General features: G+C 32.0%; 1 protein-coding gene across 1 annotated transcript; it reads right to left on the minus strand.

The window, feature by feature from the left end:
- Positions 1–34,378: 34,378 nt before the first annotated feature.
- Positions 34,379–59,625, minus strand: LOC147072987 (endocuticle structural glycoprotein SgAbd-2-like). Its single transcript, XM_085946242.1, has 4 exons — positions 59,587–59,625; positions 37,591–37,718; positions 36,286–36,498; positions 34,379–34,547 (listed from the first exon to the last, which is right to left on the minus strand). Exons 1-4 carry the CDS (start codon positions 59,623–59,625, stop codon positions 34,379–34,381), a joined length of 549 nt encoding a protein of 182 aa, XP_085802368.1.
- Positions 59,626–72,089: the final 12,464 nt, after the last annotated feature.

Below are 72,089 nucleotides of genomic sequence, written 5' to 3' on the forward strand. Positions count from 1 at the left end.
GTATCGGCGGCTTGAGAATGTAGCGGCCGACGGAAAAGTGTACCGGGCACTAGTTGACTCATTAGCTCTGGGGCATTCATAAACATAATACAAAGGCCGCTTAATTCCAATACAAGCCTATTAATACGAGCGCGACACCTGTGTCCCGGCTGAAACGGGCCTTACACTATTTTGATTAAGAAGTTATATTAGACCCATATGTTTATCGAAAAAATATAAGTCGAAAGTAATTCGGAATGTTAGGTAAAAGAACAAAAAAATAAGTGACAAATGCGATGATTACACGGTGCTTGCTTCAATTTGGTTTGCCAGTGTTTTTTGGAATGACCATGTACCATCAATTTTCCCACAACTTGTCACAGACTCACCCAGTATAGGTTGGGAAAATGGTTAATAACTGTTTTTCGGAACAAGTCTGTTAATTTTACCCGTATTGAAATAATATTCTCAACGTCGACAAAGGTCCGAAATATGTTAAGACCAGTAAAGGACTCACAACCTTTGGACTCGGCAGGTGTATACCAGCTAAGCTGTCGTGGATGCCCAAAAAAGTATATAGGCCAGACTTCTAGGACGGTAAAGAAGCGTGTGAGTGAACACGAGAGAGCATACCGACTTAAACATTACACGATGTCGGCAATTGCCGAGCACTCGATGGATACAGGGCACAAATTTGACTTTGAGACCAAGATATTGGGTCGGAATAAAGGATATTTTGCACGATTGGTAATGGAGGCCATTGAAATCCACAGAAACCCTGAAAATATCAATAGGGATGATGGATTACGGTTAAAAACGTCATGGCTTCCGGCACTATCAGCAAAATCTAATATTCGAGCCCGGTCGTAATGATTGACAGATTACTCTGAGCAACGTTTGCTCTTAGATAATCGGATTCATTTTGACATTCTTAGAGCAACGTTTACATTCACATACCTACACTATATTTCATCATAAAACATATCTCTTGATAATGGCCTCTGCAACGAGCCCGAAACGTCAAGTAAAGAAGGAAGAAGGAGACACGGTGAAAACCCAAGAATATACTACGATAAAAAACAACCGTGAAAGCCTCAAACATTATTGAGGAACTATCTACACCGAAAGAAACCAAATACGTATTTGTCAATGTAAAAAATAAGGAATTTGTTAAAAAAATATTCAAGTTACTCTGCCTAAAACATCTGTACAGAATAAACGCACAGAGGAAAAAGCGAAATCATTTTGCTTTTAATTTAAAGGAAAATGAACGATTTTATTTCTAGCTGACTACGTCTACTAGAATGCCTACTATCCATCCTCTTTGCTAATTGTGAAACATTTTACTTGTAAACACAAACTAAGCTTAGTTTAAAATTCAATTAATGATGGAAATCGATTGAATTCTACCAGGCGAGCATACTTAATCCTTTCTTGTTAATCTCTGAAACTAATTGGGAAGCAATCGGGCGATCGTTGATTGAAACTTGAAAGTAAAGTTAATTAATGATCGATTTACTTTCATGGCGCCTTGATAAGTTTTATGGAAATGTGATCTTTTCTGTCTGATAGAAGTTAATTAGTAAAACTCCATTGTATACAGTGTGTTCTGTGTTGTGGTGTTGAAAAAGTAGAACTAATGGTTTCAGTTTTTTTTCATAGTGCGGAAGGTAACAGTGTAAATAAATTGTACTATATTATACTAAACGTTTTTATTGCGATTGTCATTATGAAGACGGACGGAGAAGGCTGTTCTCAATTATGGGGTCCTGACGAATAAGTAGAAAGTTTATCATTAAATTAACTGCAAATCATATAACAATGTAGAATTTTTGCGGTTCTATTCGATTATCGGTGATGTTAAAATATATTTACAGCGTCTGGGATTGTTTCACTTATGTTACTACTGTTTCACTACACTGCTGTCATTGAGCCTCATGGCCCGTTATAGTGATAAAAATACTTAATTACTTACTTTATTCTGTTACTCCTCAGTGTTGGGACACAGGGCGAGCACAAATTGAATGGAGAAAAGAGAAGAATAATATTTTTCCTAGCTCGCTGTCTTAGAAAAGATCAATGTTATACGTAATAGAAAAAAATGTTGCATTTTGTTGCTTTGTGATAGTTATGAGTGTAGATTTGCTGAAGTATTCCAGATAACAGACGATAAAATGAAGACCATAGACGTCCTCCCATAGAGGATGGTATTAGAAAAATAAGATATATATCGTATTATAGCATATCAATCTGTTTAATTAAAAGATGTTAAAAAACCAATTAGATATTTTAAAACAGAGTACACCACTTGATATTTGCCCCAAAATATCGAGATTACTTTATGACATATTTCGCTGACATGGTGAGCATTATCAAATTTAATGTAAGTACTGAAATTTACGTTTCACTTTATGTAGTTTAATAATTATTGTCAATACAATGTGATGGGGGTAGAAAATGAGCTATGTAATGTGAGAAAGGGATAGTTGGTAAAATTTTAACTTATTATGGCGTAGAGGGGGTCGTCATAAAGAATATGGAGTAATAAAGGCTTAAAATATTGTTTATTAAGTGATATTTTTGATTATTTATATGTATTTATAACCATTAATTTTTAGACTTACTTTATTCATGCGGTTTAAATATAATTTTTAGCAAGGTTACGATAATTTTAGATTATGTGGCTACTTTTTAGGCATCTAAAAATATGTTCATTTCATATTATATTATATTGAAAGATTGTTGGGTTTTTTGATATAACTTCTACCACATTCATTGCGTCCTCTAATACAGGCCTGGGGAAACTTTTTGGATAAGAGCCACATTAGGAATATAAAATGAATGGCGGGCCGCAAGTAAAATATTATTTTTAGACATACGTTTTTCATTATCATGAAAAAGGAATTTCAACATAAAAAGTAAATAATTCTCTAATTGGCGTACATTTTTCAATATTTTTTAAAAATTTTAGCTGTTAATTTTGTAGTTGAGATCTTAAAACTGCTTTTAAATGTTCAACGGTGATGCTTAATCGTAAAGAGTTTTTATTGATATTCATAATTAAAAATGTTTGTTCACACGGCATTATGCGAGTTGATCCAAAATTAACCAATATTTATCGAGAAGAATCTTTAAATTATTTGAGTATATCCGAATTAAGAGTGTTGTAAAATTTGCAGATTTCTTCTCGACGGTGCAATTCCCTTAAATTTTAGTTTGAGCAAAACCAGATATGATAAAGCAATTAACAAGTTGACAAATTCTTCAATGACTTGTATGTATATTCAAATTTTATTTAAAAAAAAGAAGTTTTAAAATGAAGAAAAAAGTATTTTTTTTTCAGACATACGATTAAAGCTCGCGGGTTGTAGTTTGCCCAGACCTGCTCTAATATGTAAAGGTTTATTATTGTGTTTGGTATTTGAAAGTATTTTCGGTATGTTATTTATAAATACCGGTAAACATCTTGAAATATTTATGGATAGTTCTCCGAATTATGTTACAGATATTTTTTTAATTACCTGTAGCATGTGAGTTTTAATTATATGTAAGTTTTTTCATGTTCGTATATATGTTACGCCGAATGTGCGAAATTGACAATTACATGAAATGGGCAAAATTTTGCCTAAATCATGAAAAATGCAAGCCCGTTGCCTTATTCATGAATTAGACAAAATATCTGGCGAGTGCGTGAATTCGGCAGTATTTTTTTTGCCTAGTTCATGCATTGGACAAATTAGATAGTAGCGCTACGGTGGTATTTTTTGCAACTAAACTAAATGTGTCAAATGCTCATGCATTGGTCAAAATGTACGTATATTATCTATGGTCAAAATAGATGATTGCGCTCCGGTGGTGTATTTTGCAACTAATCAAACTAACCAAATGTGTCAAATGTCATTGATTATAATATAAAAATATACCAATCAATAACTACAATGACGTTCATATCCATTTACTTTGCGCAAAAAAAAATCTAGAACTCTAATAATATGATAACGGAAGAATTTTATTGATAGGTATTTTTGCGATTTGATTCGTGCTTGGGTATCAATCGTGCAATGGTCGATTGTATGTTTGTGATAGTTTGTTGACACTTGTTAACTAACCTCAAAATGGACATTTAGTTGAATAATTTAATTCAAAATTACAAAATCTAACCTAACCTAACCTAATAATATTAATATTATATTATGTCCAATTATAACTAATAAAACCATCCGTATTAAATTTACTTTTTCTTCTGTCATGTTGACAGTTTAAAAATTCCATACTCTGGCGAATTCATGTACTCGGCAGAAAATTTACCTAATTCATGAATAAGGCAACAGGCTTGACTGTTACATGAATTAGCCAACATTTTGCCCATTTCAGGTACCTAATAGTCAATTTCGCACATTCGGCGTAACATATACAATAATTGTTCCGTTTAAGTAAGCTATTTATAAGATAAAACAATAATTATTTTATGTAGTGAATACTAAACACATTTTATAAACAATCAACAAATTCTAAGTAAACGTGAAATCGTTTGAAAAAAATAATTATTGAATATTATTCTAGCACAGGAAGAAGTTCGAAAACATTTCCTGGCGTCTTATCTCAATTTTATCGTACATTAAAGGTACATGACCTGTTTATATGTATATTGTAAAAGCTTTTATATGCCTTATGTTCTTTAATTATTTATATCGAAAAGCTAATAGCCTTGAAATGAAACATTATAAGTGATCCACGATACTTAATCGCATTCTTTTCATCGCAGACTTATTTTATTACGGAGTTTTCTTCCGCGAATATCTATTTCACATCATTACAATTTCAACGTCGTGTCACGTACAATTTATTACATCTGTGCATTCAATAAAATGCCAATATATATCCCGAGTCTTATGCTTCGTTGGATATTTATAAATACCAGGGTCTCATAATAACTCACCCCCACTGTATGCTCTGGGCAGGCTCTTAATCAAACCGTCTGGGATCTCTTATACTGAGATGTCTATGTGTTCATCGAACGAAAGATGTAACGTTCAAAAAAAAAATACCTCCTCGTTCTTCTGTTATCCTTGTTGGTTGAATTTTTATAAATTTGTAGTTTAGGAATTTCAGTTGAGAAATTAATGTTGACATTATTGCCAAGTTTGTTAGCTGTCATTTATAAAATTATGCCAGATGAGGTAAAAAAAATGCTAGATTTTCACAAAATTAAAAAATCTAGAAACAGTAATTTCAAAAAGTTAGTTATACTTAATCGATAATTATAGACACACTTTTTTAATATAAAAAATAATTGAAGAATCACTGTTTTGTAAACAGTAAATAATCGATAAAACTAAAAATAATGCAAGTACAAAATTTTAGACTCACTAAAATATCATATATTACATTTATTTTATAGCTAATTTAATGCATAATGTTGATTTCCAACTAAATATGGCGTAATATTCTAGTTTTATTTGTTATAATATACATATGCCAGATACGTGGTTTGAAAGCTATTTTACCACGTTTTTCTTAGCTCGTATTCTTGTTTATCCGGTGATTGTTTATCCAGTACAAATCTTGCAATCAATTTTTAACTAACTTTCCGACTAGCTAGATATTTGAGACTTTTAGAATATGTCAGAACACGATGCCAATGCATTCTTTTAATACTTTTAGCCATCTTTAGTAGAATTGAATGCATTTTCAGGTTATTCTGTTTTGTATGAAAAGTTATTTTGGAGAAAATCCGTAATCCAATCCACTATTATTGGTTGCTAAGGGGGTGGTCCTAGCAACTAAATTATTAATATATACGTGCGTTACTATGGAAATCAAAATGACATTTCAGTATTCTATATTTGTTTGTTTGTTGCAAAATAGCAAAAAAAAATGATTTGTTGACTATTGCCTTATTTGTCATAAATTACTAATACATAGAATTGTGAAATTTATATGATTCAACAGAAAATTTAAAAACGTGGTATATAAAAAGTTCTTTTTATATTGTAATTATTTCTTATGGCAAGAAAACACTAAGTTAGTTGGCAACGGTGATTATAGTGACTGTCCGATTTTTGAAACAGTGATAATATTGTGAAATTTTCTACAAATGAATATGCAATCTCAAACGATTTTTAGCTAATAATATTTATTTTAGAATGATCACTGCAATGAGTCCAAAATGTCGTTTAAAAAAGGAAGAACACACACTGTCAAAAATATAATACGATAGATTTATTTTAATGCATTTATGAGTGAATGGGGTATCAAAGTTATTCCGCTTAGTGGAAGTTGCGACCCTCAGTAGTGATGATAATGACCACGAGAAATGAGAATAGTAGTTCAATCTCAATGATTTGGTATAAAAATTACTATATCACAAATTACCTTGTCTAAAAACATTAGAGATAATAATATAATGATAAAAAAACATTGGTAAACTTTTCCAGAGTAATTAAAAGCATACCGAAATTAACTTAACAAAACTCCCTTGTTTTAAAGAGAGGGTGTATACCAGGCTTTCATAAATTCAGCCAACTTTGATTCCAATTAAGAATATTGTTTTTAGCTCAAAGAAGCAACAGTAAAAAACTTTATGGCTATTCCTATCGACCCTTTGCCTTTTTTTATTTTACAAGCATCATTTTTGTGGCAATCGAAATTCCCCGATCCTTCCATATAACTTCCTAACATTAATATTAATACTATTTACCGATGGTACTTGAATTTGAATTTTAATGGATTTAAGTTTTGTACTGTTATATTTTATAAAATTATATAGTATTAGTATTATATCGTATATATAAAATAGAAACACTTCCGGTTTCAGTATTTATTCAGAATTCACAGAGAATCAACAATAACAGAGAATAATTCAAACTTCAAACGGTACACGAAAATAGATTAACAAGGTAAGATGACTAAGATGAGACCAAATAACCAGATGAACTTAGGAAAATTAAAGCCAAAGGATTAGTTCAGTTTCAGGTGGGTATCACATTTAACAACTAGAAACTACACTTATCACCAGACACGAAACTTGATAGTGTAGGGTGCTTAGTATCAAAATATAGGACTAGTATGATCAAAAGGGTCAGAGCTAATCAGACTGGATGTAAGACTGTAAGAGATATCAATTACGGAGTGAAGTTAGAGTTAAATCCTAATCCGGCTACATAGTGGTTGCGGCGTCCAGTCAATGAGCGGTGCCATCTATGGGTCTCTTCGTGTAATTAATACCAAACAAACAGCCATATGCCTATATTTACTTTATTATTTAATTGTATGATAATGATTTATAAAAATACATAATTAATAGGTTTTTTCCAAATGTAGAAACATTTTTGGTTTCTCTGGTATGAGATCCACACTACCTTTCATATTTTCCATATTATGTAGTGAAAATATTTGTAAAAAGTAAATTATTATTTACTTCAAATTGAAAAACTGATATTAAAAAATTCAAAATAGCAATAAAATGGCTAAGACTTGTAAACAGATATGTCAAGGTATTACAAAATAAATTAAATACATGTTTTATTTTGTTTCAGGTATGAGATTAATCAGAATTCGCAATATTACGCAATTTTACGACGGAGATTCTTTGAAATAAAGGTAAGAAATTTTGTATTAAAAATATTTAACCTCATGTAATTATTATTTTATATTATTTTTATTACAACGTTTTTATTAGCTTGTATTCTTATTTTTCCTGTGGTTTATATAGTAGGTTTATATATATTAATATATACGTGCGTTACTATAGAAATCAAAATGACATTTCAGTATTCTATATTTGTTTGTTTGTTGCAAAATCGCAAAAAAATGATAGAATATATCAGAACACGATGCCAATGCATTCTTTTAATACTTTTAGCCGTCTTTAAGCGGAATTGAATTCATTTTCAGTTAATTCTGTTTTGTATGAAAAGTTATTTCGGAAGAAAGCCGTAATCTAATCCACTATTATTGGTTATTAGGCGGTGGTCCTAGCAACTAAATTATTAATATATACGTGCGTTACTATGGAAATTAAAATGAAATGTCAAAATGACATTTCTGTATTCTATATTTATTTTGTTTGTTTGTTTTTCATTTACTTCATATCAAGTACAAGTTTGAGCATATTGAGCATAATAATTGAACAGAAAATTTAAAAACGTGGTAAGTATATAAAAAGTTCTTTTATCTTAATTATTTTGAAGCCATGTGGATATAAAATAATTTACTTTTTATTTTTTTTATATATCGGTAATATGCCTACTAATAATATTCTAATTATGAATTTAAAAAATACTGGTTATATGCAATTGCATCTTATATTTATATACAAAGCTTGTACGAGAAAATATTTAAATCTAGCTATGCTGATGGCGGAATGCCGTAATCGTTATTTGACGACATAACTATACAATTTAAACCCTCATCGACGATGAAACGAAAATGAAGATGTGGACTAATAATGCATATTGTCAGAAAATATCTATACTTGTAGTGTCGTCTTCGAATCCGAAATATTTGCTTTTTAATCAGCGTTTTGACCTTTTTTATTCATACCAAAATATAGTTTTTTTATCTGTCTGTTTATTCCATTACAACAGTGATTCACAACGTGGGGCGTACGCCGCATCGGGGGGCAATTTGAATGTTTTGGGGGGCAATCTTGAAAATCATTTGAAGACGAAGCATAGCACAAAGATCGCACTAATTTTCTTTCGTGTTATATCTACATGTAACGTACTATAAATATTTACTTACGAAAGTAAAATTAAAAATAGTATTGCCTATGTGCAATTTTTATTTGAAGAAATTCATTTTTTTGGAATTAGTTAGGTAACTATAACATTTTGATAGGGGGCATGGAGATTTTATAAGTGTGGGTTTGAAAGAAATACGGTTGGAAAACACTGAATGAAATTTTGATTTGTTTGGAGACATTGATGACACAGAGCTTATGATCTACATTGCTGGTACTAATTTTGATGTCGATATCTGTTCGTGTGATTCCGAAGATACGACATAAAACTTCTCTAAAATAACGCAATTGCAACAATTCATCATGAATAGATAAAGTGATCAGAGTGCAGGAGTGGTAAAGTACGGTTGTAGAAGGTGCATGCCCATATTCAACCGTAAATAATCGCATTGGATTACAGGTGAGATCATCAGAGAAATGGAACAATGGGTAGTGAGGCGCGTGAATCCGTTATCTATCTAATTACCTACATTTCAATAAAAACATCGTTATTTCTTCATAGTATATACATGTTTATTTTTTTTACATATGCTTATACTCGCTATGATTGTTAGTTATTTATAATACATATGGATATGAATGACTTAATATATTGAAATAGAAAATGTGAACTTATTGTCACAAAATCGTCCATTCTAAAATAAGCCATTCGTACACTCGAGTGTATGGCAATTTGTACTGTGTAGCATCGCGGAAATCATACGAACCAAATTTAGGGGTAGAAGCAACCCCTATTTATCTACACTCCGTTGAAAATACCTTTCTGTTAACAATAACTCCGCGCGACTGTAGGGGAAACTTATAGGAATAATTTATTGGACCAAATTATCCATTGTATCTGTTTTATTGTCCGGTTTCAGGTAACGTGGGAGGTAAGAGGAATTCGTGGGATATTTTCAATACATAAATATTATAAATAATGTATAGTGGGTAAATGTTATGTAATAAGCTGTTCCAATAATATATTTGAAACCAGAAAACGTATTTCGAGATATTTTTCGGTGGTATCATTTGCTGCCACGGATTTTATCCAAATCCTTGTAAAAGTTGCTAGTGTTCATACATAATATCGTAACTGTTCTGGCAGAAGACACTAATTCGAAAAAATGACATATTGAGTTAGTTATACCAAAAAGTTCCTTATTTAAAATTTTACCGTCTGAAAATTTACTTAATAAATAAACAGTCTTTATTTTAAAGTCATCCTTTTTACGATTACTTAATAAACTCACATGATAGACCATTTTAAAAGCTTCAAAGTCAAATTACTCAAAACTAGTCTAGTTCTCCAGTTAGTGTGTTCTGCCAGAACAGAGACGATATTGTGGATGATAATCATTTATTGTACGTATCATTTTATATCTAAAAAAAAACGAGAAATTATGCATTGGACTCCGAGGGTTGTTTCGTTTCTATCCAGATAATATGGGAATCCAAACGATGCAAGTTATATCTAAAGGTGAAATCCCACAACTAGTGTACTTTGCAATTAATTTTCCGCTGGTTATTGGTGAATGTAAAACGGGGGCAAATAATTTCATATGTATGAATATTTCCCAAATTCACCTGTCATTAGAACAATTCACAATTATTCACTAATGTATTTTGTAGAACTAGATCTACGATTGCACAATTATTGGATTCCACCTTTACTTACTGTACTACTCACGTATTCATGTGCAATATTAATAATATACATTTATAGGAAGTTGACTACCACACTACCTGAGTTTCATTGACCTCTGGAAAGGTGTTTGATTCTATTTTAAAAAATCTTCAACTATGGGCGCCATGTACAACAAATGAATCTCTATGAGCTATGTAAACACCATATTGATACTACAGCCAGTCTAAAGCTTCATAAGCCATCTTACAGGTTTCCTATTAGCAATAGTGTCCGGCAAGGTAACACGATCTTACCCAAATTCATTACTGCTACTCTTGAAGATTTATTCAGATGATTTGTCAAGAGAATAGTAGAATTCACATGATAGGCAAATACCTCAGTTACCCACGCTTTGCAGATGACATTTTTGTCTTAAAACCGAAAGTACGTTTAAAGTTAGTAAGTAGATAAGTCGAAGGCAAAACGAATGATGCTTTGCTGAAACAAAAACTATCCTCATTAATGAATGGCATTCAAATATGAGCGAGTAAACAACTATGTTGATCTTGAATAATAAATGTCAATTATGGTGATTTGGATCAGATTGATCTCAGACCCAAAACAGCATGGGCTGCATTTGGGCGCCTGAATAGTAGCGTTAAAAGTATTCAACCAATGCGTGTTGCTAGTGTTTACATAATATGTATGTGAAACATGGACTCTTAATGTAAAATAAATAAAAAATAAGAGTGACGCAACCTACTATGAAATGGTGCATGTTGGGCATAAGGTGGAAAGGTCACAGAATGAATCAATGGATAAGGAAGTAGACAAAAGTACGCGATGTGATAGAAGTCGCTCAGTAGAATTATGGAAATAAACTGGGCTTGTCGCTCGGTGGATGGACAACTGCTGGACAAATGCAGTCGTGTTGTGGTACCCAATGGGGAATAAACGGCCATAAGGACGTCCTAATACCCGTTGGATAGATGCATTTATAAAGTTCTGTAGATCTATGTGTCAGTAAAACTGGGGAACTGGGGATTTCTGGGGAAAAGAGGCCTTTGTCCAGCAGTGGATCGACCCCGGCTGTTGATGACGAGTGTTAATATTGTATCGCGGGTTAATGAAGATGCTGATGTAGCCCCGATATTAAAATTCTCTTGTTTAGCAGATTGCGTTGAGTGTGCGTGATTTGGTAAATTCGGGTAATGATGAATATTACACAGTGGTGGTATTTTCATGGTTTTATGTTGTAGAAATAAAGTTTGGACAAACACGGTACAAATAAAGGACTATAACATTGGTTTTATGTTGAGTTGGAAGGTTTACATTATAATTTGAATTTAGGTTAAATGTTACGCGGGGTTGCGCGCGTATATTGACTACATTGTTGAATGGCCAAAATGCAACTGTTTTATCGATTGTCATTTCCTGTTCTATATTATTTTCTATGCTATATAAATGAACATAGACAATAATACGTCAGTTGTAGAGTTGAGTAAACCTCTACAGTTGCGATTATTGTAAATCCTTATTATAAAAGTGATAAAGATAACATTATTGAAGAGACAAAAGTATCCGGAGGTCATGCCACGTGAGATGGGTACCGATAAATTATGTCAATTTAAAATTGCTTGTTTATAAAAAAAGTTACGAAAATTGTAAATAAATGCCTAAAGGTATCCGGAGGACATACTTTGTTAGGAAATGCGATGCAAGATGCTGCATACTTGTCTGCAAAGAAATCGGAATGTCATTGATTTTGCATTTGAGGCATTGGTTGCCGGCGCGAATCTCGTGTTATTGGTGTACGTGATTGGAATAATGATCTGACACGGGCTTTAGAGTAAACTCTGTGACAACTGAGTGATAATCCTTTCATTGTGTCAATATTTAGTAAACCACATTGTGAGAGGACAAAAATACACCATTCCCCAACTTGTCATTCAAGGAAAGATCAATGGAAAGCGTAGCAGAGGACGGCGCCGCATTTCGTGGCTTAAGAACCTCCGTCATTGGTACGAGTGCAGTTCCACTGAACTGTTCCGGGTAGCAGACGACAAAGATAAAATCGCCTTGATGGTGGCCGACCTCCGCCAGGGGATGGCACAATAAGAAGAAGTAAATAGCTAGAACTTAACAAAGTTTGAGTGCATATTCTTTAAATTACATGTGTGTAAGCAATATATTATACTAGGAGTTAGGATTTCTTTATGAGGGAATGAGTGGTAAATAAATAGCATGTAATTTTTTTTACACGCAGTAGGATCCCGCACAAATCGTGTTTATTTATAGGAATATTTTTACAGTAACCAAGATCATGGACCCCACATTCTAAAGCGGGCGCCCAGGCCACGATATTAGGCGGGCGCCCTACCTATCGCTAAGGTTAAGGGTGATGTAATGTTCTATATTGGTGTTCTCCAAATGGTATTCCGTGGAATTGCAGACTTAGAGGTATTCCGTGTATTTTAGTGATTTTTTGTATTTCTAAATAAATAAACTTGAATTATTAAGCTGTTGGCATTCGGCATCGTATTATGAAGCACTGATCGCGACCCCCCTTTATGATAGCCAAGCAACATGCAATCCTTAGCCATATTGGATAAATAATAGTCATTTTTATTAGTTAGGAAAAACACTAAAATTAATTATAAAATAAAATATTGCCTGTCAAATAGACTTTTTTTTACTATTAGAGCAAATTTGTGGTGTATGTTTATCTCACTTAATTTGTCAACCCGACATACCGGGCCATCCTGAGCCTAGGCCCCTAGGTTAGAGCCCTGTCAGCCTCCCCTTGACCAAGGTACAACATTAAAATTAAATTACAGATGATGATGGAAACATTTCGACGATATAAGTTATAAAAGATGGAGCGAAGTGAACTGTACTTTCAAAAAATGTACGCACATACTTTGTTTGAACCACTTTATGGTATTAGCGATTAATTTTAAGTTGAGCTCTGCGAATGGCGGGAAATTTAAAATTTATAAAATTACAGTTTTTTTTTAGAGCAATTTACATTGTTATTACCACAATACATTAATTTACAAGCCCTGCCAATTACCTATTTAAATGATTGGCATACCTATTTGTAGAAAGCCTTATATATAAAACAGACGATGAACAGAAAATATATGAAGTTAATGACGAAAGCATGACCGATGAAGAAGCACCACCAATAATTAAATTCGCTGCAAATCATATTGAATTATAGATTTATTTGTAGAAAATTTATGTTATTGTTGATATAATCTTAGAAAAACTATAAATATTATTTATTGATACAAGGATATATTATGCCACATCCATAGAAGTTGATCGTGTATCATTAACGAAAGATGAGAGTGTTGTTATCCATGACAACGAAATTCATGACATGTTTTAATACAAAATAAGGTACAGTTCGGTTATGAGGAATTCAGCGGAAAACACATTTTGAAAATACCCGATATACTGGATTATTTGTTAGTTTGGGTTATTTTAAGTTGGGTTAGGTTGGGTTAGGTTAGGTTATGTTAGGTTTGGGTAGGTTAACCTAACAAAAAATTCAGTATATCTAGTATTATCAAAATGTGTTTTCCGCTGATGTATTCCTCATAACTGAACTTTATCCAAAATACTGTTGAATATATATAAATGTTTTATATTTTTTTTCGATATAAAATAGTTGTACTCGACTCTAATAAAACTACAAATATAAATAAATATTGAATTATCGATGAAGTCTTTGAATTTAGGTTGTAGTAAGGATAGGCGCGTCGCGTGGGGTATTAGCTGAGTGTCGTTCGTTTTGGGAAATGGATGAGCCGGCTGTTCTGCAAGGAAATCGAATTGAAAACTCTTCATAGAACTTGCTTATATTTCAATAAAAAGAACTCATACTACTATTTTGGTAAACTTTTATGGCAGTTCAAATATACTAGATGTTTTCATTTTGTATTCTTTTTCATATACTTAACTGTAATCAATACGCACGTAAAATTATTAAAAAGATTTTTTTTTTAAATTCACAGATTAACTTGAATTCACTCACGGTAGCCGAGTTGGCAAGTCGTCTATGAAGCCGTGAATCGGGAGATCGAACCCGCGGTTGGGAAATAAACTAAAACACGTTGTTTTTTCAATGTAATTTAGTGTACAGACCAGTGGCAAAGGGTAGAGGTAAGCTGTTAAGATCAAACATAAATAATGCACACTAAACAATGTCAGTCAAACGTATTTGTTTTCATTGAACTAATAATACGATCTATAGATAGTGTTCGTTAGTTTTTAAAATTCAATAAAACCCTATCTAGTCCAAACCATAGTAGAAAATATCTAAAATTATGCAATTTAATCATACATAATTTTAAATATTTTATATATAGAAGAATATTTTTTATCGATTATGGTTTGGTTTAGGCAAGGTTTAATGAACTTTAAAAAACTAACTAACGTCATCTGTAATATGACGTATTCTTAATTAAATGAAAACTAATAAGAATGACTGAAAAAATGTGCAAATTTTCGTCGGATCACCAGCATATCAAAACTATTGTGGTTTGGTTTAGGCAGAGTTTAATTGAATTTTACAAACTAATCAACAACATCTGCAAATTGTATTCTTGGTTCAATGAAAACAAATAAATATGACTGACAAAGTTTGGTTTGCATTATTTATATCGAATCTTAACAGCCAACCTCCACCCTTCGCCACTGGTACAGACCCAATGGATTGGGTGAATGGCTTCCTTCACAAAACTGATAAGAAAACTGTGTTAATTCATTGAATACTTTCATCGTATTATTGTGTATTTTTAATGATAATTTTTATGAATGAAAAGTAGTTTTATAAGTCATAGCAAACGACTTAAATGAAATTTTACAAAACTTAAATTAATTAGAATTTAAATTCAAATTCCACGAAGTACCTCGAAGAGACCCTGGGTCGATAGTATTAAATTGCTTATTTCATCGTATAATCCTATCATTATACTCCACCTTACTGATAATCATCCAAGAGGAAGTAATCGAAGAAGGATGAATAATAGAGAACCTTAAATCAGTATCCTACTATATATTGTAATACAATTTTACGAATCTTCAGTAAGTAATAGTAAAAATTTTCTCATCTTTCTTGAATATCACTTGTATTTTTACAATCATGGTAAATGTCAAGCAGCATGTTTTATTCATAGAAGTAAGCACTTTATTTTCTTACTCAGATAAATAAAAAAAAACTGAACAAGAAAAAGCTTCCTCAAATAATATATTCTATTTTATTTCAGTCTGTGATGTTTTAACCTTTTAAAATATTTAGGACGCGGATTTTAAATAAGTTTAAATACTTTTACGGATAAGTATTCGAATTCTGAGACATGTATTGTCTATTGGATTTAAGTTTTGTACTATTCCATTTGAGTCGTTTTTTGCGACCTGGTATTTCGCCTTTCGGCATCTTCAGGCACTACGTACACTTACCAAAAGGCAAATGAACACTGACAACGAATACAATTAACTCACACTTATATCAATAAAGTAGGTAAACACTTTATCACCCAGCTATTAAGTCATGGATCACAATAAAACAAAAGATATAACAAACAATTTATGAATAGTTGAACTGCTTATAAAATACCCTCTACCTTATCAATAATAATACACTCGATAAGCGTATATAAATCGTCAAAACCTAATAATAGATCATCAGTAATTATGAACAATAAAAATAATACACTCAAGAGGTGTAAAATCGTCCATTCTGGGAACAATGGTAACGTATTGGGAATTAATGGAGTACCGGAATAGTAAGGGAATTGGTACCTTCGGTTGTTAGTATTAATATTATATTACATGTATTAAAATTATAGATTACATAGAAAATTACATGGAAAATTAAAATAAAATTCACAATAAAGAAAGTAAAATAAAATAACAGATAACAACGAAATATTGTAGATCATAGGTTCTGAATCCCGGGTCTGGCAAATACACATATTGTTTTTTAATGTGCGTTTGGAGTCAGAGTATGGACCTGATAGGTTGAGCAGGTGGCTGGCATCCATTCATTATAAAAACGAAAATATGTTAATATCTACCTCCATTCTATAGAGGGATTTTCTTAAGATCGGACATGGTAACAAGATAAATAAATGATATAAGTTGTTACCATTGGCAAGGGGTGGAGGTTTGCCGTTTAAACGACATAAATAGTGCACACTAAACTCTGTCTAAGTACTAAGTATCTACTAAGAACTAAGAATATAATTTGCAAATGGTGATGGTTAGTTTTTAAAATTCAATTAAGCCCTGCCTAAACCAAATATAATAGATTAAGTATAATATATAAAAATAGTGCACACTTTTCAGCAAAACTTATTTGTGTTCGTTAATTAAGAATGTCATTATAGATGGTGATACTTACGTAGGGCTTAATTGAGTAAAAACTAGCAAACACTATTAATTCAATGAAAACAAATACGTTTAAATGACAAAGTTTAGTATGCACTATTTACGTCGGATCTTAATAGCCTACCTCCACCCTTCGCCACTGAGTTACCTATCAGTGGCGTGCGGTAACTTTTGAAATCGAGCATGCTCTTAATTACAAGTGTAAGATGTTGCATATTTAAAACTTGATGTAAGTATATATACACTTGAACTGGATATTTATATCAGTGGCGAAGGGTGACTTTTGGGAAGAGGTAAGCTGTAGAGATCAGAGAAAAATAGCACACTTGTAAGGTATACTTACAGGAAATAAGAAGATAATACTTACGATATTAGTACTGATGAATATTAATATGTGCACACTAATGACAACGCCACACTGAATCGTTGAAATTTCAATAGCTCACCGACGGTATAAAATTGAGCGATGAGTTTAAATTATGTATTTTCATAAACATTCATACACGTAACATACGCCCAAAAATATATCATTGGTGGCTTTGAAAAAAGCCGTTGTTGTCATTTTGCCATTCAAAACACTTCAAGATATTTCAGTAGGTAATTAATATAAAGGCTTACTATATGATCATTTGTACTCTAAGTCAATTCGTCTGTTTTTCTGCAGAAATTTTTTTAAAACATCATCATAAAATGTTTGCCCACGTTTTAATTTAATTAATAATTCTTTTTCAATAGCTATAATTGAAAGATTCGATAATCTAGTTTGATTTTGAGTATTTCGACAATATGTGTGGACACGTTTTAGAGTAGAAAAACTCCTTTCTGCCGTCGCTGTCGTGGTCGGTAGCCTTAAAAATAATTTGACTAGTTTATAAGTCTGTGAGAAAGCTTCCACTAGACATTTTTTGTTTTTAAAATATTCGAACAACTCTCTTAAATTTGAATCTTGAAATTCTGGTAAAGAATAAATGACTTTAAGTTCGTTTTTCAATTGACTTGAATCAAAAATACCAGAATAACTGTTTTTCAGGGATTCAAATAGTTTATCTGGAAATTTTCGTTTAAACGATTTAAATAGCGTCGGTTCAAGTAATTCTAAAAAAATTAATTTTTCAAATGAAACAAATCTATCGTTCATTTGCATTAAAATGTTATCGCAAACCTCCTTAAAAATGATTTTAAAATATTGCTCATCATTTAATTCATTTCTGCGACGTTTTTTTGGTGGTTCACAGAGGTTTTTATATTTATTATATAAATTACTAAAACTATTTTGGAAGTCGGTCTCTAACCATTTTTTAAATTCGTTAATTTTTTTAATGGAATAAGAAATGTTTACAGTTCTACTTTGAATAATTTTAAATAAAATATCCGTTCGGGCATAGATTTCGGAGAATATTCCTAAGTAAAAGTTAAATTCAAATTCTTTAAATTTACTATCATAAGCATCTGCAAAGGTTAAAGAATCTTCATCCCATTTAGAAGAATTATTCTGTATTGTCTCGAATGTCGTTATGAAATCAGATCTATTGTCATGTATTACATTAAGTATACGAGAGTGGTAGTGCCACCTGGTCGATGCAACACTTGGAAGACGGCGATCCATTATTTCATTGAGCAATGCACTTCTCTTTGTAGATGTATTAAAAAAACTCACTAATTTATTAATGTGTCCAAAAAATTTTTTACATTCCGCAACATTTTCAACGGATCTAGATAAAACTAAATTTAAAATATGAGCATGGCACGGTACAAATATGGCCATAGAACATTTTTCTCGAACTTTTGATTGAACTCCGTTTAATTCTGAAGACATTACTGCAGCCCCATCATAACTTTGCGCTACCAATTTTTCACTACAATTAAACTTTTCTAATATGGAGAATACATGTGAACTCAAAACAATGGCAGTTCTCTCTGAACTTACGTCTACATAACCTAAAAATCGTTCTTCTACAGAATTATTTGAAACGTATCGCAAAATGGTTGTTAACTGTTCACGGCGACTAATATCTGGTGTTTCATCTATCATTATAGAAACAAAACTAGCTTCTGCAATTTCAGCCTTAATTTCTGAAATAATTACGGATGATATTGACGAAATTAAATCATTCTGAATCTCACCTGATAATCCAGAAAAGGCGCACGAAGATTTTAATGAATTAAAATGTCCTTCAATTACAGAATCGTAAGATGATAAAAATTGAAGAGATTCTATGAAATTTCCACGATTATTTGATGATTCACTTTCATCGTGTGCTCGAAAAGATAATTCTTGTTTACCCAAAAAAATTGTTGTATCTATCAATCTACGCATTATATTAAGATTTCTGTCGACTTTCTCATTGTGTACTCTAGCAATTGCCTTTTGTTGTTTATCAACGGCAAATTCGATTCTAGTTTTACCAAAAGATTCCAGATTTACGATTGAATGTAAATGTTTTTCTGTAGTCACATGTTTTACCACTGAATTTGTCAAATTATTTAAATCACTTATACCAGAATAATTCCACGCAGACTTATCTGTGGCAAATAGCATACATGGCCAACAATATAGTTTATTTAATTGACAACTGCCAGTCAAAAACGAATATTTGTCATATAAATTGTTGTGGAAATGTCTAACATAAGTTTTTTTTGCTGTATGCAAATTTAAATGAACGGTTGATCTTCCAGCTTTGATAATTTCTGATTTTTGGTTAAACGTCAAACTTGAAAATGATATTTTTAAAATTTGATCTGTACTACAGCAATGACCAATTTCAGTTGGAAAACTAGACATTTTTACAAATAATTTGTATTTGAAGCACTGACGAATGACTTAGGGTACAAAAAAAGATAATCTATCCACATTCAGAATACAATAAATCACAGAATTGTCTCACAAAATAAAACTATACCACCATGTTTTGAACAACAATCTGACTGAATTAAAACGATATAAATTATGTTTGTCTATGACTGAACTAATCTAAATAATTATCACGAGATACAATTATTTGTTATTTTTAAAATCAATTAATAATTATATCTGATTGAACCCAATAGACATTATTTTTTTAAATCATCTTATTTATTTATTATTATTTAAAGCGGCAGGCATAGACAATAAACTTTGCAAAAAGAGTTGGAAGGCGGTCACTCGAACGCTTCCAAGACGTGATAAAATTTGTAGACTTGCTCGAAGACATGAGTCATATAAGGTATAGAAAACCATTTTCGATTATGAAGTCAATAATCGACAATCGTCATTCAAAGAAAAACAACAGATGTCGTCACTCGCTTGTAATTTTTTGTTTGATTCTAAACTCGGCTAATTTACATAGTCTACATTCAAATTCACACAATAGATGACTCTTAATATTTTAAAATTTTCTATATATTTTTTTATTGCAATTTGAAATAAATACTTGAAGATATAGTTTTCTTAGAAGGTAGGCTTTAAATAATCGCTTAGTATGGAGCCTTCGCCACTGATTTATATACTATGCAGAATTATTGATAGTATATAAATGAGTCGCTTAGAATCATAGCTCACATATTGCAATTTTGTCGTTTTTTAGTTAAATATGCCAAGTGATTCTAAATGAATTAATCTATATACCGAAAAATAGTTGAGTATTAAAAGTCAATTTAAACCATGTGAAAATCGTTGACAAAGTTCATTGTTGGTGTAATATGTCGTCTATTTCAAAGAATAGAGTTTTGTCACCAACGCCTTCCTAACCAATCGGGGAGCTCTATTTCTCATAGTATGCTGTATGTCTGCAACGTTAGGAGTATTAGGTATATATATTTAAAAAAAAAGTTATTCGACTCTTTCACTCATTAATATTCTAGGGAGTTCAATACTGTTCTTCTAATTACAAAAAATAGTGCTCTGTTGGTTTTTAGCGATTATCTCAAAACTTGATTTTTGGAATATGTGAGTTATGATTTTAAGCGACTCAAATATCCAATTCAAGCATTTCAGTTCGATCTGTCTATGATTCATGCGAATTATTTGAGAAAAAAATTTTATATTGTAAAATATAATTTTTAAATTAACTATTTCTTTTATTCAACGAATAATTCACAAGATTTAAGAATGTACGATTCTAATTATTGAACATGATTTTTTCTATTGGTTATAATATATTTTCTCTGAAAGCGTTTTTCAAGATTATGTATGTTCAATAATTAGAATGGTACATTTATAAATCTTGTGAATTATTCGTTGAATAAAAGAAATAATTAATTAAAAATTATTAGCAAGTTCAAGTAAGTTACATCATAAAAAATATTGGAGAAATCCACGACGTCGGTTAGTAATTGAAGTAATGTGTATCTACTTTGATTTAATAAAACAAAAACCGATTGCCAAAGTATCTTGATTTAGAAGAGCGCTGATGAGTGGGTATTAAAAGTGGTCAATATTTAAAATTTGTCGCAATTAGTATGTCACCGCGTAGCATAGAGGCAATGCGCGCATGGGGCGTAAACCCGGGAGACGGAGGGTTCGATTCTCTGCCGGGGTGGCTTACTTTTTTCAAAATTTTTTTTTTCTGTTGGTTATAATATATTTTCTCAGAAAGTGTTTTTCAAAATTATGTATGTTCTATAATTTTTGATATTCGTTTTGAAATTAGTGTTCTCAATAATAATCCTGACTTAAACCTTTTATTGTATTGTTTTAATTAAAGCACCTACCTATAATTCAATTATGGTCAAATATAATCTTACAGTACAAAACCTATCACTTTTAATGGGATAGATAGTCCTCCCAATCTTAACATTTGAGCTTTGTTCAAATTCTATTCATTATATCAGATTTTTCAATGCCGGAACTGTCAAATAAATATATACTTACGTGGGTACGGATTATGAACCTTCACTCAAGGCGCCATGAGATATTTACCCAGAAAGGTTGTGGGATGATCACGCATACCAACGTTTCAAAGTCACTTCACAAATCGTCAAACACAATATAATAAAGACTGTCAGATAACAGAAAAGAAATAATTGTTATAACACAATACGTGATGTGTATCAAAAGTACCCACGTTCTTTAAAAATAAAAATGTTTATTAAATCATACTGAATTGATTGAACACATGTAACATAACATTATTAATCCAAGTGGCATGTATATGCCCGTATCAGGAAATTTGTACGTAAACAGTTCACCGCAGGACACTGGTTCGTGCGCCGCAGTACGTGAAACACGAGTTCGTGTAACATTTAATCAAATGACGAGTTCTTCGTTAAAATTTCACCGTGGAGTATATTTGTACGTATGCTACAACATGTGGTGAATTTTATGAGATGTCTTTACTAGGTTAGGTTAGGGTTAAACTAATTGGAACAGTACTATTTGCAAACTATCGCCGCATTTTATAAGATACGTACAAATGTATACCACGGTGAAATGTTCAACGAAGAACTCGTCATTTGATAAAATGTTATATGAACTTATGTTTTACGTACTGCGGCGCACGAATAAGTGTCCTACGATGAACTGCATACGTACAACTTACATGTAACCGTATATGCTACACACAGAGTAGATTAATAAATAAAATTACGATAGGCTATAACCCAATACACTACACTGTTTCAATTTAAAATACACCAATATTGAATGAGTGTCAGTGCATAAAACAAGAGCAGTTCGGTACTGTGATGGGAAACGGTTATAACTGCTGTTAACACAATTTTATTTTACAGGAGAGCAAAAACAAAGTTTTGAAATCAGTCTGACAACAGTCAGTTTATAAGATATGTTGAAGTATTTTAAATCAAAAAATAGGATGAATTAGCATCCCAACACAAACCTCAAATCATTTCTTTTAAAAAGATCGAAGCTTTATTTATCTTGAATTTTAACCAGATACCTATATCTTTTTGCCATATCAACTTTTTTCACATTTGTTCAAATGCAGATATATTTTAACGTTACTTTATGACCAATAAAGTTGCAGCTCAAATATTTTCCTACATCAAAGAATGTACAATTTGGAACATATTATGGAAATTAACTTAAAAAGTGAAAAACTGAAGTTATAACCATCTGCCATTACAGTACCGAGTTGTCAGAACAAAATACAAGCGTATTCTTAACACGTGTTTAAGTTTATCTTATATTCTTCCACACTCGTGATCAGTTGTCTGTTTCTCCACAACATTTAAGTATTTCAGTTTATTTATTATATCTGATTTATTTTTGAGTTCCCTGACTAATTAATTGAATTTACAGGACACGAACACGCATCCGTCTTATTCCGGCTAATATGCTCTACAAATTTAGCCACTAATATTATACAATTACGACGAAATTAGCTAATGTGCATGCCACTGAAGCGCTTCTCAAGTTGCGTTAATATTAGCGACTGTGTTTTGTGGCTTAAATCAAGGTAAGTAACAATAATTGGTATCTTTATTCCTGGCCGACGTCAGGATATCTCCAACTTTTAGTGACAACTTACTTGTAGGTACTTTGCTAATAATTTAATGAACTATTTTTGAAGTCATCAGAAGGAATCAGTCAGCTATATACCAACACAAGTTTGATATTAGAATTATTTACGAATTTATTATTGTCGGCCATTTTCAATTTCTTACGTAAACAAACGATTAAGCGTCAGAGTGACAGTTGTTACTTTAAAAATTAAAAAAAAACTAGAAATAATTATTAATTAAGTGTACTTATAGAAATAAACGAGCGGCGCTCCAATAAGCGGCCGTTTTTCTTGAGTATGTAATTTAACAAGATAATTAAGAGCCAGTCAAAGAATCTAGGTTATCACAAGTGTTGTTTTTGTTTTATTATGCCAAAGAAGTATAACTTCTAACGCGCGTACATAAATAAGTACACACACCGATTTTTATTTTATTCAACAAATAATTAACATGACTTTCTTTCATCTTTCGAGATTTTTTTTTTTTTTTTTTTTTATAATATGAATGTTTGTTAATATGTGTGTTTCCCAAAAAAATATTCATTATTTTAACGAGGTTAAAAATATACATAATATATGAAAACAAATAAAACATAATCAGGCAAGCGAATGAATAAAAAAAATACTTCACTCTGACACCAATTATTATACATATTTGCGAATTTCATAATTGGCAAAAAAAGCTTGGCTTTAAAAATGGTTCACATCGTGACTTTGAAATCCTTTTTAGCAGTGGCGACCATTTTTTGTAACAGAAAGATTCCGCATAGCTTGCGATATTTGCATAAAAGATTATGATACATGACAAACAGGGAAAAGGATCAAAAGCTTTATCCAACACACGCGTAATCCGTGATATTTTGTTTATTTGTTCGGTATTTCATAATTTTATTACATAGGTATTGTATTAGAGCTTCAAACAATATGATTTTAAATTCGAAGAGAGTGACATTTACTAACAGATTTAGTAAAAAAAATCGGTGCGTGTAGGTACTTATGTACGCGCGTTAGAAGTTATACTTCTTTGGCGTAACAAAACAAAAACAAAACTTGTGATAACTTAGATTCTTCGACTAGCTCTTAATTATCTTGTTAAATTACACACTCAAGAAAAACGGCCGCTTATTGGAGCGCCGTTGGTTTATTTCTATACACTTTAACCTATATTACAAAATTATATAATTATTTCTCGTTGTTTTTATTTTTAAAAAATTAAATTAAATTAAATTAAATTTATTTATAGTATATTTGGAGCGCCGTTGGTTTATTTCTATACACTTTAACCTATATTACAAAATTATATAATTATTTCTCGTTGTTTTTATTTTTAAAATAACAACTGTCACTCTGATGTTTAATCTTTTGTTTAAGTAAGGAATTGTAAATAGCCGACAATAATAAATTCGTTGCCGAGGCAACGGAACAATTCTACTATCAAACTTGCGTTTGTATACAGCTGAATGATTCGCAGTTAACTTCATACTGTCGCGCACTTTTTTTTCGCGCGTAGCTCTCAATTTTACTCTCTACCAAACGCCCCAAAAGAAGTATAATTTCAAAAATGACAAGTTTTCATGACATCTAGCGGAAAAAATAAAGATAAAATAAAGTGTTTTATGTAATCAATACATATCTAAAAATAATAAAAAGATTTTTTTTCAATTTCTTGTCAATAATAAACATATAATATGTTATTAAATATGAAAAAATCTTATCTCATTATTAAGTATTATTTTATTTAATAAATTATTTCTTTTAGTAAACGAATAAGACATAAGATTTAAGAATGTAACTTTATTGAACATATATAATTTGAAAACATCGCATGCATATATACACTAGAAAAAATCTTTTTGTAGAAAAAAATACGACACCCGAGGACACAATATTTATATGTTTTTCTCAAAGCCTGGGTGTTAACGTGTAACATATTAAGTGTTCCCTTTTTTTTATATTACAGAAGCTAATTTATGTGGGATGGTTTTAATATGTATTGTGATTTTTAAAATGGCACAATTTGCTAAATAATTGAAAATACAACTCTAATTCATTTCACAAAAAGTTAGTAATTATCATTTGAAATAGTTACGTTAGAAACGTTAAAATTACTGACAACCACCTTGTACGAAAAAGCAAGGACATGGTTATTAATAATTCAAAAAAAAGCGAGGGCTGTGCGGCTGGTCAAGGCACTCCCTAGATGTAGACATTTTTAGCGATGCATTATGTGTTCTGTTTTTTAAATTCTATTTTATTGTTTAATTTGTATTTTTTTTTTGAATTATTCTTGTTTTTACCATGTTTTTCTTAGCTCGTATTCTTGTTTATCCGGTGGTTGTTTATCCAGTACAAATCTTGCAATCAATTTTTAACTAACTTCCCGACTAGCTAGACATTTGAAACTTTTAGAATATATCAGAACAAGATGCCAATGCATTCTTTTAAAACTTTTAGCTATCTTTAAGTATAATTAAATTCATTTTCGGTTAATTCTGTTTTGTATGAAAAGTTATTTCGGAAGAAATCCGTAATCCAATCCACTATTATTGGTTGCTAAGGGGGTGGTCCTAGCAACTAAATTATTAATAATAAATTATTATAAATCAAAATGACATTTCAGTATTCTGTATTTGTTTGTTTGTTGCAAAGTAGCAACAAATGATTTGCTGACAATTGCCTTATTTGTCCTATATTATTAATACATAGAATTGTCAAGTTTATATGATTCAACAGAAAATTTAAAAACTTGGTATATAAAAAGTTCCTTTTATCTTGTAATTATTTTATTTTATTTCTTTTCTATAAAATTACTTTTGCATTGTTTTTCTTCTAGTTGGTTAACTTGTACTTTTTATTCTAAATGTCATGACGTTCACACGTCTTGAATTAATAATTTGTTATGTGCTCAATGTGACTTTTTTTAACACTCGTAAATAGAATAAAATAAATAAATATTGTACATATTATATAATAACAATCAGGATCTATTTTACCAACTTGATTTCCAACATTATTTGGTTAGAGAAATCCTTGATTTTTGTTATATCTCGTGAAATCCATAATGAATGATTTTTTCGCCATTTGTGAATTTGCCTTGTGCTTTAGGCTATTTTTTCGTTGTACACGTGTTTCGTACAAATTGCTCGTTGTACAACTTTGAAAGCAATCTATATACATTGATTATCTTTGAAATGGATTTTAAAAGTTCGATTCAATGTTGCCATATTTCATTTCGGACATACCGCTCAAAATCTTTTAAATTTATATTGGTCTCGTATTTTGACAGCGTCATCCAGGAAGATTTATCTTTATTTAGTTGGTATAACACAAGTTAAACAGATTAATGTGAAAACCCATTCAAATACCAGTTAGGGGTAGTATAATATGTAGGTTTTCCAAAAACAACAAACAACCGGAGGTATGAAGATTAGGAGTATACTGAGTCCATTTTGAATGTTCGCTAATATTTCTTCGCCAAAATTTACATTTTTTTAAAGTAACGTTTCATAAAAAATATAAATCACCTACTAAATGTTATGTATGTCAACAATATATATATATGTAGTGTTCGATGTGTGGGTTATCACTAGGGATCCCGAGCTATTTTCGATACCTATGAATCCCGGGATTGATTAACATAATCCCGGGATTTCGGGATTGATTTTTTTATCACTTTTTATGGAAAATAAAATAAAAGCGAAAATATAACAGAAAAAAATACTTTTAATAAAAAATAGCTACATTAGAAATAAACTGAGTTTGAATGAAGTATGATTTATACCCATGTGTAGGTTGCCGATTCATTTTATTTTTTCACATAAATTATTAAAAATGGAAACATTGGAAAAAAAACAATGCTTGGCACTTTTAAAAAAGTAATTCCACCATGATATCATACGTTTTACGGCAGTTTCATATTTGGCTGACTAATTAGATTTATGAAGCTGAAAGGCCAAAAGTACGCTATGATTATTTGCTTTACTATTTTAAATCTCGCTAATCCATTCATTAAGTCTTTACTATCAGAAACAGCAATCTCCTATTAAATTCACATTATTATTTATATAACAATATTATATTTTACTCTGTTAAACTTGTGTATTTCCAAGATTGAACGTATACGATATTAACAATAAATGTCTTAAATAGTATAAATTATACTAGATTTATTTTTGACCGATTTTATCAATGTTATTTGTAAATATAAAAATTTTGTATTAACAATAGAAAAAGTGCCAATCCCGGGACCAGTCCCGGGATTCCGGGATTGTCAAATTGTAATCCCGAAATCCCGGGATCAGAATTTCTGCTCGGGATTGGATTCCCTAGTTATCACTTTGGGAGTCGTCGATGTGTCGTAGGTTATGGTGTTGAGGATGATGAAGAAGTCGAAGATGTATGCAGGAGCGAATTGTATTAGGCGTAACGGTTGGTACAATAGTATGTTACAGCAGTTATGTTACAATACTAAACTTATGACAGGTACGAATCCGAGGTCCGCATCTCGGTACAATCAGATGTTGGGCGAAGCTATATAGAGACTGCGATGGTAACAGACTGGAAACGTATATTCGAGTGACATTTTGATAAATCATTATTCGTAATTTAAACAGTCAAAAGTAATACCTAAACATTATATTCTAGTACATAATTATATTGAACGAGTCAGCGGCTTAAATACGAGTAGCTGTGAATTTTATTTATTATTACAGTCATAGTATACTATGATACTATGGGAATGGATATTAGACTAATTTTCCATTGCGATACCTATTTAATATCGCCAATCAATCTGCTGATACAGGTAATAAGTTGTTTACCGGCATATGAGTCGTTGGAAATTTATTATTGCGGTCGAATAATTTGGTACATTAAAAATAGATATTTGATCAATAATATACTGACAGCTACATATATTACCATTTTCACTCCTCCGTGAAGAATATCGGTTAATAGGCTTTTAAATGAAATACTCATTGAGTTATTTGTTTTTGGCGAGCTCAGTTTTCTTCCACGATTTCAGAGAACGGTGCTCTACCCAAAACTGCGCAGAATGGCAGAGTTCTCATTTACACCTCGTATAAGTCGAAAAAATACATAGTTAAATAAAAATCTCTTCTAAATTGCAGACTGCAGTATGTAAGCATGCCTAAGAGTAAGTTAGTTGGATAAAGCCACGGATAGTATCCATACAACCTCAAGTAAAGAAGTTAACGATTCAACTCAAGTGAACGATTACTATATCTGTAAATTCAATGATAGAGAGTGCCAGCTCTCATGTTTTAGTATTTCAATTAATTTTAACAGTTTCTACGTGCGCATACGTTAAAATTACTTGCGATATTGCATCCATAGATATTATTTTGAACAGACCCCAACCTGCAAACCGTAGATAATAGACAACATTCTTATAAAAAATACACAGTGCCAACCGCTAAAAATGATTTTGACATGAGTCAAAAATGTGTAACCATGTAGAAAATGATAAAAAAAAACGTTTATTGAGTCATGCGGGTGTCAATGCAGTGCGGTATGCGTGAGGTAACCTCATTGTTTTTCTGATGATTTAGGCAGATTTTGCTAACTGAAAGTGTTCGTTTAAAGGTTGAAAATATGCTACGGGATGGAAGTATCAGTCTGATAAGATTTTAAACACCAAGAAAAACGATGTGACAACCTTTTTTTCCGTAGCGGAAGCTTACCGTAACAGCATGTGACAGTACGCGATGTGCATCCTAATGTAATCACAGCATTACTGTTTATTAAATAAATAATGCATTTTTTGTAATATCAGTGTTGATACGCCATAGATACAAATATTTTCTTTCGTGACCCTAAATGGGGATGATTAAGTACCAGCAGAACGCCTCGCATATAGTATTTTAATGAAACCGGGAGCGAATTGTCAAGGTGTATATTTTACACAATCATTTTCAATTACACGAAACACAACAAAGGGTTTGAAATTTTTGTTTACGCAACAATTTCGGGAATTAGGGAACGGGATTTCAAAGCCTTGCAGCACTAATTTTATTCGGACTTGATAGGGACTAACACCGAAAACAAATAATCCTATCTTTCGCGTACCCTTGGAATGTTTTACTGGGATAATTTGCAATATGCGTCTAAACCTCAAGGATGTATTATTTACCTGTGCTTGTTTCCGTGGTGTTCAGGTAAGTCAAAATAGGTATTACATATAAGCGGGTCTATTCTGTACACGAGGCTGCTTTCGGTCCGCTACGGTAGCTAAAAAGAATAGAAAAGTATCGAATTATTAACACTTATTGTAATAATTGCAATAATTTAGTTATAATTGGTACAATAAGTACTGTGTTATAACAGCACCTATCTTAGATGTGATAAATTTTAGACCGAGATTCGTTCGAGACAGTTCATACGGTTAACTTATTATAATTGTTACAATAAGTGTTAATAATTTGATACTTTCCTACCCTATTTAGCTAGGGTTTGGGTCAAAATCACGAATGCTGAAATCCCGAATGGCCGAAATCCCGAATGGCCGGAATCCCGAAGGCCGAAATCCCGAAAGATAAAAAAATACAAACAGTAATAATTCTCAACAACTACCAATTCGAAAGCAAAAATACTACTTTTTATAAAAGAAAATGCAAGTAAAAAATATATACTCATATATATATTGACAATAATTATTAATATTATCTTAGTTTCCGTTTTTCTACAAAAAATGGGTTTTTGTTTCTCCTGTAAAATTTGCTCAATTCACGATAAGTATTAAGATTGCGCAATTTTTTACAGGAGACACAAGAACTAAACTAAGATATTAATACTTATTTTCAAAAAATACATATATATATATACATTTTTTATTGCATTTTCTTTCATAAAAAGTAGTATTTTTTGCTTTCGAGTTGGTAGTTGTTGAGAATTATTACTGTTTTTCGGGATTTCAGCCTTCGGGATTCCGGCCATTCGGGATTTTGGCCATTCAGGATTTAGGCATTCGGGATTTCGGCCATTCGGGATTTCAGAATTCGGGATTTCGGCCTTCGGGATTTTGTCCGGCACCCATTTAGCTGCCGTAGCGGACCAAAAGCAGGCTTGTATATAGAATAGACCCGTTGGAAAAGGTTTTTCTTTAACAATTTTATTTATAGGTAAATATTATACATTACTCATAATTATAGTATTAATCTTCGTGCCATATTTTATACCATAATATTTTGCAAGTATTATGTTTTCGTGTGTAATAAACACTTTAAATGACTTTGTAAATACTTACGTCTTGCTAAAATTGCACGAATCCTCTAGACAAGTGAAATAATTATATTATCATGTATTTAAACGTTTTTCAATTAAATGGTACTGTTTATGTTTGTTGTCAGTAGTTACTCGTTTAAGTGTTTTCTCGGAATGCTTTGTTTCGACTATTGACACATATTCTTATCCTTAGGCGAGAATTTAGCACAAGAGTTTACAAAGTAAATACTTGCAATAGATAGTTAAGTAGTAATTTATCTTATTCGTATTTATTTGTGTGAAATGATTACGGACGCGTATAAAGTATTTAATAGTGCAGTGATTTATAACCGCCAGTCCGCAAAAATTTTCGACCAGTCCGGAAATATTTGTCTCAAATTCAAATTTATTTATTTAACATATAGTGAACTTTATAGATTTAGGACGTTCAGAAGATGATATTATTTAGAAACAAATATGAGGAGCAAACATTCAAAAAGTGATTTGTCACACATTTTGAAAAATGCCGTTTATTGTCAATTCTGATAGTCCATATTTAAATCTATGAAAGGAAACCAGAATCAGTGTTCAAAGAACCTTTTATCCTATAAAAAATATAATGCCTTGATTTTCATTCAAATAGTGTTTTGCCCACAAGTTTCATGCAAATCGTGTTTTGTCCAAATTTAAAATCAAAAATTGAACCACTTCCGCGAATTTTGGATTATACAAAATACCAGGCTTAAAATACCTTCCTTAAACAGTTTTATAATAAAAAAACCATTTTGAGTACAATATGTTTTTCTTGATTATCTCAGCTCAACATCTGTGTGACAAATCACGTTTTGAATGTTTGCTCCTCATATATATAATATACAGTATGAGAAAAACAGTATAAAGAGTAAATACTAAAATAATAAAGTAGATACATGGAAGTACCTACACGAAAGACATAATTATGGTGAACATTACAAATTATAAATTTAAGACGTCCACAACATGATATTTAAAATGAAAAAAATAGCATTAAAACAGTGTAAAGAAGAAAGAAATATATGCAGTATCTCAAAAAACAGTATGAAAAGTAAATAGGTACAAAACATATAAAAAATATAAAGCATGAAAGCACACATAATGAGCTCAGTGTACCCTTTTTAAGAATTTAGTAGGCATACAAGATATGTGGAAGAAAAAGATTAGGTGTGAAATAAGTGAAACGTCCGTTGTTTTGTTTTATAATATGTATTTTATTAATTTTTAAACACACAGTTGTTAAAAGAATGCCGAGTGAAAATATAACTTTTCAGTTTAGAATAAATAATTGCAACTTATGGACAAAATCAGAATACACTTTATAATAATATTATCTACCATCATTTTAAATGCAGTTATTTGAAAATAGCGTGTGTCACGATCATAATATTTAATTAATAGACACACACAAGTATTCAATTTAATAAATAAACTATCCTTGCTTTAGAGAGAGATACTTTATATTGAATTATACAGTATATATAAATATTTACTTATTTCTATAATCTATACATATAGCAGAACCTTGATATAACGGACTAATGTAGATGAGAGGGTGTCAGTTAAAGCCGAAAGTCCGTTGTATAAAAACACAAACAAAATCCTGTTTATTCGTCTTCGGAAGATATGTACGGACGCACCCGTTGTAGAGTGACGTTAATATCAATATACGTCTGTTATCTATGGCTAATATTCGATATCGACGGGTTTTGTTTTCAATAATCCTGTTTTGAAAAAAGAATCAAGTTTTGTTTTCACTTTTGAAGTCTGCTGTTTTTTTTATAATCAACCCTGTAAAATTACGAAAATGTGTATAATATGGTTGAATTACGTTATCTGACGAATAGTCAATAAATGGATCTTATCACAGATAACTTTTATTGGGCGTGTTGTTTCTTTTTTTCACTATCTTCACTTCCATCATCATTTTCCAAGATCATAACTTTAAAAGTTATTTCAATTTTAGCCATGATGTGATACCCATGATGTGATATAAGTCAGCTTAATCTACTTCTAACCATTGTACACTTATTGAATATAGTAATGACACTCACTTCGAGTGAACAAATTAAACTGCTGTCCAGCTGTGTGAATTAGCGGGCAGCGTTGCATACGTCAGTGCAGTGTTGCAATATATACTGAAATTTCAGTAGATCTACTGAAATTTTGGTCAGGAAAAGAAGAAATTATGTTATTTGTGATGGATAAAGTCACTTTTTACATAGTTTTTCAAAAGAAACTTGTGAGATTATGTCAATATGCACGCTTCTACCAAACACAATCGTTGAATTTCATACAATTTTGTCAATCTACTGATATTTTGAAGAAAAAATCAGAAAATATACTGAATTTTGAAAATTTTAGTTGGCAACACTGCGTCAGTGTTACGTCCTACAAGTAGGACGGCGTTATGACTCGAATACGAGTGCGAGAAGTAATGGCATGATTATTATGTGCAGAACATTGTTTTTTTTTTATAGAATTATTAATAACCATGTCCTTGCTTTTTCGTACAAGGTGGTTGTTAGTAATTTTGAACAATCACAAACATCCAGGCTTTGAGAAAAACACATTAATGTTTTTGTCATGACCGGGAATCGAACCCAGAACTCTCGGGTGGAAGGCCAGCGCCTTACCCACTGCACCACGAGAGCCGCCGCAGAACATTGTTTGCAAGCAGTGACACTTTGATTTAAACATGTATAACATTAACAGGGGGATTTTCACAATGTTCACAGTCCATCATATCGAGGTACAGTTATATATTAATTTATATTGTAATACTTAAGAAATATAATTCGCATTATTAATATATAAACATGGTAATATTATTGATTTACCATTGTTGCACTCTAACATACAAGCTGTATGGTGTATAAGCTACAACATATTATATTCTTAATAATTATTCAAAATAATAGGTGTAAAAAATGATTTTGTATTTTTATTGGTCCGATATAAAGCTTTCCAATTTTTAATGCATCTATCTATAAATTGTTTAATTTATGACACAAAAACATACAACCATTCTATACTTGTGATATAAAAACACAATGCAAACGTTATAACAAAAATTTTACAAAAATATTGTTTACATACGGTATAAAATAATATTTTACTTATTAGTACTACTATAATTGAAATATGCCATTGTTCTTAAAGTGATGTGAAATTATTTTAATTTACAATCATACATAACTTAAATCTATTATTTACATTTATACGAATATTTAATTATTATAAATTTATATCTAACTATAAGGTTGAGGAGCGAAGAATAAATAAATGACAAGTAGTGTTTGAATTAAAAAATATATAAGAACAGATTCCATAATATTACCTATTAGTATAATATATTAAAATTTATGTGTATACCTTCTTACTGCTTTGCATAAAAGTAATAAGTATTTTGTTTTTAATATTGAGTTACTTTTCATAGACTTTTCTCACTAAAATACTATTTTTTAAAAAATACTTACAAAGAATTTTCATTGTATCAATATATCATTGCAGAAAACGACTTCATTTATATGATGCAAATGTAAAAAATACTAAGTAGTTAATTTCGTCGTAATTAGATAAGACGCACATAGCTTAGTTGGTGAGCATATTGTCACGAATACAGTAAACGCAGGTCGGTGTCCCGCTGGGCGTCGTATTTTTCAAAAATTATGTATATTTCTCAGAGGTCTTTTCAAAATATGTATGTTCAATAAAAGAATGTTACATCTTCAAATATTGTGAATAATTCGTTGAATAAAAAAATATTTAATTAAAATAGAATTACTAAAAATCGTATATTTAATTTTGTCGTGTCTGTTAAATGGTACACTTGTATATTTTTCATTTTTAGCACCTCGAATACTGCAATTTACAAATATAATTTGACCCCAGACTACCAGGAGTCAAGTAATTTAAAAAGATAAACTAGTTATACTCTATCTATTATAATATGGCGAATTAATATTTATATCCATTGTCTCTGACATATGAGCTTCTCTTTCTCAATGGTTCTGGATTGGTTAAACCTTGGTAATTGTTATTATTATGATTGTCATGGTTACCGTACTGATATCCTGGTGTCGAAGCACTTCGAGCGATTTCTTCTGCCAAATTTAGTTCAATCGATCTGGAAGAAATTAAGTAATTAACAACTAATTAGACTGGGATATGTTATTTTCAATATTAAACCTTGGTTTATATTTTACACGACAGTGATTGATTGGAGTATGAATTGAATTGAATTCAAAAGAGTGTATTGTAAAAACAGATGTTGATTTTTTAGTAAGGTTACAAATGCTTAGAAATATGATTTAATTTTATTGTGCCCGTAGTGAATGAGTGACAGGAATATCCGCTTATGCAGTCGCGGGTCGTGTATTCAATCAGACGTCTATGTTGGAATCCAGAATATACCCAACAGCAAAATGCTAACAGCCATTTCTTGTGAAGTAAAAAGAAAGCTCCTCGATAAGCGAACAAAATAGTGTCACCAAATTGTATAAAAAAGAAAGAGAACATGAATAGTAAGATTTTAAAAGATATGTACCTACATTGCCACATAAAACAATTTAAAAAAAATTGAATTACCATTTAATTAAATTGCACTTCTTATGTTTTTTTTTTTTTAATATGTTGTAGGAATAACAATTGATGAGCTTGATTACTCCAGCGATTATCATGGACCAAGAGGATGAATATATGAACCTCTATCGAGTATCTTGACAAAATATTTTCTGAGGATTTGGATTTTATCAGTTTACTCAAGATCTTATATCCATGCGGCTGCATCCAACATGAAATTCAGTATTGATTGAATCATAGTTTTTAAAATTCAATTAAACCCAGCGCAAGCCAAGCCATAATAGATAATAGTTAAACAATATTCGTATATCTACAAAATATCTAAAAATATACGATTAAATCATACAATTTATATAATATTTAATACAAAGAAGAATACTTTAAGGCAAAACTCAATGAATTAAAAAAAAACTAATCAACACCATCTACAATTTGTATTCTTAATTCAATGAAAACAATGGCTGACAAAGTGTACATTATTTTTATAGAATATCCACAGCATACCTCTACCATGATGGTTTGGTTTAGGCAGAGATTAATTATAATATTAATACTATCGACTGAAGGTACTTGATGGACTTTGAATTAAAATTCTAATGGATTTAAGCTTTTTACGTTGAGTTGTTTTTGCGACCCATTAGTTAACTTCATTAATTCCCAATAAGTTACCATTGTTCCCAGAATGTACGATTATAAACCTCTTTAGTGTAGTATTTTTATGGTTTATAGTTACTAATGATCTATTATTAGGCTTTGACGATTTATATACGCTTATCGAGTGTATTAGTATTTATAAGGTAAGGGTTTTTTTTTACAAACATTTCAACTATTCATAATTTGTTTGTTATATATTTTTTTATTGTGATCCTTGACTTAATAGGTAGGTGATATAGTTTTTACCTACTTTTTGGTATCGATTTGTTACTTAAGTTAGAGTTAATTGTATTCGTTGTTAGTGTGTATTTGCCTTTTAGTAGTGAGTGTACACAGTGCCTGAAGATGCCGAAAGGCGAAACCCAGGTCGCAAAAACGACTCAAATGGAATAGTACAAAACTTAAATTCATTAGAATTGAAATTGAAATTCCATCAAGAACCTTCGGTCGATAGTATTAATATTATAACTGACAAAGTTTAGTATGCACTATTTATGTCAAATCTTAACAGCCTACCTCCACCCTTCACTACTGGCTTGTACGTTTATAATATTATTATTGAAAAAATGTTCAGAGAAGATTTTTACAGTAGTTTGATTAATTAAATGCTTATAAAAATGCTCACTTACCGTTGAATAACTTCAGGTATCGGAGGTGGTGTTGGAATGTGGTCTCCAACTGCTCTGAAGCCATTAGCATCAGCCACGTAAGTCACAGTGTAAGTCTTTCCATCGTCTCCAACGTAGGAGTAAGATCCCTGCATGACCTGCTCCTCGTGGTCAGTTCCTTGGTTTTCTATGTGGCCATGCTGCATCACGTGGGTTTGATCTCCTGTGAGGGTCCTTGGAGAGAAATAGATAATTTCAAATGTAATGCAAATAATGTATGAATGTGCATGCAAAACTGATATTTTTTCATAAAGACGTCAAGTCTTAAATATCCCTCTGGACACCGATAAGAGAGAAGCTGTAATGATAAACGTTGTAAAATGAATAATATCTTTATTGCAATTGTTTGAATTGACCATATTATGAAAGGGCTTACAAAACTTAGTAAAACCGTGTACCTTCATAATATCTTGAAATTACCAATTTTGGATTCATCATAATATGAAGCGCCTAGTTTAAAAAGCCCCTAAAACTGTTTTTGAAAATTTTTGAGTTAGATATGTATTTAGATGGATATTTTTGTTACCTATATGATAGTCAAAGATTGAACTTTAAAAAACGCCTAAAACCATTAACATGTATGATCAAAAATTAAGGTAAATTTCAAAACCCGCTAAAATATTTGGGTGTGCTTTTCAAATACCCCTAAAATTGAAAACCAAAATACTCTTTAGCATGTAACGAATTAAAAAATGAATACATAAAGTTCACAGATTTAATAGATATGATTTTTTCTCAGTTTTCTCAAAACTACCAAAAATGCTTTTTCTCATTTTTCTCATAACTACCTAAAATCATTTAAGGGGCTTTTGAAACTAGGCGCTTCATATTTGACCACAAACCACATAATATATTTCAGTAGAAACATTAAAAATATTAATTATATATTTTAATAACATGTGAACGAAACGTTAAAATGACATAAAACATCGCATTGTAGTCAGAATTCATCCATAAATTATCGGAGTTATCTTGATTCAATAAAAATAATGAAGAAAATATGGAGTTAATTGGTTGGAATGGAGCTGCTGGTGAATATATTGTGTTTATTGAATTATGGGATTTAATATTTAATGATATTTTTAAAATCTTTATAGTAAGTATTATTTATAAAATGTTGGAATAAGGTGCAGATTTCTGTAATCATTTAAGTTATTAATGGATGCATAATTGTACATATTAATAAATTAAAACAAAAAAATAATACTGCGTATTTAATGAAAGAACTGAAAGTTGGAATACAAATATAATAAATTTGATACTCACTCGTAACTAAAACTCCCATCAGCTGCCATTTCACTAGTTTGTTTCAAAATTGATACAGATTCAGTTGTATGATCAGAACTGTAAGAATGAGCATGAGGATACGTCTTCTGAAATGTATTTTGTGGATCCTGCTGATTGATAGCTTGAAACGGATTTTGTATCGACTCCAACGGCTGAGGTGTCCTAAAGTGATTATTGTTATGATTCAATGAATCGAATCTATTTTGGTCAGCTTCGAATTGTTTATCTCCCAAACTTTGTTGACTTCCTGATAGTGTTCCAATACCAGACGAACGAGAGTTTGCTAGAGGTGGGACTTTAGTTCCGTAAACGATCGACTGTCTTGATTGCGCTCGTGGATTTACTTTGAATGGCTCAAATGGATTAGGCGTTGTGAATGAATTGATTTTAGGCCATTTTGGTGAATTTGTTGATTTACCGATTTCGATTAGTTTGGGTGAATATTTGAAAAATGGACGGTCAGTTCTTGAAGAAGAGCCATCGTAGTAACTTTTTTGTGAACGTGTAACCGTTTCAACTTGAGGAGTTGAAAATGTATAAGAATATGGTGAAGGTGTTGTGGATATGGTATTGAAGTTGTATAATGTATATGGTTTAGAAAAATCATTGTCATATCTTCGAGTAGCAATTGATGATGTAGATACGTATTCATTTTGTGGTGGAGAATTATACTGATTATTTACAGTATTATCAACAGTTAGTGGTAAATATTCTACAGGTTTTTGTTTAGTTTGTGGTGGTGAATTATTATATTGTTTTATTTGAGAGTTTACATCTATTGCTGGTAAATATTGATTTGAAACTGAATTTACATCAACAGGTGGTGAATGTTCTTGTGCTTTATTTTGCTGAATATATTGATCTGTTGGACCATTAACAGGTAAATATTCTGTCGATAATGACTTATTATTTGAAGTTTGCGGATATTCATTGAATTTTTGTTCATTATTTGGTGCGATATATTGACCCGATTGTGAATTGGCAGTTATAACAGGTAAATATTCTGTTGAAATTGATTTAGTGTTTATTTGGGAGTTATCAGAAAAAGACTGCGCATCGAATTGATTTGGAATTATTTTTGATTCAATTACCGGTGGTAAATAATTTTGTTCACTGTTTTGTTGGTTGTAAATATTATTTGAATTCACGGACACAACTGGTAAGTATTCACTTGATATTGATTTTGTAATTAAATTTTGGGAATATTCGTTTGGAGTCGCTTGAGGTAATTTCTGAGGCTCAAAATTCATATTATAGTTTTGTTGTAAGTAATTTTTATTTGTTGATTTAGTATCACTTTGTCCAATATATGGTTGAGGTATCTGTTGTAAATTATTTGAAGAAGTATACTGATGTGATTGTACTTCCACATTATTTGTTGGTGGTATATATTGATTAGGAATCACTTCTGCATCTGATGGAGGAAGATATACTTCAGAATTCACATTATTTCCATGCGACTGATAATAGCCATTATCCATGGGAAGTGAGTAAATATTATTCGCTTGATTATTTGCATCTATACTTGGAAGATATTCATTAGGCAAAGATTTAATATTCTGGTGCACACCGTTATTATTCGAATTTGATACTTCCATTGTGTTTTGGTTATTAAAATATTCCATAGACTGTGGTGTTGGATTAATTGGTGCTAAGTATTGATTAGAATTTTGGGCAAAATTATTGGACCTAAAATCTGGGTTTAAAATCTCAACAGAATCGGAGACTGGTGTGTATTGCGGAGTTTCTTGTTTATGTTCTGTAGACGGTAAATATTCGTTTACTGGTGGTTTGTTTGGTGTTTCTGGTGGTAAATAATGTGGAGATTCTTGTTGTGCATTTTTTTGTTCTGCATAATCGTTAGGTTCTGCAACTGAGAGATAGTCACCGCCACCTGATAACGCTGCAGACGCTGGAGCCATATCGTTTCTGGAAAGTCTGGCAGCTGAACAAGCCGTCAATAGTAGAATTAGAAGTTTCTGAAATATAAAAAAAGCTCTAATTATATTTATATAAAAAAATGTATTTCAAACATGAAGCAGAATCCGAATTGTATATCTGTAAATATATTCAGCGTGGCATATTTTTTTAGTAAATATTTTTGTAACGAAAATTTTTTGTGTTTAATTCTTATCGTGCATAAAGATATAATACAAGTGAAGCTGAAATAAATTAGATAGTAAATTACGACAACATACTAGTAATCTATTAAATTAACCATACTGATATTTTATATAATTCTAAAAAAATAAAAAATAAATATTTTTAATATCAACACTTTTGTGATTGGTGATGCCAATTGGGAGAAAAATATGTGTGTTCCTGTCTGAAAATATTGATTTATCCCACTTGCGTGATATTGCTTTATATGATATTTTTAAATAGGGTCTATTTAGCAGTGATGTTTATATATATATTTTTTTAATTAACATGTTTTTCGTAATCATTAATGTTGTAACACGTTTATTTGCCCCTTCCCCCATGACATTCTGTGAACGTCTTCAATTTATAATTTGTAATTTTTACTAATTATGTCAAAATAAATTTGAAAATTTATTTGAATTTAAGACCTGGGGCAAGAATTTGAAGAAGAAGAAGTATCCTTGTTTGAACTGACCAAATCAACATTACATTATTTAAATCTGGATATCACTATATGCATGTACATTGTATTAATAATAATTTAAAAATCATATAATTAAATAAAGCTTTAATTTTATAATGACATACCACTAAGTATTGTAAACGAAAGCTGGAAACTATAAAAAGAATAGCCATATTTTTGATAGAATCCATAAAAGTAAAATAAGTGAATAAAAAGAAGTTTTGTAAAAAAAGAAAAAATATTATAAATTTCAATTAAATTTAAATTTAATGACGTAGATTTAATTATACAATGTCATTCCAAATTAAATTGTAAATTTAAGCTAGATGTTAAAAATAGTAAAGAGATTAGTCAATTTTTGTGATCCATACAAAATAAAATAAAATAAATAGATAATTTGATAAATATATCAAGATACGTAGTTAAAAAAAATAATCGATGGACAAATCTAGTTATCCAGTGGTAACAAGAGGTAGACAATGTCCAAAAGGTAGGTATGCTTGGAGGCAGTTGGATTGACGGAATATTAAAATTCTGCAGAAATACGTGGCAACGAAACGTACATACATGAGAAGAATATAATAATATTGGAAAGACGTTTATCTATCAGTGGATAGTGATAATCAATAATAATTTAGAAACTGTGAAATAGCTTTGGTTTGTAATGGAATCCCTTTGCAGATTGAAAACTGAAGCTAAGTGCTGGAAGCTAGTAGAAATTTATCCATTCTAGTTTAATTTAAATAATATAAATGGACGAGTTGATTACAAAATAATAAAACATCACAAATTTCACTTTTGAATCTGATTCTGATCACATGCGTTGCGGATGAGAGGACATGTAATATTTTGTCACTTTCGCGAGATTCACGAGACGAGAAGATTCACGATGCACTTTCGCTTGGGCAAGAGAAACTACGCTCGGAGGTGGCGTGCGCTCACCAAATTCATGATGACTCCTGGATGCATCAGCAATTACTGTTATTATCCACAATTGTTTTACTCGCGTGATGTTGTCTTCGTAAGTGTCTTTGTCTAACTGATGACGGACCACTGAATCTGTCTATTTTATAGGCGGGCTATGATCGCGAGATGAAGCTTCTTGGTGATAAATTAATATCAACCTTTGGAAATTTGCTGATTATTAATAATTGTAGCAAAGCAGTTATTGTCAACTTTTGGGATTAGGATAAGAAAAATTAATCACTTGCATAAAGACGTTATTTAATGTAGAAGCTAATAGCATAAAATTTTACTGGGTTGAATAAAAGCTCGCGTAAATTAAATTCAATAACGTATGAAAGCATTTATGATGAATTTATTATATGAAGTTCCTTAACTATTATTTGCTTCATCCAAAAGTTTATACGTGTAACAATATGAGAAGATAATTGGAAGTTGAGGTTATATTACCAAGTTGGCGACGAATTTTTGTAGGCTATTATTTGTCTAACTTTTAAGGATATTTTGTACTACAAAACTGTACTACTGAAATTTTCCAACAGATAATGTGGTACAGTATGATTAATAATTTTAAGCCAACGATGGCCGAGCGGCTTATAAATCGTGGGTCCCAGGTTTGAATCCTGGGTCTGGACAATATACATATTGTTTTTCAATTTGTATTTGTCAAAGTCGGTATGGACCTAATAGGTTGAGCAAGTGGCTAACATCCATTTCTCGTAAAAATAATAATCTGTTAATACAAACTTCAACTCTATCGAGGCCCATATGATCTTAATAGGATCGGACATGGTCAAAGAATAAAAGAATAATTTTAAAATAAATATAATATTTAATTTGATTTTCTCTTTTCGGTCATTCACTAAGTTTAGGATCACGACCACTGTTAAAAATGCAGTCATCTTTTTTGCGACTAAGCCCAGTCACATATAGAAACTCATCTTGACTACAACACGTCACATTTGTTGATATGATTTGGTTGTCATGCACAAAATACAATATGTAACTTAATGTATTGCCGCATATAGATAGCATCGGTGGGATATTTTTGTTGTTGTAAAAAAAACATGAAATTTCTCTCGACATAGAGCGCTGGTATAATAGCAAAAAGTCACTTGCATGTGAAAAATATGGTTTTTCATTCGTTTCGGCTAGTCAAATGACGTTACTGTTAATAAAAATTGCCTGAATGCACGGACGAGAGTTGCAGTTACCGAGATTACCTGAGCCAGTCCAATCTTTTTCTTTTCTCTCATTTTTTTTTATTTTAGCACCCCAGTTCATGGTTGTTATATTACTCTCGTGTGGCTCCGTTCAGGATAGCAAAGTGTGCACGTAAAATATTATGTTCTTTTAGATACATTTTAAGTATCATGAAAGGTGGCCTTGCATACCCATGGTTGTACACATACGACGGGTAAAGATGGTTACCCTAAAATCAGTTGCAACATTGCGCCCGGTTTTTATTCATGACCATATCCAAGGTGAGTCAATTTTCAGTGTGTGACCTGGCTTAGACTCTCCATTTTCCACGGTCATCTACTTCTATTGTAGCAGATTAAAAACTATTTCTGGAAAGCTCTTTTGCTCCAATACAACGACACTATTCCTCTTGCATCACATTTCGTGAAGGCTTCCTAAATCACAAGTTTCTTCAGATTCTCCAGTCCATGATGAAACACATTTACGAAAATTGCAGATTGCATACAGACAGAAATTTTAATTTGGAAAATTCTTGACTCCATAAAAATAGACATCAAAATTTGTATGCACTATGCGTATCCAACAATAGCATTTGAAGGGTGGATTACAAAAATAACATATGTCAGTTTTTTCATATTTGAGATTTATGTGTCATTTTGTTAAAAAAATATTTATATATGCTTTCATTTACCGTTATTTAAAAAAACAGTTAAAATGTGTACAAATTTTCTTTGATTCCAGCAAAAAATATCATTTGACAAAAAAGTTTCTACAAATACGTCATAATGAGTATGTCAAATAACATCTGTCTATTAAATATTTTTCTGATAGGTACTTTAAAAGTTATAATGATTATTATTTCTAATTGAAAAATAAGCACATGTTGTGCGCTATCGCATCAAAAAATGTATTCCATGATTCACAAGGAAGATGGTTTCTAATCCTGGTGTCCTAATGAATTTGAATTTACACGCGCCTGTCAATTACCTACGTAGTCGCAGCCATGATTTATTCTGGATCGGAACCGTTTCCTCATGTCAAGCCTATCAGACACCATTAGCAAGGGGTGCAAGACTAGTCAATGCGCTCCCCAAAGACGTAGACATTTTTGGTGACGTGCTATGTATTTTGTATTCGAAATTTAATTTTTCTGTATAAAATTGTACTTAAGTATGTTTTTATTTTTATTTTTTTATTATTATTTTATAGAGTATTCTCTTCTTCTCTCTTGTGGGGGTAATATTTGTTAAAATGTAAATCTCGTGTTGTGTACGTCTTGAATTTAGATGTTATGTCCACAAAGTTTTGTTTTCTTAAATAAATAAATATTCTTTTACGTGTTTTTGCTCTCCTGTAAAATTGTTCAGTTCTGACATGTATGTTGTTTTTGTAATCAACCCTTCAATTGTAAACTGGCACAGAATACAGCTAATGGCGAAAAAGGAATAGTCTGAAACTTAAATCAATTGGCAAAAATATTCATTAAGCACTAATAAGTGGCATTAGTAAAACGTTGTCAACCACTGAATAGAGAGTAAAATCTGAGCATTAAAGATGATCTAGATCTTAGAAAGATTGTGACCAATGGCGCAAGTTCATTGCGCAAGGGAGACACAAGAGTTTGATTGTATTACTGCATCCAAATTTGGTTAAGTACATTCTACAATATTTTAATTGATACGATTCTTGATTCGTTGATCCGGCACTGATCTCAATTTTATTGTTTACGTTTATTAGACGAAGTTGCAAGGTGAGGTTACCAACATTTTTGAAAAAATAACATTTCTTTTGTGAAATATGTGAAGTATTCAAAATATTACATTAATATTGGAACTACTGTGAAAGGTTCTAAGCTAAGAGATTTATCTGTTAATTTAATCGATACAATTACAATTTCAGAATAAATAAAATCAAACTGAAGATATATTTTTAATACCTATAAACAAATGATTAACACAAAAGAAGTCATAGTTGTATGTATTTGAAATTTGTATAATATGAAAGATGACAGCTATAATTTCCGTATTGGACCAGTATATTCAATATTAATACACAGTTTTGGTGGCGAATTCAAGTTTATCAAAGATTTTACAACTTGTCATCTGATTCAAAGATAAATAAAATGCTTTAATTGTGTATAAATAATATATACACAAATTTATTATATCATTAATTGAGTTAGCATTTACTTGGTAGAATTCCATTTTAAAAGAAATGAAAATATAATTAATATTAAATTCTACAGGTCTTTTAGAAGGTTTGTCGATAGCTATTTCGGTTGTAACACCATTATCAAGACTACAGATAGGCCGTTTGTCTTTGCTTAAATACTATACGCATAGATAGAGACAGAATACATTTTCTTATTCGTTCAAACAATATTATGACTTTGTATACTTATTATTAATTGTAATATTATTAATACTTTGAAAACCTTAAGTGGGTTTTTAATGGATATCAAAATTTACAAAATTTATCGAAAATACAGTGTTCGGGTGCTTTGGTTATTTCTTGACATTATTAATCAATTAAACTTACTATCTAAGTACATACCATCAAACAAATAGCCTTAAGTAATGGATATGCAAAATCCATGGTAGATAAAATATTATCATATCTAATATTATCATTATCATATATATATCATATAACATATTTTCAATTTGTGTATGAGTCAGAGTATGGACTTAATAGATTGAGCAAGTAGCTGACATCCATTTCTCGTAAAAACAATACTTATATGTTAATACAAACCTCTACTCTGTGGAGGCACATATGATCTTATTAGGATCGAATAATATTAACAAGCATAAATAAGATGAGACCTAAAAAAACACATGCATGCATATACTTACTTACTGTGTTAATAATATCATTCGTAGACTTAATATAATTTACTTAAATATACTTAATATAGGTACGTTTATAAGCAAAAACATTTGAATCATAGATTAATTGTTGGAATTGAAATGGAATTAAAATCTGTGACTGGGTAAAAAAGGCCAAGTTGTTTTATATAAAATTAAAAATAACGTGCTCTAGTATTTTTAAATTATTTTTGTACATGGCTTAGCACAGAAAAAATGTTGAGAATTTCTGATTACTATCGGATATTACGGATGTTTTTCTATTTCTCAAATGCATTATAATCTCACGTATTTTATCTAAAATACCAATCTAAGACAAAACAAAAAAAACTATCTATGATAGGTACATAATTTAAAAAATAATGTTTGGTTGTACAATAAAGAGCAGGTAACCATTTGACATAATAATTATTACGTATCTATTATAATAATTGTCATAATCAGAAGGGGTCGATCCAATGCTGGATGAAGGGAAGGCCTCTCCTGGTTACTTCCACCCAGTTACGTCCCTAGACAAAATGCCGCCTCTAGGCAGTTCCAAAATGTCGCCACATTTTTTATACAGTACTTTTGTTCTATAGAGTGCTCATACTGACGTGTCTGTCGTGTTCACACAGGGAATGTTTGATTTGAATGGATAAGTTACATGATAAATAATACACTAGCATTAACACACCTTCCACAAATGTAATGCATAGATCAATGCTACATATTTTTTAGAAATCGATATTACCACCGGTTTTTGTGTGAAGGACTAGTCTGACTTTAACAGCTGATGAATAACAGGAATGTATATTATTTATTAATAACACTGATGGTTAATCTATTTGATTTGAGAATTTTTTATAATTCAATTTGAAAAGAGAAAGGGCGAATCTATGTGTCAAGCAATCTGGGATCTGATTTTGACAGCTGAAAAGTGGACCATTCGTTGCTTGTGCAAAAAGTTATGCTCAGGCTTTATTAATCTAAAGATGGCGGTGGTCAGCCACATTTTTAAAAAAATGTGTGTAGGAAAATAAAAGTTTACAGTCATTTCATCTTCATTCATAAATTTAATCAACGGTGGTTGGTACCAGCGTTGCAAATTTAGCGTTTTTTTGCCAGATCTAGCTTGCAAAAAACGCATCTGGCTTGTGGTGTTTTTACTAGCATTTTTTTGCCTCCAACAGTTTTAAATGTGCTGAAAATACGCTAGATATAATTTTATTTATTTTCATGCACATCAAATATCTGACTATCAGACAAACAGAGAAATAAAATAACATAATTTAACACGTTGAAACAATAGGAGCATTGATAGTTATATATAGTTTAATGGTATCATATAATTTAATGTGTGCTTAGGTATGTGACATCAGTTTGACGATTATTGGAATGACATGAAACGAAACTTGGGATGCCTTTGGCACAATATAGGCATTTATTATCAATTTTGAAAAATATTTTTTGTGATTTTACCGAGGCTTTGACTGCGACTCGCTGTCATATCGCTTTTTCTCTTCTAGAAGGGGATCCGTCGATCAGGTCCTCACTCCTATTCTGTTAAATAACTTTACAATTTTGCCGTCTTACTCATCGCCAGGACACCTTTCAATTCGTCGACATTCTCATAGATATCCGCAATTCGCAGCTGTACTCTGTGAAGTTCATATTTAGGGCATTGTAATGCTATATGTACAATGTACTCTAAAACATGACATTCATCGCAGAGTTGCGATTCGCTTCTTCCCATGAGGACATCAAATCTCTTGCCCATTGTGTGCCCTGTTCTTAGCCTCAGTATTAACTTAAGCTCATTCCTCGTCAAAGGAGACTCTACAAGCCAGGGCACCTCTCGTGGTAATGGTAGAATAGACTTACTCCATTTCCCCTTTTCTAATGATGCCCTATGGTGAAAATCTATCCACATAATTTGGCTCATTTTCTTTATAGATTCATTCCAGTCCAGGTTTTCTGGTATCCACTGATATGGTACCCCTGAATGGCCAGCTTCCTTTGCCAGATCATCCGCCCTTTCATTGCCCTCAATACCCATGTGCGATGGCATCCATTGAAGGCATAGATCTCCTCCTCTATTTTTCTTGGCGTCGATCTGGTCAAGGATGTGGTATGCTATGGTTTTACTGTTATGTGAGTGAGTTGCATATTTCTGTTAAAATGTGTGGTTTTTACACGTATAGATATTTTTTCGATTTTTTCACTTTTTTCGATACGCGAAAGGAAAAATATTGAAATGCTATTTTATTTTTACAAAATATAGCATTTTTTCCTGCCCAATATTGTTTTCGTACTCCGTCTGGCATGTTTTTGTCAACGATAGTTGGCAACACTGGTTAGCACAGGTACCTAAGTAAATTTTATTATTGACTTACATACCCTTTCCTCGACACCATATATACAGTAATGTGGATTCAACATGTACACAAAATAAATATTTTTTTATGGAACCAATGATAGTCATAATTATAAAAAAAAATACTTTGCATTAAAAGAATTCTGTTAATTGCATTCAGTTTCCTTCCCAAACAAATCATCATTTCATTTTTATAAAAGGTTATGCCATCGTTAAAACACAAAATCGTGACAGATGTGGATTAATTCTTTAGATAACGGTTTCTTCGAATGGATTTAGAAATACTGAATTAAAAATATTTATTTATTAAGTTCCCATTGAAACTTTCGTGGAAGTATTGATGACTCATTTAATCGAGAGGCAAAAACTTCATAACGCTGATAATTAATATTAATGTGGATTTTTTTAAAACGGATTCTATTTTGTGAAATTACCAAAAAGTTGCTTTATAAACAATAATTATTACAAACACACGCGACATAAATAAAACGTTGGTATTGTTTTGCTCTCCATTCTTAGACACGTAGAATATACATCTGGTAATTAGATAGTAACCTACGTATACATAATATGAAGTATGCAGTTTCTTTTGTAATTCGTCTACCTGGCACGATATTATACAAAAAAAGTCATGATACCAACTTCGAAAGTGGTCGTGGTACCCAATCCTGACTTCCGTAACTTGCTACTTTAATGGCACTGCGCGCACGTTCCGGTTTCGTGTGGATAATATGAGAGATGCAGTTTCTTTTATAATTCGTATACTTACGATGATAATATACGCGAAAAGTTGTGGTGACAGCCTCGTGGATGGTTGCAAATTCAACTCCTCACTTTTCCCATAGATGCACTCTTAATTCATTTTCGTAAATATATTTTTTAGCACTGAGTGAAATAGTTATGTTACTCTGGATGAATCTTCGCTATTCACCCCTAAACAGCGCAGATATTAAAACCATTGATAGGTGACTCTAGTGAGTCAGGGTAATTCTTCTTAATACCATTACTCTTGCATTCAAGGGCTGTAATACTCCACACGTAAAGATATCATATTTTTTATACAGAATATCAGGACATCCACCGGAAAATTATCGTAACAGATCGGCAAATTGCACTAGAGTTGAAGACCTTTCATTGTCAGTCGTCAAGCTAGTAATTAAAAATGAGATCATTTCTAGTAAGTTTTTTCTATGTCGTTGAATCATATATAATAAAATTATATATATTTTTTATTGAAATTTAATTTTTATTAATAATAGATTTCATTAATTCTACCATTATACGTTGACCAGTGATGAAGAGTGGAGGTAGGCTATAGATCCGACATAAATACACTAAGCTTTATCAGTTATACCTACTTATTTGTTTTCATTGAACTAAGAATAAAAATTTCAGAAGGTACTGATTAGTTATCAAAATTCAATTAAACCCTGCCCAAACAAAACCATAATAGTTTATGAATGCTATGGGCTATCCGCCAAAAATTATGCACACATTTTCAATCATACTTATTTGATTTAGTTGAATTTGTTGGTTAGTTTTAATAAATCATTAAGCCCTACCTAAAAATATTTTTCAACTAATATCTATTATGGCTTGCTTTACACTTTTATAATTGAATTTTAATAACTAACCAACACTATCTTTAATGTGTAGTCGTAGTTAAATGAAAACAAATCCGTATGACTGACAAAGTTTAGTGTGCACTTTATGTCGTATATTAACAGCTTACATACACCCTTCGTCATTGACGTTGACATTTTTTTTTGAATTATTAATAACCATGTCCTTGCTTTTTCGTACAAGGTGGCTGTTAGTAATTTTGAACAATCACAAACACCCAGGCTTTGAGAAAAACAGATAAATATTGTGTCCTGACCGGGAATCGAACCCAGAACTCTCGGGTGGAAGGCAAGCGCTTTACGCACTGCACCACGAGAGCCGCCTTGGGACATTATTGTCTACCTTTTTATCGGTAGTAATGTCATATTATTTTTTATCTTTATCTGACAAGTACTTACCTCACAAACTGGTCCAAGCTGTTGGGCCCATCAGGACGTCCGACCTGGTCGCCAAAAAGGCCAATTATCTTGCTTTTTGAAAAATTGCGGCGTCTTACTGCGGGCGTGAAGATCTCTTCACAATTTTTATGCTGTCCCTATGAGTATCTACATTTTTTGTTATATATGTTTAATTTATTTTCTTTCTGTTAATTCTCTGTGTCTTTTTTTCCCCCGGCACTTTACATTATAGTAAAATCAGTAAACTCAGTCAAAGCTCACTTGAGAGCGTGGCGACCTCAGTCTTGGGTAACTGCTCCTGAGACATTCCCAGTCAAAAAAAAATGATTGTTCACATAAAAAATTGGGGCCCCGTGATACGCCAATTAAGACCGGGTGTGGCTTGGCGGGGCTATTAACTTCAATGACAAGTACATACATATGGATACCATATCCAATAGTTACTTTTCGCCACTGGTCTCTTGCGTTACACACCGTAAAGCAGTGTTTCCCAAACTTTCGACATCTGTGTACCCCTTCTATAATTTTCGTAACACTGAGTACCCCTCGTCAAAAAAATTGCATATAAGTACTTTAATAATAATCAAAATATATTTTTTTCCTTTTTCAATACATAAACAAAATAATAATAAACGAAAAATAAAATTCATTCATAATAAAATATAAATAAAAGTTATATTATAAATAACATTCATTATAATCAATGAGAATAATGAAATTGTTTATGTTGCGACAGATCATTATAATTTGGTTCACTTAATATTAATCTGAGATGCGGTTCCACATCCAAAAGAATGTTCCTTTTTTTTTACTTAAGGGCCCACATGCTCAGCGTAGGTCAAAATTGAGCTTTTATGGTATTTTCAGAGCATAACCCTGGACATAAAAAAATAATAAATTAAAAAAATCTTAACACCACTTCACGTGGACATACTGAAATATGACTATATTCTAAAACATTAGAGCGAGAGGTTTAAAAGAGTACTATTTTATGTAATAAAAATACTTTATGCAGTAATCAAATATTTAATAAATATAAAGGATAATAAGGCTTCAAAATTCTATAAATAGATTATCTACAACGTTTAAGGAATGTCCAGGGCTATGCTCTGAAAATTCCATAAAAGCTCCATTTTGATCTACGCTGAGAATGTGAGCCGTTAATGTCTATAAATTTAATGCTGAAAAAGCAACTTCACATACATATGAAGTTGGAAAAGGCAAGATGTATTTCAAGACTTTCTCTGTTAAAACTGGATACACATGTTGCATTTGCAACCAGAATGATGTTAAAGTACACACCTTATATTTATTTTTCAAGAATCCATCTGAAGCTAATTCCAAGAATTGTTCTTTTTCCGCATGCGATAAACCTTCTGGTATGGATGTTGTATTAATTTCGTATTAATGCTTGTTAGGGCGCAGCCAAAGCCCGGTGCAGCGCGTACCCCCACCAAACTCTTCCCGTACCCCAGGGGGTATGCGTACCACACGTTGGGAAACACTGCCGTTAAGGTATACTATGGAGAAGATTAGCGGTTGTGCTATGTACCATGCGTCTATTAGTGTGGCTAGTTAGATCTACATAAAATACTTTACTAATTGAGGTAAAAAAAGTAATCAATCTTAATGCAGCTTATCGTATAACAGGTAAACAAGCAAAAAAAAAACATGTATAGTTTAATTGAAATGCAAAAAGAAATACCCATAGGATAGGCAATACAAACACTTGGCGCCTTTTTGCATATTAATTTAAGCGGATAGATTTCGCAAGATGTCGGTCCGCCGTTCATTGTTTTGTTTCGTTCTGTTATTATTAATGTTAATAATGGTAGATGGTAGATGCATCTTTGAGAGGTGTTCTCATTACAGATGTTAGACGGCGCTTCGGCCATATTTCACTTTCAACTTTTGCATATTGATAATGATCACATTTTGCAGGGGATATAAACATAAAATTTTTTTACATACGTTTTTAATTTCTGTATTGATATAATATGTAAAAAGAATCAAAATAATAAATGATGACATGTAATGATGATTCATGCCTTTCAGATCCAGTGACTGCAGTCATATAAGATAGGATAAGTATATGCTCAGAATATCAGTCATATGCAACATTTCTTTTACCATGGGAAAAACTCGGCTATAAATCGCAGTTCACAGTTCCCAATTAATACGACAAAATATTCATCAGAATCACCACCGCCTTGCGCTACAAAGTATTTTCGATGGTTTTTGCAAGGCGGTTTCAAAGGCCCTGGCCGAATTCAAATTAGCAATACCCGATGAGGGTAGAAGAATAGTTTTCAATAAGGCATATTTCTCAGCCGGCACAATTTTCATTCGACTATCATCACGTAGAGTAGTTTGCGTGCCAAAGTCCTGAAAAAAACCTTGATAGTAAATGCGAAGTATCCATAAAGGCATCTGGAAAAAAAAAACATACATAACTAGAATCTTTTTTTTTTTTTTTAATACGACTCTCGACGGGACATGAACATGACTGTAACCGCTGGATTTGCGTCAGTGCGCTTTTCCAATTATGCTACGCGCATCCTACTTAATTACGACGAATTTAACTAGTATTCTTACATGAAATGCTTATCAAATTGCATTAATAACGTTGGTTATCAAATTAAGGTAGGTAGCCATGAGATGTTTTATAATTATGAATGTTTAATATTATATTTATTTATTTATTTAAGAAAACAAAATATTGTGGACATAAAAAATCTAAAATCAAGACGTTCATAAGATGAAATTTACACCATAAAATATTTTATTATACTCACAAGAGAGAAGAAGAAAATATATACAAAATAATAAAAACAGAATAATAAAATTTTGAAAACAAAATATATAGTACGTTACTGAAAATGTCCATGTCTTTGAGGAACGCATTGACTTATTTAGTATTGAGCCCTTCGATAATGGTGCCTGATAGGCTTGACACGAGGAAATGGTTTCGACCTAGTATAGATCACGGCTGCAACCACGTAGATAATTAATAGGCGCATGTAAATTCAAATTCTTTAGGACACCAGGATTGACACCATCCCTCGCGATAACAGGCAACAATGTCTCAAGGGCAGGAGTGACCTACGAGATTCAACAGAGTCAAAAATAAGCATTCCTTGTAGAAAGGACGGAAAATAATCATTTGACGAATTATCGAAAGAAAAATAGTTAGATGTCTTAAAATAAAGACATCGAAGAAATTTCTTCTGGGCGCGTTCCAAAATAAGCTTAAAGGAAACCTCATAAGTAGGGATTGCAATACCGGTATTTCAAAACCGTTATTACAGTATTTATTTAACAATACCGAAATACCAGTTTTAAAAATCCAAAATACCGGAGCACACTCCTTTACGTTTTTGAAAATGAATTATATGTTATGTGCTGCTAAAATGCAAATATATTGAGTGAATCTAACAGAGATGAAAGAAAAAAAAAACAAATTTCATCAAATATATTTATATAAGTAATTGTCGCGATGAATTATCATAATATTATTTCGAAATAGAAAACATCCGTGACAAAAATGTTCTATTATTCTATAATTATTGATGACTGTACAAGCGTTGAATTTAAGAAGCTTTTCCTGCAGCCGGATCTATTTGCGGGCTTTTGAGGGCTTTTGTTGAAATTATCAATATATTCAAATTATTTGTAAAAAATCACTAGTTCTACAATTATGATCAATATATATTTTTAAATGTCAATATAATAAATGTTGGTATGTAAGTTTTTGCTATAAAATAATATTTTTAAATGATTTTAATAGCTATATTTTATTGAAAAGCACCTACTTATGTTTTTTTTTAATTTTTAAGAAATACCGGTATTAATGCCGGTATTCAATAAGAAATACCGAAAAACCGGTTTTGACATTATTTCATTTCATTCGGTATTGCAATCCCTACTCATAAGGATACCAGATAATCGACCCATATTCAAGAATGCTGCGCATTAATTTATATACGATTAAATAAACGACTTATTTACTAGATGTCTCCTATAATAAGTGTTATAACATATTGAAAAAGCTACGAATCTTGCATTTACAATATCTGAATATGTATTCGCCTACAGCTAGTCATTATGTTGTTGCGTGCGTCCAGCCAATGTCTCAAAACGGCAAATATTTTTAGTAAGTGAGTCTTTTCTCTTGCAAAGAATGCAAGTGTAGAAATTTAAACAAGCCAGTGGGACAGTATTAGAATATGTTATTATATTTCATATTTCTGAGTTTTTATTAACACACATTCTATTCACTGATGCATCGCAATAGGCGTTTGCCTGCATCGGTAGTAAAGATAATTTATTGAAATTGATAGTAGTTATTTACCTGATTTATTTATACAAAGACATTCCTAAGGTAAAATGGACAGCATTTCTCATTTTGTAGATAATATCAAATAATGCGATGTGTTTGTTAACCTCATTTTAAAATGGTGTCGAAATTTGGACAGTAAATTATTCAACAGTGATTCCATAATTAATGATAATGCCATAATTATTCATGCATTGCCTTTACACTTTTACACTATCCGCCCCTTAGTTGGAGCATATGGACACCACCAGGCGCCTCCAACAATCCCTGTCGCTCGCCAGTCTTCTTGCTTCGTTCCAGGTCAAACCAGCACCCAGTAGCTCCGCCGTATACACTCTATAGATAGTATTTAGCGGCTTTTCAGAACGCCGGAATCCAGTCGGCTTGAAGAACAGGCAAGCCAGATTGACGTTCTCTTCTGGCATCCGCAGCACGTGGCCGAGCCAGGTCCAAGGTCACCTCTTCACTCACAGCGTAATGAGACGCTGTTTGGTGAACGTCATACCACCTCACACCCAGTATCCGTTGAAAACATCTGTTTTCGGAGCTCAGTATACGGTTGCTCTGAGTCTAGGTAAGGTGCCATGATTCGCTACCGTAAAACAGCACCGTCAGAACGCAAGCGTCGAATAGGCGGCATTTGGTTTTGACCGAGTACAATCGTGAGTCCCAGACACTTCGCATCGAGTTGAATGGTGCTCCAGTCATTCCCATTCTGATAGCGAGCTCTCTCTGCAAAATGCCATCTCCTGTGATGTGTACCCCCAGGCATTTGAAGCTATCGACACTCTCGATGTTTTGCCCGTCGCTAATCAGAGGAAAATCTGGATCAGGACAGGTGCTGCATAAAACGTTTGTTTTCTTTGCGTTGATTTTTTAACCAACTTGAGACGAGTTCTCATGCAACCTGTCGATTGTCTCTTCAGAATAAAATCTTATTATCAAGTATGTTTAATTTAATAATCTGATTTTAACTATGTATATGATTTTTCATTGAAAAGTTTACTAATCTGGAAGCTTAAATATTCAAACAAACTGTAATATAATTTTAATTAACTACTTTTTTATTCAACGAATAAAAATTATTAGCAAGTTCAAGGAAGCTACAACACTAAAATATCTTGGAGTTATCCTTGACGTCGGTTAGTAATTAGAGTAATGCCTAATTTGATTTAAAATACTTAAGTCGATAGCCAATAAGTAGCTCAATTTAGAAAACGCTTCAGGGAGTATTTATAGAATTCAGAGAATATTTTTTTATAATATAATAAATAGTAAGTCTACTATAATGGACTTGCCTGTGCCTAACAGTTTGATGTTTATCTACTCAATAGTAGCTTATATAATAATAGAGAAATATATATATATTTTTAACAAAAAAGTGAGCAATATTGTATTTGGTTTTACTTCTTATGGGATAAAAGTAAAGAAGTAATTTAGTGTTAAAAGTGTAATAAAACCGTATGTGGAATTACCAGTGGTGTTTTGTTAGTGGTGGTTTTATTTATTTATTTATTTACTGTAATCCTTAGTCACGGGCAGTTAAAGGGCTCACGGTTTGTCTCGTAGTCATGATAATGGTGTGACAACCAAAATAGCTATTGACTATTTAAATTACCCGTAGAATTTAATCAAATTTATAGAGTCCGTATTCTTGATGCTAGCGTTCGCGTCACGTAGCTCGCGGACGAAAAGCTTTGTGTGGTCGCGTTCGACTGTTGCAAGTTTTCAATAGGATGGAACGAGAGGGAATGCAGTGTTAAGATGCTGAAGCGAGGGAGAGGAAACCGCACGCAAGCATAAAGAATACGGACTCTAGTTGTTCTTCACTTTCTGTCTGGATCACCATTTGTAGTATTTTGGTATGGCGTCTAACTACTCAGTTTAGTTTTATCTGGATTATCTGTTTTTTAAATTCTATTTTATTGTTTAATTTGTATTTTTCGAATAATTGTTTTTTTTAAATTTTATTTCTTTTGTATAAAACTATTTTTGCTTTCTTTTTTTTTCCACATTGTTTTTTCTTTAACTGGTTACTTGTAATTTTTATTCTAAATTTCATGTTGTATACGTCCCAAATTAATAATTTGTTATGTACTTAACGTGTCTTTTTCAAATATATAAATAAATATTAATTGATTAATACACACAGAAGTATTTTTATTGTTGTTTATCATTTCACATCTATTTTAAAATTACATGATAGTTTGGATTTATTATTTTGATAGTTTAATGTCTACTGCGGACAAACACAGTATGCGAGGAACGATTATTTAATTGAGAAATTATTTGCGAACTGCTTGATTGAAAGGTTTGATATCGACTGTTCGATGAGGGGTGACTTTTATTGTCAACCAAAACAGATGTTTTCTACAATATAAAGACGTAAGATTAATACTTTTGATGTGAGGGATAATACCAATAATTATTCATATCTTCGATAGGACAGAAACACCAGTAAAAGACCAGCCCTATTTGGTCACATAGAATAAACTGATTTGGTGTTTAGAAAAAAATCAAAATTCACCACAGTACATTTAATTGCTAATACTTGATCAGAATTATTATTTTTAGTCAATCGAATTCTTCACAGCTTCACTTTTATTATTATTAATAATAAAAAACTATTTATTATTCAAAATGACCTTCAATTATTATTGTTTTCAATTATATATTTATATGTGCAATGCAACGAAAAAGGATGTGTCTTAATTAAATAAGATATATATACGAATACACAAAGCGATCAACTGTACCTTCAATTCCAAACAATCTGAAATAGTCTATTGAATCAAACACACAGACAATTATTATACTTTTTGTACGTTGATTATTGTAATAAGTCGTAAAAGGAAATGATTTGATTGGGTTAGTTGTTTAGTATAATACGTTAGTGGCACTATTAATAATCAGGAAATAATGCGCCTGACTGAATTTGGGTAAATGAAGAATGAAAATGATAACTTAATCTGAGGAGGAAACCTTTATTTAGAAATAGATATGCAGAGACTGCATCGTATTTAAGAGGTTTGTGGGTACAGATTGTAATCACGGGGTCCTAGAAAATATATGAAATTATGCTCACTTATCCCTCAGTGTTTGCATGTAGGTAATATTATTAAAATTTACTTTTTATATCTACATATTTTTATTGTGAATGAGTTGTTCAGGGGGATTTTTTCAATAAAAAAAGGCGTTTACGTCGTAGAAATCATTGATAATTATTGTCAATTAATCAGAGGTACTTGATGAAATTTGAATTTAAATTATAATTAATTTGACTTTTTTACTATTCCATTTGAGTCATTTTTTGTGACACTTTAAATAACACACTGAAAACGAATAGGTACGGTTAATTATTGTTTATATATCAATTTAATACAATAAAAGAAGGTAAACATCTTATTACCTAAGTAAAAGATCATGGATTCGAATCTTGGACATTAAAAGAATAAAAAATAAGATTCATGGAGGCTTTTGAGATGTACCATGAAGATATCCTAGTCTGATCACATCAGTGGCGAGGGGTGAAGGTAGGCTGTTAAGATGAAATATAAATGGTGCACACTAAACTTTCTCAGTCATACTTATTTGTATTCATTTAACTAAGAATACAATTTGCAGATGTTCTGGTTAGTTTTAAAAACGTAATTAAACCCTGCCTAAACCAAACCACATTAGTTTATGTCGTATGCTATGGGCGATCTGACAAAATTAGTGCACATTTTTCAGTTCATTTCACATTATTTGTTTTCGTTGGATGAAGGATGTTGGTTAGTTTTTTTTAATTCATTAAGCCCTGCCTGAACCAAACCATGACCGATAAAAATATTTTTCTATCTATAAAATAACTAAAATTATGTACTATGGTTTAATGGCATAATTTTACATATTTTATACATAAACAAATATTTTTTGACTATTATCTACTATTGTTTGGATTAGCCATGGGTTAATTGAATTTTAAAAACTAACAAGTATTCGACACAATATTGTGCCTAGTCTTAGTTCAAATCTTAATAGCCTACCTCCACCCATCGCCACTGAATCACATTACAAATTATCAAGCGCAGAAGAACCTCATACTTTGCCCATAATTTCTGCAAAGAAGTTTAAAATCTAAATTTTGGTTTTATTTCGAGATAAATAATTTGCAATAATGTATCAGAGTTATTTATGCGATTAGTCTAGTCGTGGTCTAGTAATTAATATTAATGCATTTTTATGAAATTGCATCGTATTAAGAAATCGCATTTCCTATTTTTTTTGTTGATTAATATTTTTGTAATAGTTTGTTCACAAAATCGCGTACGGTGAAACACTTACTCTCGTTTTGAGATTTTCGATCCGGCATTGTTTAAAAAAGCAATTAGCATTTTTTTTCGTAAAAGTTTTGCAAAATTCATCCACCTACCGTTGATGAAACGAATGTGTTTCTAATAGAAATTATTTGTGGCATTTGTAATAGTTTTTAATTAGGAAAAACACGGAAAATAATAAGAAGCGTTGCTAAGAAAAAAGTATATCGGCAATATCAAGAAACGAACTCTTTTGTTTCATTATGATGATAATAAATCAATAACCTAATCGAATATGTAATTTCCATTTTGGATTTTTTTTGATTTGTTATTTATATTAATTGATTTCACCATCTTTTGTATACTTTGGTTAGTTGGTAGAATACGTGTGGCTGGGTTACTACAATATCGTCACCTCAATATACTACAACTAGATAACTTGATTTTCACTGTTTTTAAGATAGCTACTGAATATGATTCTACATTTCCTTCTCTACAAAGTGATAAAACTAGGTAAATCAGAAATTAATGGGAACTGTATTAATTTTGTGTTTGAAAATATTAGATAATTTTAAAACCATAAATGCATTAAATAAATAATACATCTAAAATAATTTTTGATAAAATTGAACATTATTTAATTGTTTTTTTAAATTATTAATAACCATGTCCTTGCTTTTTCGTACAAGGTGGTTGTTAGTAATTTTGAACAATCGCAAATACCCAGGCTTTGATAAAAACACATATTAATATATATGATAAATATTGTGTCCTCACCGGGATCGAACCCAGAACTCTCTGATGGAAGGCTAGCGCCCACATATTACTGTACCACAAGAGCCGGCAACATTATTTAATTGTTCCCAATTAGACAAACACAATTTTCTATTTTTATTTCAGATAATAATTATAGCCTATATTTACATATAGTTATATATGTTACCTAATCAAGTAAAGTTTAAATTTCATTTTCCCAACAATCAGAGTTAGGTATCTATTTGTAGTATTGAGGTGACTATATATATATATTTTAAATATATATGTGTTTCTGAGTTGTTTGCGAATTATGTATAATATGGAATAACATAGTGAATAATATGAAGCCGGGCGGGACTTAGGTACACCCGCATCCACTCAATGTGATTAGGTATCAATTGACCCACCTGTGTCATACCCAATTATAATGAAAATGTTATTTTTGTAAATTCTTATAAATGAATAAAAAAATAGTTTACCATTTCTTGGGGTTTTCATGTCATGTTGTGAATGTTTTGAATTTTGTGAATTGTAACTTTACTACCACCATCGTCATAAGTGGCCCAATACCCCAAGACGGTTCCTGATCTTCTCCAAGAATTCCCCCATTCTGGATCAGTATTTTCCAGGTGTCTGGGCCGGCCGCTTTAGCATCTTTGTTGACACCAGTGGCGAAGGGTGGAGGTAGGCTGTTAACATCTGACATAAATAATAGTGCGCGTTAAACTTTGTTAGTCATACGTATTTGTTTTTATTGAACTAATACTACAATTTACAGATGATGTTGGTTCGTTTTTAAAATTCAATTAATCCCTGTGAAACCAAGCCATAATAGATAATAGTCAAAAATGTTCGTTTATCTATAAAATATCTAAAATTATGCCATTAAATCATATTATTATAGTTTTGGATATTTGATAGATAGAATACTATTTTTATCCATTATTGTTTGGTTCAAGCAGAGCTAAATGAATTAAAAAAAAAAACTAAGCACCACCATGTATAATATTATGTATTCATAATTCAACGAAAACAAATAAGTGTGAATAAAAAGTGTGCACTATTTTGTCGTATCGCCCAAAGTATACCAAAACTATTGTGGTTTGGTTTAGGCAAGGTTTACTTGATTTTCAAAAACTAACCAACATCATCAGAATTGTATAAATTGTAGTCTTAGTTCAATAAAAACAAATACGTATGACTAACAAAGTTTAACGCGCACTATTATTTATGTCAGATCTTAACAGCCTACCTCCACCCTTCGCTACTGGTTGACACCGTCCAATCACCGGAATCTGGGCCTGCCGACTGGTCTGGTACCCAGGATTCTCCTTGACGGTTAAGTACAATCCATACTTATGTATGGCCATACATACTATGTATAATATATTATAAAGAAATTAATTTGAATTTAGAATTCGAATTTCAAATATTATTCTTAAAAATATCGTAGTGAGTAGGTAACTATTCTTACAATTAGTTTGTGAATCCGTCCGCGTGGTTCGGATATGGTTAAATTGAATTGTACCATTACATCTGACTGTACCGGGAGATCGAGAGATGAAGATGGCAGAAGAAGGGCTTCGCGCCATCTGTTATCAAGGCCTTTTCTCTCGCGCCGAGTTACTTTGTTAGGTATTTAATTGCGCAACAGATGACTCTGCCCTGCTCTTGTATCGGTTTTGTTCTCATCTACATTTTTTGTTTTGCTCCAACGGCCGCGAAACGAGATCATCTCAGAAATAATAATACAGCAATGACGAATGGTACTGTGTTAGTGATGTCCCACATCAGTATTAAGAACCGGTAGATGGATATGACAGACAGTAGATATAACATAAAAATCTACAAAAAACTGAATTCCAAACTGAATTTGAAATAACAATAAATGAATGAAAATAAGTTTTTAAATTAAAACATTTATAAAGATATATCTATTTTCCATAGTGTAAAATTATAACAAGCTCGGTAAGGATCTGACCTCAATAATAAATTCTGCATATCCATTTTTCACTTAGTCAGCTATCCTTTAACGCAAACGCGAGATAATAAATAGCTGACTCGATTATTTCAATAAAAAGAATATTATTTTGATTGTATAAATAGCGAATAATAATTCATCGGAAATGTCACTCGTATATAAGTTCCCGGTCTGTTAGAATCTCAGTCTCTCAATCGCACCGTACAATATCTCATTCTGCCGAGATCGGACCTCGGAACATTATTATAAGTATTGTAACATAACTACTGTAACATACTCTTGTACCGATTGTTAACGCTGTAAATAAAACTCGCTCCTGCATCCATCTTCGACTTCTTCATCATCATTTTCAACACCATAACCTACGACACGTCGACGACTCCTATATTGGTAACTCAAATCGAACCCTACACATTATAATACATACTTTCAAAAAGCATATGAGTTAGAAGAAATACTAGAAAAATATCTCGATCCCAGTTGAATTACATTTTTTTTTAAATTGAGTGAGTGCTCTTTATGATAAAAATACTGCAAAATTTAAAAATCTTGTATACGAAGTCATAAAATAAAATAATCCAAAATTATTAGGAAGTGTAGGTTAAAACTATAATTTGGAGAACATTTGATGCCACCAATAATATAGTGTAATTGTTATTAGTAATGTAATTCTATTAATTTTAATTTAAAACATAGTAGATATTTTGTCGATAGAGTTTGAAATATATCAGAATGTGATTTGAAGTTAGGCAAATTTATTTACATACCTATTGTAAGTAATGAACAGTTATTTTATAATATGCATTTAAAAATTTATGTGTATACATACAACGAATTTTTAAGTTGTATATATAAAATAATATATAAATAAGTCCACTAATCTACCAATCGATTTAATCTGAACCAAATTATATTATTTGATATAAACTCACCTTCACTTAGGTACCTACATAAGTGGAACATAATATCATTTACAGATAATTGTTTTACGAGTATCTTTGTTATTTAGAATAAAATAATTCTGTGAAAATTTGGTAACGTATATTACACTAAGTATGATTAAAAGATTTTAAATTAAAATTTGATGATAAAAGGTACCTACCTAATCATATTATATTCGCGAACCAGATGATAATAGATTATTACTTGGTGAGACATCACTACGCGTAGTCTAATGAAATGGGAGGTGTTTGATTGAGGATACATCACTTTTTACAGGGCTGGCTGTGGTTTATCTTTTAATAATTATAATAACAAAATATTTGTTTTAATAGAAATTAATTTACTGTTATAAAATGTTATTAATTTAACCGCGCAGAATACTTATATCTTCTTTACTTCCATTGAGAACACTTAAACTTTTCCTGGTGCAACCCTCAAACCCAGACATTTTAAGTCAAGCGATAACACCTGGGGCCTTATGTTGTAACTTGCGAGTTGAAGTCGCCCGGTGACATGACGTCATATGACATCATTGTGACATACTACCGGAGTGAGTCAATAGTCTTCGAGAAATTAACGCTACTCTAATACTGGCGTTATTCATTGTCCCCAAACACAAATAGGTGTTTCAGCATAATAATATCTATGGTGAGCCGTGTGCATTGGGCGGCTCGCCTCGATGCGTGTATTGAGCATACGTCACAATTACGTCATGTCGTCGGGCGACTTCATGTCACAAGTTACAACATAGGGCTGCTTGTCTGCACTCCACTCGACGGGCAACATGTCCAACCCATTGCCAAATCATCTAGTTAACGACCTCTGTCACATAGGTTTATTTTTTGATCATATCGCATTATACCCAACATGCCACGTTGCACCAATCGTAATTTTTAGATATCCAATGTATTAAGTGGCGGAGCACACTGCAAGAAGGCCTAAATGGCACATGCTTTGCGCACTACGTTGTGCGCAAGGCAAGTGGTTTTTACGCCTCTCGTGCCACGCGCGCATCACACGGCCACTCGCAGTGTGCTTTGTCGCTAAAAGTCCATGTTTCACATGCATACGTTGGTTAATTACTTTACGCTTAAGACATAATATGAGGTCACTTTACTTAAGCAGTGTGTATTGAAAAATAGCCCAGAAGACAGCAGATTTAGTGGAAAGTCAAAGATTTGGTAATTAAATACCTTCAGGGTAATTGGAAACTAAGTAAACTGTGTGAAAATGGAAAAGATTCTTGAGGAGGCTTAGGACTGACCCTGGGTGATCAAACCTTTTAACATTGATTAAAATTAACCAGGTTTATAATTTATTTAAAATATATATTGTGCCATTTCTATCAATGGTTAGATCAGGGGTGGTCAACCTTTTGCATACCATGCGCCAATTTTTTTCACAGACGAGTTCAGATGCGCCATACAACTCACGCACCTTTTCTACCTTCTTACGTTCACGGTTGGGGTTGGAAAATAGGGTTAGGGGTAGGATCTGCTTCGCTTAGGGGAGGAAAAGGAATAACTCAATCACGCAATTAAATTAATTAATTTATGCCAGTTCAAAAAAACACACGTTTACTGTAGCTCCAATCTACAATAGTCAGAAATGATTTCTTGGACGAGAGGGTGATCGCTGTCGTGGACCCTGCTGATGGTGCTACAGCTGCCGGAGAGTCTCGTTTGGTGAAGATATCTCTGGACAACAGTTGGTTGTGATATGACAGAGAGAGAAAGAGCTCTGAGAGGGATGGACCACTGAGAGTTTTTGAGCGTTTGGATTTCATTAATGAATTTGTTTTTAAATCAATCAGTTCCATTTGTATGTTACTAGGCATCTATCTGCATTACATTTTGTTCATTAAGTGGAAATGGATTTGTAGATGCGAGCATGCAGTTTCCTTCTTTAGCGAAATCACGAAAACGACTTTCAAATGACCCTTGCAATATCTTCATTTTTCCAATATAGATATTTGGTCAAATTGCTATTATCCGCAGCACATTTATTTTACTCTTTCAAGTGTAGAAATTGACTCAAATCCTCATTTTCTAACCGAGAGATGAATAGTTTTAATTTCATTTTAAATGATCTGATGCTATTTACTAAGCTAGGAAATAATATATTCTTGCCACGTAGTTTTAAATGTAGATCATTGAGATGGGAATATGAAGATGGATTCATTTATGGCGCCTACTTCAACAGAATAAGTAGGCGCAAAGATGCAATGCGCCACTTGTAATTATATCTAATGCGCCACGGTTTGACCCCTACTTGGTTAGATAATACAGTCTGACTGAAGAAGGCGGACCACGTATTAAGAATATCTCAAATGAGTCCAAACCAAAATGGTGTAGGCATATGATGAGACTTGCGAATGCTGGCATGATTTGTGACGACGCAAGAAGACTAGCGAGCGACGGTGCTTGGAGAAGCCATATAGTGTTCATATATTTCACACATGGAGCCGATATGATATTATGCACACAAGGTTGAGAATCAAATTGCATCTATGTGAGTGTGGGGATCAGTGACGTCCCTAGACAAAATGCCGCCCCATTTTTTATCATCCTTTCACGATCCCAATATCTAAGAAATAACAAAACATACAAAATTAAATTTAAAATATTTCCCCTAAAAGTGGGGATTTTTTTGATGTTGGTAATTCTTACATGTCATTTTTGAAATACATTAATTTACTGTCTTGAGGAATTAAAGGCGATCCATATCACTTTTCTTCTTCACAAAACTTGGCAACATCATTTGTAATGATATTATTTTTTAGCCTGAGATCGCAAAGGTTTAAGCACTATTATCGATATAATGACGGCGCGACACTTCGATACAGACTAAAATCGTTGACATTTTTAGTTTTGATGGCCAACGCAACTTCCATGCGGACTGGTTGAATAGTTAGTAGTGTTATAGTATTCTCAAATCTGCACGTGTCGTTTCTGGTCATCAAGGACGTCGAAGGGCAACAGAAGTAAACTAGACATTGCGAACTCGACAAAAAATACAGTCATATTAAACCTTTTATGGTAATTAATATATTTTGTTTCCAACCAGTCAGCTGATTTTTTAAATATAAAGATATTTTTGTTATTACTAAGTTTGGTAGCTATTTCTATACTCATATACCAAATGATTCTCCTCGATTTGCCGCCCTTCGAGTAACTGCCGCCCCCAAGCGACGCTCAATCTGCCTACCCCCACGGGACGTCACTGCTGCGGATCAATTCTTCGCTTGAACGCAGCCAACTTAACCAATACATTTCATAAACCTTATGTACCGAAACAGAAGACTATAGACCACATAAATATATTTTTAATATTGTTTTTTCCATCAAATCCCTTGTTATGTTAAAGGTCAGACCAAAGTTCTTCAAAGAATATTCATAGTTTTATTTTGTGAAACCACGAGATGAAAATATTTTATAAACTTTTGTACGTTTTTTTCAGAAAAAAAAACATTATTTCGTTCATGCGCTACATATAAAATGATCTCGTTTGCGGAGAGACGACATTGTAACCAAGCCAAGGTAAGATATTTATCTTATGACAGGGCGATCAGGAAAAAAATAACTATTTTATAACGTTTTTATTAGGTCGTATTCTTATTTGTCCGGTACAAATCTTGCAATCGATTTTTAATTAACTTCCCGACTAGATAGACATTTGAAACTTTTAGAATATATCAGAACACGATGCCAATGCATTTTTTAAATACTTTTAGTCATCTTTAAGTAGAATTGAATTCATTTTCAGTTAATTCTGTTTTGTATGAAAAGTTATTTCGACACCATTGTTGACACGTTGTTAAGCGGATGGTCCTAGCAACTAAATTATTAATATATACGTGCGTTACTATGGAAATCAATATGAATGTCAAAATAACATTTCAGTATTATTTCTATCAAGTACAAGTTTTTTGATCGTTTAAGCTAGTCAAGTTAAGTTTATATGATTCAACAGAAAATTTAAAAACGTTGTATATAAAAAGTTCTTTTATCTTGTAATTATTCTTTGGTTTCTTCCAATGTTAAATTTTTTGCACAGCATAAGATAAAATCTGCACATTTTAGATTCGGTTTTAAGTTGGGATTATTTTGCCTGACTTTTACTGCCACCAGGCTTAGTTTGATATATTATAGTCTGCCTAGATTATACAATTATTTTATAAGGTAAAATATATTTATATCGTTCAATAAAGCGATTTCGTACAAAGCCGGATTCTTCATCTAGTTAGACCTAAATAAAACTATGAGTATATATTGGTTGGGCCAATTATGGTGGCCCTCATTCCTTTTTTTCTACCTACCAAAAATTCCAGTTATTGTCGCAAGACCAGGCAACCATCAGTCACGCGTCATTAGTCGACCAAGATTAGAGTTAAGTTGAGTTACTTCAAGGCTTATTAAAGCTAAGCCGTCGTTACCCACAGAGTGACTCATCTAAAACGCATCTGTTCGGCCTTTCTTTGCGCTAAATCTGATACGGTTTGAGTGAACGTCACGTCTATCATCCATCCTGAACTTGTCATTATCATTAATCCCAAAACCCAAGTGAAACCGTGAGAGTGAAATTCCGAACCGTCCGTTTACCAGTACCTGAGTGCGCGAACACCGAACGAGCACCAGTGCGCCAGCTCTCTCAACACAAAAGGTCAGTGCCTGACATCCTGTTTAACCCCCCCTAGATCCGTAATCTACAAGCATCTTCAAATTACAGTCCACTGCAAAAAAAATGCAACCAAGAGGTATGACTAAATGAGTTAGAATATTTTACGATATGCATGTTATTTTACATTTTAATCGATCGCTAAAAGTACACGAACACCTTTAATTATACCTCACAGAACCATGAGGCTCCACGGAATACCATTTGGGGAACTCTGTTGTAAAACATCAAACTGCTCTTAACCTCGGCGATAGGTAGGAGTCCGCCAAATATCCTGGCCTGGGGGTATAAGGGATGTAGTCCTTTCATACTTTGTTCCAACTACATTCGTTATTCGTTTGATATAAGATAGGTTGCTCGTGTGTGTGACAAGTATTCGGGCAGAGTTAAATAATACACAAAATGGTGTTTTATATCGTTTATGTTATGGCACATATTAACTTGTTCGTTATTGTATGACAAATAAGTGTTAAATTATATTATATCGCTAAGGTTTATCATAAATCTTTTAACTTGGAAATTTAGCGAAGGACTGGAGCGTCCTTATAATCTTTACACAGGAACGAGGTCTCTAGACTACTGTCAGATTCTTATTTCCGCTTCGCCGTTGTCTATGCCCTAAACATGAGCATAGACAGTGGTGTGACAGTTGTAGAGTTGGGTAAAACCTCTACAGAGATGTGTACCTTATTAATGAGTATTTGAAAACCTTCACGACAAGATGCAATGAACAATATTCTTTATTGTCAAACACAAAAAATCAGGTTTGGATCGAAATTCCGAAGGCCAAAATCCCGAATGCTGAAATCCCGAATGGCCGAAATCGTGAAAGCCTAAATCCCTAAAGCCGAAATCCCGAATGGCTGAAATCCTGAATGCTGAAATCCCGAATGGCCGGAATCCCGAATACCGAAATCCCGAAGCTGAAATCCCGAACGGCCGAAATCCCGAATGGCCGGAATCCTGAAGGCCGAAATCCCGAAAGATAAAAAAACAGCAATTAAACCAATTTGTTATACACAAAAATGGTTTTTTGTCTCTCTTGTAAAATTTTCGCAATTCAAGATGTCAAGTGTTAGGATTGCGCAATGATTACTGTTTGTATTTTTTTATTTTGCAGGATTTCGGCCTTCGGGATTTCGGCCATTCAGGATTCCGGCCATTCGGGATTTCAGCATTCGGGATTTTGGCATTCGGGATTTCGGCCTTCGGGATTTCAGCATTCGGGATTTCGGCCTTCTTTAGGTGCCTTTCGGCACCCCAAAAAATCATGAAAAAAAATATATTAATACTGCATTAAAATAATATAACAAGCATTAGATACGTCTGCGCAGTTCAGTATTTTCCTACTAGGTATGTTTAATTTTATTCAATAAACTTTTTAGTGAGCCTGTATTAAATGTTTATTATAAAAGACAAAGCAACGGAAAATGTCGTGTATTCCACGAAGTTAAAAGAATCATATTAGTTATAATGCGCACAATTTATTTTATTTCGTCTACATTATTTAAATTTAATACACTTACATATTACATTATCCTACAGGAGAGATGTGACGATTTGCAAAACTACAAAGATATTTACGGTGTTTTGTCATTGTTTTGATCAAGATAATAACGATAACTAGATCTAGCCATTTGAATATTTATCACAACTCAAATTATAACGGTTATGACTTCGTTATATAATTCCATGTCACGTCTATACCAATGATATCTAACATTTTTGTGATACTAAATTGAGAATGATAGTGAAGGCCTCCCCATCATTTGAAATTCATATCCCCATCAAGCCAAATGGCTTAAGTACAAACGTCTCTTCCATAGCCCCCACAAGGGGGGGGCTGACAGGGCTCTAGCCTAGGGGCCCGGCGTGACGAGTCGACCGATAAGCGAGATAAACACAGACCAAAAATTTGCTCTAATAGTAAAAAAAAGTCAAAAAAAAGTTCAATAATTATTGATAATTAAAATATTTGATTGTACGATGCTATTTTTAACTGTGTGTCGATACTCGACAACTCCATAATTCAAATGGATGTACATATTAAAAATACAAAAAATCCCTAAAAGTACACCTTAATTTATACCTTATACACCATGAAAAACGCTATTGTAGCGCATCACACTGCCTGTGATAGCTCGCGGTTATCACGGTCATGAGCAGCCGTGTTAAAAAATATCACGCCTGACAGTTAACTTCCCCGGGATAATTAAATGCCTGAATACAACATACCTATCATATTTATCACTTTTATATTGATTTTGGAGTTAAGTGGTATGTCAGAATCGTGTCCGGAAACTTGTACGTATGCAATTCGCCGTAACATACTTCACCGTGAAATGTTGTATCGGAAATATATGGCCGTATATTAAAGACCGTCAAACCTCTTTGGGTCGTATAGTACTGACATACAATTCATGTCTAAATAAAACTTGGTTCTTGTCGGCTTACAATTTACAGGAAGCCAGTAGCGAAAAAAATTGAAAATAGCCGAAATACTGGATTATTTGTTAGGTTAGGTTAGGTTTCCATACGTGAATTAATGAATTTTGCCAAAATCAGCTATGCAAATTTTATATTGAATCTAATAAAATTGGAGACCGTATTACATACATTAAATCAAATGACGAGTTCTTCATTGAACATTTCACCGTGGAGTATATTTTATACGTATGCTACAACATGTGGCAAATTTTACGAGATGTTTTTACTAGGTTAGGTTAGGTTATGGTTAATTTAATTGAAACAGTACTATTTGAAAACTATTGCCGCATTTTGTAAGATACGTACAAATGTATTCCATGGTGACATGTTCAACGAAGAACTCGTCATTTGATAAAATGTTATACGAACTCAGATTTCACGTACTGCGGCGCACGAATAAGCATCCCACGATGAACTGCATAGGTACAACTTACATGTAACCAGACAGCTCACGGCGAACTGTGCCAGGATGAAATGTTTTATGTTAAATTTACATGTAACCATGTTAGAATAGCCCTACTGGAATACTAAACCGACTCAGTAACCGTGTCAACGTGGTATGAATGTGGTAGTTTGTAGCGTCGTATGTATTAGACTTAAATTGTTTTTAATAAATGACAAACTGGTTGAATTGGTTTGATTTCAGCGGGAACAATTATTTGTTTTTTAATTCATTTCTTCCCACATTCTTTTTCATGGCTCTTTTATTATATTTGTCGTTTATTGTATTGCATTTAATAGGAAATGATACCCACGTCATATCAATGACCTTTTATTTATTGCAACTTAGTTTCCTCTATTATATTAAGACATCCTGTACCTATGTACATATGGGATTGAGGAATGCTATCAATTGTACGAACGATTCTCGATTATTTAAAGCAAGTCTAAATTAATTAAGAGCTGGTGTAGAAAGAATGAGATTTTTAATGAAAAAAATGAACTGACCTCTGTGTAGAGTCAAGCGTATCATTTTATTACCGTTTTGTTTGTTTGTTTTTTTTAAATGACGTGTGTTATTTATATGCGTATGTGCTGGTATGCAAAACCATGATGAAAAATCTCGATATTATTATATAAAATAGTCGTCGTTATCAAAGATTTTTCACCAAAGTTAGGAGTCTTATGAGATTTACTGTATTTTAATGTTATGTATATGTTACGTTATGTATATGTTACGTTATGTATATGTTACGCCAAATGTGCAAAATTGACTATTACATGAAATTGGTAAAATTTTGCCTAAATCATGAAAAATGCAAGTTCGTTGCCTTATTTATGAATTAGGCAAAATATCTGCCAAGTGCGTGAATTCGGCAGTAATTTTTCTGCCTAGTTCATGCATTGGTAAAATTAGATAGTAGCGATACGGTGGTGTTTTTTGCAACTAAACCAAATGTGTCAAATGCTCATGCATTGGTCAAAATAGATGGTCGCGCGCCGGTGGTGTTTTTTGAAACTAATCAAACTAACCAAATGTGTCGAATGGTCAAATGTCATTGATTATATAAAAATATACCAATCAATAACTACAGTGACGTTCATATCCATTTACTATGTCCAACAAAAATCTAGAACTATAATATTATGATAACGGAAGAATTTTATTAAAAGGAATTTTCGCGATTTGATTCGTGCTTGGGTATCAATCGTGCAATGGTCGATTGTTTGTTTGTGACAGTTTGTTGACACTTGTTAGCTAACCTCGAAATGGACATTCAGTTGAATTCAGAATTACAAAACCTAACCTAACCTAATAATAATAATAATATATTATGTCCAATTATAACTAATAAAATTTACTGTCATGTTGACAGTTTAAGAATTCCATACCCTGGCGAATTCACGCACTTGGCAGACAATTTACCTAATTCATGAATAAGGCAACGGGCTTGACTGTTACATGAATTAGTCAAAATTTTGCATATTTCATGTAATAGTCAATTTCACACATTCGGCGTAACATATACACCAAGATGGATCTGTACGCGAACAATATTTCTCACCCACGGTGGAATACAAATACACTAGAATATTCGTATCAAAACATTTTATATTATGCACAGTTTCTCGTGCAGATGTATCTATCTTGATATGTACTAAGTATTAGTGTGGTTGAATTTAGAAAAAAATGAGACATTGAAAGACAGCGGTTATAAACTATCATTTGGCAGTTATTTAAACGTTCTAGTATGTTTTTATTCAACGAATAATTCACAAGATTTAAGAATGTAAAATTCTAATTATTGAATATACATAATTTTGAAAACACTTCTGAGAAAATATATGATAACCAATAGAAAAAATATTTTTGAAAAATGTAAGACATCTCGCAGGAATCGAACCTGCATCTCTCGGGTATCGCGCCCACTTACACATACCACGATACTAAAAGAGTCATACTTAATTGAGACAAATTTTAACTACGCGTGGGCGCGTTAGCGAATTAATTTATTAACTTCAATAATTTCATGTAGGTATGTTGGTTGTATTTAGAAAAAAAACTTTTTCTCAACAAAATTAAATTATAATGGATACAGGTAAAGGCTTTATTATTGGTATAGCTAGAAGAATTAAATATACTTGATAGATTTCATTATAATAAAAACATTTTTTTAAATAACAATGTTAATAGACTAAACATATTTTTCTTAAGACTTTTCTTACACTTTATTTTTAAAACTACAATAGGCCATACAAATATATTGTGACCTCACCCAGATCGAAGTTTGGAGGGATTAATTTCAAAAGATCGAATTCGGAACCCCCTGATGGAATGCTAACGTCTTGCGCACTTGACAACGAAGGTCGACATTAAATAAGTATGTAGTCTTAGCCACTGGTAAATGAATGCTATAATCTAAAACATGTGGATATTGTAATATCTGAAAAGTGTATCGAATACATTCTGTTGGTAACGCATCAGCTGTTTCCATTTTCATTGCCTGTCACAATTTTAATTACCGACGTGGAAACACGTTGAATG

The sequence above is a fragment of the Rhyacophila brunnea genome, unplaced genomic scaffold, assembly GCF_057557595.1.
Source record: "Rhyacophila brunnea isolate RB1 unplaced genomic scaffold, BYU_Rbru_1.0 scaffold_19, whole genome shotgun sequence".
Taxonomy (NCBI): Eukaryota; Metazoa; Arthropoda; class Insecta; order Trichoptera; family Rhyacophilidae; genus Rhyacophila; species Rhyacophila brunnea.

Bases quoted from the DNA above. Each gene is read 5' to 3' on its own strand.
- LOC147072987 (XM_085946242.1), bottom strand. From the start codon at position 59,625: ATGGGGGAATTCTTGGAGAAGATCAGGAACCGTCTTGGG. The intron at 37,719-59,586 runs GTATTGGGCCAC...ATCAATCAGCAG, and splicing joins AGATCAGGAACCGTCTTGGG to GATCCACAAAATACATTTCA. The intron at 34,548-36,285 runs GTAAGTGAGCAT...AATTTCTTCCAG, and splicing joins ATACCTGAAGTTATTCAACG to ATCGATTGAACTAAATTTGG.